The 57,572-nt window shown below is 36.7% G+C and overlaps 1 protein-coding gene across 2 annotated transcripts; it reads right to left on the bottom strand.

Annotated features, from left to right (window-relative positions):
- Window positions 1-13,480: 13,480 nt before the first annotated feature.
- On the bottom strand, window positions 13,481-56,344 carry DICER1 (dicer 1, ribonuclease type III). 2 transcript variants are annotated; one of them, XM_009870849.1, is made up of 28 exons: window positions 56,277-56,344; window positions 55,300-55,400; window positions 49,756-49,948; window positions 48,619-48,781; window positions 48,058-48,188; window positions 46,758-46,892; window positions 45,808-45,968; window positions 44,588-44,756; window positions 42,028-42,500; window positions 38,141-38,273; window positions 36,914-37,156; window positions 36,665-36,819; window positions 35,136-35,268; window positions 34,579-34,654; window positions 33,509-33,648; window positions 31,156-31,335; window positions 30,185-30,398; window positions 29,647-29,800; window positions 27,548-27,730; window positions 27,038-27,143; window positions 26,762-26,937; window positions 25,685-26,465; window positions 24,105-24,260; window positions 19,653-20,535; window positions 17,613-17,881; window positions 14,716-14,878; window positions 14,536-14,611; window positions 13,481-14,250 (listed from the first exon to the last, which is right to left on the bottom strand). In XM_009870849.1, exons 3-28 carry the CDS (start codon window positions 49,897-49,899, stop codon window positions 14,085-14,087), a joined length of 5,763 nt encoding a protein of 1,920 aa, XP_009869151.1. In that variant the 5' UTR covers window positions 49,900-49,948; window positions 55,300-55,400; window positions 56,277-56,344; the 3' UTR covers window positions 13,481-14,084. The 2 variants fall into 2 exon arrangements, with proteins under 2 accessions (XP_009869151.1, XP_009869144.1); XM_009870842.1 differs by having other exon boundaries at window positions 49,756-49,945; window positions 56,277-56,343.
- Window positions 56,345-57,572: the final 1,228 nt, after the last annotated feature.

Here is a 57,572-nt window from a genome sequence, read left to right as displayed (position 1 = left end):
ACATAATCTGAATAATAATAATAATAATAATTATAATAATAATAATAATAATACCTTGGGGAAATACTGTGGAAGTCAGGTTGGCTACAAGCTTTACTGCACTGAAAACTTCCCAGCAGGTGGTTGTAATCCTTCTAGAAAGGATCAGGGCTGGATCAGCAGCACCTCAGGGAGCTAGGTGCCTATCTCTTATTGGATTTACACTCTGATAATCTAAGCACAAAACTATTCCTTCTTGGGTTGCTTCATTAAAAAGCTGATATTTTGGTTCAGGAAGCCATGTCTAATCTAAGCACTTGGCTTGCAGTCAGTTTATTTTTGAGGTTTATCAACGGTAAATGACCATTGTCTTCAACTTTTGCAGACCTTACTGGTTCTTCCTGGGCATTGGACTCTCTCTCCATTCTAAAAAGCCTATTTAATTTTTCAGGAACATTATGCCCTGGAAAATGTTTTTCATAAGGCAGTAAAAAATAAAATAAAATTCTCCCCTCCCCCCGCAAAGGGTTTTCATTCATCAAATATAGTTTATGACTGCTTAAGATTCATTCCTTAAAATAAATACTGAAAGTTCAGAGAAAACTCTCGTGCGAGGTTCACAAAAGAAAGAAGTGCCGCGTAAATGGGAGCAGTGGTTCGCAGCAGCCCGAGCCCCGCTGGTATCCCCGGCGAGTGGAGCAGCAGACCAGGATTTTACTGGCCTCTGTTGTGTCTGTTGAACTGTTGCTCCGTCTTTCGCGAAATCTCAAGCACCAGAAATCCTCTATTAAAACCACCTGCACGGCTTTGTCAGCCGAGCGCCGTGCTGTCAAGCAACTTAGCTTCTTAAGCCAATACAAGTCATTAAGAAGAAGGTGAATTAGAGATTTAGACGTCGCCGATAGTAACTATCTCTGATCAATTGATATCTTCCTCTGATAAAGCGTTGCTCCACGGCCGACCCCCTCCCCTGCCTCATCCGCGCAGACCCCGGCCACTGGATCTAATTACGGGTGAGGAACACCAGGCCCTCGTCAGCGCTGAAAGGCCATCAGTAGGCCTATCCATTAATAACTCTCCTGTGCGCTGTACATTGTAATTGTCAGACTGCAATTTACAGTAATCCTCCAATGCAAAAACTTAAATAGCTGCAGCTGATTTGAAATTCATACAACCAGTTGAAAGAGAGAAAAACAAGATGCACGGGTTAAAAGGCCAAATTGTGCAAGTGTGTGCGCTGAGTGACAGACATTTTAGTACTAGCCTGGGACCATATTTTAAAAGGTCACTGAAAACTTTTGGCTTGGGCCCTCTGACAAACAATGAACTTTCCATATATTTATTTGCCATCTCTTTGTTTTTACAGCAAGCAGAATAAATGAGTTAAATGACGTTGTGCAGGTCTGCACATTGTCAGCACAGGTTATAAGTCATTATTAAACTCCATCAAATCAGACCAAACCCGGTCTAGGCAATGAGACTAAAAGTTATTTGCATTCCTTCTGTCATAAAAAATCATATCCCCTTACCCAAGACTTTCGTTTCTTTATTAAATGCAGCCACAAGAGTATTTCAGGTCTGGCAATGTGAGCTCAGGAAAACCTACTCTGTATAACTCAGTGTAACAGCTTAGAACCGATTCCACTAAAATGTCCCAGTTGAGTGTATCTGGGCACTCAATCAAGACACACATATTACTTTTAAATAAGATTAGCCTTTATATTTTGCTGCTTAAGTTAAAACTTTTCATGTCATTCTCTCATTTTATGTAAACTCCAACATAATTCTGTTTTAGAGAATACTTCAAACAAATTAAAACCCTCAACCTGAACGTGTCCAGCAAAACTTGCCTAATGGCATAGCAAGCTGTTTGGTGACACTAAAACACTATTAAATAAGATGAATTTTCCCTGCGTTGCCCTGGCTTTGTAATTACTGCTGCTGAACAGCATACGCCTTTGGTTACAATGGCAAAAGCAGCGGCTTGCGCTCCGAAACTTATTTGACAAATAACTTACAAGTGACCTGCAACATCTGTTAAAAAAATCGTCCTTTGGTATCTTGCCTCAAGTCGAGTTCAGCATTAATTATGAAATGCAAACATATCATCTGGGGCCAAGGGCAGCCTTTACACATACACAAGGCACGGTGCGGGGAGGGGGTCAGGCTGCAGGCACCATCCTTACACCAGTCAAGGGGAAAGAAAACGTTTAAGTAAACCTCCACGCGAGCTACCAGTTTGTAACGTTGTGGTGCTGGTAAGATCCCGCTCTGCTCAATGACGAACCCGATCCTGGTGGTGCTGAGCTCCTGGGCTCTCAAGGAGGCATGAGCCATGGTGGGATGGGGCTGGGGGAGGTGGGCGGTGATGCCCAGCTCCTCCATGGAGGTCAGCTGAAGTGGTGGGAGAGCAGCACCTCCCAAACCCGGCCCTGAGCCTCCCTCGTCTGGAAGGTGCCAGCAACGCCTACAGAGGTGAGTAAGTCACGGCAAACCCCCCTGGATCTGCAAACACCTACGCGAAAAGCAAAGGGCTCCATGCCCCAAAGGACACCGGTGACAGGCTTTAATAAAACTAATGACAGCTCACAAAATCCTGTAGTGATGGAGATGTGTTCTTCAGTCATTAAGTTTTAAACCCTCTACCAAGCTCTCTACCTCTAGATAGTTTACTGCTGTGCTGCTTGGTGTAATATCAGCTCAGGATGAGATTCAGCTCATAGTACAAAAGCAGATGGAAGAGTGAAACAGAGCACTTCACTCTTCTCCACAGAAGGGAAATGTTTTTTTCAAGGTCTTATAAGTCTTTTTTATGTGGAAGTCAGTAAAATATAAAAATAAGAAATTCTGACCCTATGTAATCCTGAATTACATTATTTTGGATCTGATTTAAACTATCCAGCAAGGTTTGATTCAAATAACATGTGCAGTACAGATATCCCTTCACATCAATAAATATTAATAGTATAACTATTGAATATAAACTTTTAGAGAACAATTTCATTACTGCAATCAAAACAAACTGCCTCTGACCTATATGGAACCACATGTAAAAATACAGTTGGACAATATCAAAACTATTGATTTCTGCAGTGTTAAAAAATATTTGCTTGTAAGACATCAAAGACAGATCCAAAACTTTACTTTTGCAGATCTATTTTCTCTGTGTTGCTTTTTTCATTTACCTTCTTATACATAAACTTAATCAACAACCAAGCTCTGCCATCAAGTGATAACATTCTGCAGCTAATTGTGGCATATTGGAGTCTCGTAAGGAAAATTATTAAACTGTCCTATAACTCACATTTTGTGTGAAAAACTGGGACTTGAAAAACACCTGCCCAAACAATTCATAAACACACTGCACAGCAAATACCTATGGTAATTCACTGGATTTACAACCGTCATATTATATTAAATGTACAGTATCAAAATTTATCACCCATTACAGAGATTCCTATTTTAATAATATCTTGTACTTGTACAATAGCACCTTCTTTCCCAAAGGGTCCTGAAGCACTTTAAAATCATACATTCAGGAATTGCTTCATTCGCTGTGGAAATACAGCTGCCTCTGGGGTGGAGCAATGCTTAGGGGAGGAGAAGATTGTGCACAGCAGTTATAAACTCTGACAGTCGAGAGAGATGGTTGGGGATGGGGAGCAGAGAAAATTATACCAAAGTCTCAGGAGCATCATATAAAAAGCATAACCCCAATTGCAGGTGAGGGAGGTTTGCAGGCAGCCGTGGCAGGATGTGTGCTGATCCAGGGTATCCCTGCAGCAACTGTTGACGGTGTAAAGTCCCAATTGTGGGGCCAAGCTGCAACCTCTGCCTCCAGCCCTCAGGCAGTGGGTCAAAGAACGGGATGAACTTCCCCATGGGGCATCCCCTGGAGGTCAAGCTGAAGGCTCCATCTCCAGTATCAGCACGCTTGCATTGCTCAGAGTACCCAAAGATAACCCCAGCTGTGCTTCCAGAATACCACAGGACAATGGGAACCCACTAACCAGAGACCTCTGTGGTGGGCAGCTGGGTGAAATTGTCCAAAAATGATGCAAGGTTAGAGAAAAATCGGGCAGATGCATGGATAGATGGCTAGGTCATTGACCCAGTTAGAACTTGGACCTCAAAGATTGCTGTTACTTACACCACTGAAAAATGCGTTCCCCAGTTGGCTGGAATCGCAGCTTCATGTGCTTTTTCGGACTTGCCAGAATTGCTGAAGTAGTCTGTGGCTTTACGTCAGCCCCAAATCTCCCCAGCCTGGTCTTACTCAGAACCTTCTCAGAACCTCTTTGATCACAGTGAGGAATCAACTTCTGAACAGCAGGTTAGATTTAGCTTTACAAGAAAATCAGACAAAAGCCTAAAAATGTCCCCTGAAAATCATCACTGAAGGGCTTACTCCTGCCTGTTAGACTTTAACCAGACAACTGAAACCCTCAGCTGCAATTGCTTCTCTCTCGTTTGAGATATGCTATCTTGGTGAAGGATCATGGCCGAGATGCTTTTTCAAAAAAGAGAGAAGACTCTGCCAACGTAGGGCATGAGCAAATGTAGCTCTCAATGTGATGCCAGAAGGCAACAACTACAGTCTTATCTCTAACAGCAAAACCAGTTTCCCACCTATCAAACACAACCGTACCATGCCTGCTGCCTGTGCCAGCCATGGCGCCACAAGGCTGCTTTGGAGGCAAGACACAGTTTTTGCTATGGCAGTTAAGATGTGGAGTCCTCACATGGGTGAAGTCCAAAAAGTCACAAACTAAGCTGTTGCAGGAGGAGGCCGTGGACCACAGGACTTGTTCTGGAGGACTAAGCTGAAGGATGTTTCAGGCTTAAAGTTTATTGGAACTGACTTCTGTAGCATCTGGTGGCCAAGCTCAACTTCCGCTTCTTGTAAGGCTCTACTTCAGCTATTCTCTTCTTTTCAGTTTCTCCCACATGTCCCACTGCCACCTTAAATCCTGATGCCAGAATAACCAAACTTTGGATGTGCCCATTTCCACCACTGCCCAGCCCTCCACCCCCATGCTCACCTAATTTTTAAGAGCCCAGTTGCGTGGGTCTGTTCGTTTTCCTCTCTATATTTGAGGTATCTTTGAATCTTGGCATTTCTTCTGAAATATTTCTAGCCTCCAACTTTATTTGTTGATACACCTCAAGTGATTATGCAGGTCTCCCATCACTCTTTGCCTCAGTTGCTGCAGTTTCTAGAATTTTCTGACACACACCACCACCTCATATTCTATACAGAAAGCAGCTGTTAAATATCTAGCATAGATTACATACTCACGTTTAGTTTAGTTCCTGCAGCCCATGTACCATAGGGTCCATTGTGATTTATTTAGCTGCTGTGTTAAGCAACCCTTCACCTTACAAAACCACCAAAAAACCAACATTAACAGAAATCTACCAAAGCAGTTGCCATATGGTTATTTTACACTAATTTAAAGGCTTGCGACCAAACGCCAAGTAAATCAGGAGTGCCCTTGCAATGCACACGCATGAGGATGGGTGCTCGATTGAGCTCTGCAAGGTGGATCAGGAAGGTCTGAAGTGCTCTTCTCCTCTGCCTTGCTGTACTTGCTGGGGACAATGAGAGGCGCTCTTTGGGAACTCAGCCCTCCATGGCAGGCAGGCTTGGTGCTCCCAGCAGGAACCCTTCCTGGATTCCACAGAAAGGGCTACTTTTAAAAGACCAGCAAAGGCATTTGGTTCAGGAAAAAAAGGTTATTAATCTCCCACAGATCTTTTGCCATCTCTACCACCAGCAACGTCAACACCATTGTTGAGGCACAGTCCTGGGAACTTCTGCCCTTGTTTTAAGCAAGGTTTTTGCTGGTACAGCCTTGCACAGCAGGCAGTTGGTGAGACAGGGAGTATGCCTGCCTGTGCCATGCTTGTTTCTATAATGAGATCTCTTTGGCCTGGAGCACATGTACTACATAAAGCTGGGAGGAAGGTGATGAGTGTTGCTGGCAGGAACATAATGCCCTGCTATTCCAACTAGAATTACCCAGAAAGCAATAATTTCACTTAAAATTAGTGCCACAAAATACTATTAATTGCTATGGATGTGTGAGAATAGGGCAGATCGTAGCTATCAAGATACTGAGGATGTATCGAATTCAGGGAAGGTTTCATTGCAACACCAGGGTCTTGCCTAAGTTCAGATGACTGAAAAGTGAACACATGAAAGCAAAAACAGCTTATGTAGACAGCTGTGGTGTAAGAACATGGAGGCAGATGTCTGTGCTTAATGATAACTGTGTTCAGCAACACTTGTGCTAATGCTGGTAGTCAAGAAATAGGCAACTCGTACAAACAATGCTACTCCCCTGTGCTACTAAGATTCTCATTTATAAAACAAAGTTAAAAACCTTACCTCAAAATTGATGGCAAAGTGCCACTCACCACTTCCACGAAAACCACTTTCTTAAAGGAATACACAGTTGAAGACTGTACTGGTGATCCTGCAGTGCCCTTCTGCAGGTTAGTGCCTAAGAGTGAGGTAAGTGAAATCTGCAAATTAAGCATAATTTTGTTACATAGGCTCCAACAGCTCAACAGTTCATATTAGCTCCCCTGCACTACAGAGGGGAACACCCTCACCTCGCCAAGAGATGAGTGTAGCCTTGGATTATCCAGCGACTCCCTGGCCATACTGCAGCTAGATGAAATCTCCTCGCCCCATCGCCTTCCCTGAATGAACATTTCTCGTTTCAAGCTACAGTGTGGGATCTGTCTTGTCAGCTGAGTGTCATCCCTGGGTGGGGAGGAAGGGGCTTGTCCCTCATTCAGGTCACCTTATGTTAAAAGTAGGATCTACAGGCAGGAAGAGAACAGTACCCTGCGACTGCTTGATGCAGCTCCATTGACAGCAGAAGAAATGGATGGGACTTACCCTAGATGGGGCTGTCTGCAGAGCACACATCTGAAGTTAGCTGAAGCATCCTACATGTAATAAAAGCTATAAGGAATATTGCCCTCATTCCTCCCCTTTAATCTGGCCCACCTAGGAAAAGAAAAACGGAGCAAGCAGTTGGATATTCACCTCAACAGTGGGCTACCTCAAAGGTAGGTGGCTGGCGAATGTGCCACCTTTTTTACGTAAGAGCCTCAAAAATAGAACAAAACCAGAAACTGCCTTTGCACATAGCTGCATTTCTCAACTCTTACTTGACATCTGGAATTTGCACGTATTGCACCTGAAGAGCTTTTGTGTTAAGTTCAAATGCACCCAAGTTACAGAGCCCAAGTGGGTATCTATCTTCCCAGTGACTTCAGTGGGAGCGGGACAGAAATAACTACAGAAAATTTCAAGATAACAGAAGAAAACTACTTCAATTTAAGAGCTAATATGAGGCTCCCAATAAAATACACACTAAAAAAGTAATGTAAAAAAGAGAATATAAGTCACGCAAGTGGAGATGGTAAAGCTGCAAAGTAAATGGTACTGTTTTCATAACATATATGCAGGATCTTTGGCTATTTTACTCACCAAAATTACAGCATTGTTCATGTTCTACAATAAGGACGGACATAATCACAGCTTTGAGAAAAATAAAACCCACTTAAATGTCAGTACTGCCTGTATCCACTGACATGGAGATTTTCTCTAAGGAAGAGATCCTGCATCTGGACTGTAGCAGTAGTGTTAAGAGAAGCCCAGCCAAGCACCAAATCTGCTCCTGTTTCTGAAGTTATGATTAGCTGTTAATACCTCTTTCCAAGACAAGCATATTAAAAAAATTATTCCCCTCAGTTTTAACTCAAATTCTCTTTTCTGTGTCATTTTACTTACGAGCAATAATAGTAACCAAATAGATATTTTAGCTCTATTGATGTAATTATGAAACATATTTATTCTCATAATAAAGTGATGAGAAACCAGTATCTGTTAAACTCTTCCTCAGGCAGACACGGAGGTATTCTCTTTTGAATCCCTTTAGAGTGGTCACTGAGATTTGTCAGGATGACAGCAAATAACTATCCTGAAAATCTGTGCCTTGATGTTATAGCTTTACTGAAGTTAATTATTCCAATTTTAAACTAAGCCTGAAGTTCCTTCATGGGGCAGGAAGAATCTAGTCATTGCTGCAGTCATTCTGAGCAGTTTAAATTAAAAAAAAAGTAAAAATATCTTTATGTTACACAATTTCAACACCATTGCTAATAAGCTGTACTCAAACTCTACCGTAAGTAGGTGACGCTCCCATACTAGAAACAATCACCTGCCTTTGAAGCAAAATCTTTATTGATTTTTAACGTCAACTTACCAGACGCATCACACTACTGCCCAGCAAGGGATGGACCACTTCTTTCAAGACTTCAGTTTAGCTGGCCATTCCAAATCCCATTCCTCCAAAATGAACTGGAAGGTAACAGCATCTTCAACTTCTTGTTTTCTGTGTTTTTGGGGGTTTTTTTGTGTGTTGTTTTTTTTTTTTTTGCTTTTAAAAAATTTTTTTAATTACTATGGTTCAGGCCTATCTTCCTGTAGAAAATTTGGTGTTTTTCCAATGTGACTCACTTGCCATAACTTGGGTTTCAGGGCTTTGTTGCCATCCTGTACCACAGCTTACTAACCTACACATTGGAGCCTGAACAGCCTCACGCACCAGGGCCATCAGTGTCAGGGTGGAACCTAGAGGGGTGAAAAAAGAGCTGGAAAACTACAAGGTTCCTCAGGATTTCTCAGCAGAGAGTTGCTGGCTTCCTTACAGCTGACGTGAGGAATAAACCGATGCCGTTGAAAGACCTAAGTGATTTGGCCCTCCTCAGTCCCAGAGAAAGGTATCACCATGCTTCTCAGCAGTGCAGCAGGCTCTTCTCTATAACCTGTGACAAAACGTGTGGCAGAAGTTGCCCACTGCAGATGCCAAGACACTGACAGATGCACGGGGAGGTTTTCAAAAAGGCAGGCTCGTGATCTTTCTCTCTGCAAAACACAGACATGACACTGGTGTGCCAGTCGGAACACTCGACAAACATGGTTTCGATATTCAGGTGAAATGAAATGCTAACAGAAAACAAATGGAAAAAACAATTAAAATCAATGTTATTCATGTTGAGACTATTAGCTAATACTAATATGTTATTCTTAGGACATGTGCTGAATCATGCAAGCCTTTGTTACTGAACCCTTGTGCTCTGGGGCCTCCCAGCTCCAAGAGAAATTTTGCAGGTATAATGGTCAACACAGAGATCAACTGTAGCACATACACCATCATTTTTAACCTGAGTGTCCCTTAAGAGTCTCCACATAGCTATGAAGACAGTTCATTCATCAGAGGAAGGAGACAAGCAGACTTGTCTTTAAACAAGGTCAAGAAATCATGTTTTCACAATTTTATTTTTTTTATTTAGACTGAGACTGAAAAGTAATTTTTCATGAACTCTACAAAATTTATGCAAAGATTAACAGAAAGTAAAAACAAAAGCAAAAAGACAATACAAGGTGAACAGACCATAACTTTATTGGAGATATACTCAGCTACAATTATTACAAAAAACTATTAAAGGTAATTGTGATCCATAAGGTGCAGATTGCAAACTTCTGCAGCATGATTACAGTATGAATGAATTACATTTTATGTCCCTTAAAGACAGCTGCAGCATGTGATGGTAAATATTTTATTGTCCATCAAATTATATTTGTTATTCATTCTACTTGATTTTAACCATCTTTTCAGTCAAACTATTTACAATAAAAATGCCTGCAATTTCCAATTCTTGTTCACAAACACTTTTCTCTCCAACTTGCTGCTGCAGTAAATTCTGAGTGCATCTACAAAGCAATTAAAGTAGTCTGTGGTTGCAATTCAGATAAAAGAGGGGAAAAAACCCAAGGACGTTTTTTGGATAACATTTATTTTTAAGAAATGTAGTTAGCTTTGACAGAAGTTAATTTTAACTGCTAGTGGAGTATACTACAATGACCTCTAGATATTTGCTAACATAATTCAGATTGAGTTACAGCTGATATTTAGATTACATTTCATGGTCATGAACTGTAGTGTTTTAAGTTTTAAACCTAATATGAAAGTAAAGAAACTAACTTGAACTTCTTGAAAATGAGAGCAATTGGAAAAGGATCAGTGTCAGTACCAAAAAATAAAAAAATCAGAATCCTTCTCACTTCACTCATGTAATAAATATAGAGATGTCCATGTTTTTGTAGGGAACCCCACCCAAAACATACAAACCCAGAATACTGTCAGACAGAGGCAAGTGCAGTGTCACAGCAGAGCAGATGAGATTTGTCACTTTCAGACACGTGCTGCTGTGACCGGGATACACAGATTTCACTTTCTATACAGATAAATGCATGTAGCATAGTTAGATCATAAGCAGTAACACAAAACCCACATTTTCCAGTTTACGGTGCAGTATCTGCTTACAGGGAGGAAAGCCTAAACTCTGCAACATACATAAAAGCACAGGATCTTCAGATATGTGAAAGAATGCAGTTCCATCCATTAAAAGGACACCACATCGATTTGCACTAGCTGAGGAGCTGGCACCTCGCCCCTGGGCCACCACTCTATTCCTCCCCAGCATGGAAATCGGTTCTTGTCCAAGTTCTGTACTCTGCGGTCAAAAGAAGCTATCGTGTAAGGAGACTTAAAAATAGCAGGCTTCTTTTCTGTACAGGCTTTAGCAGCATCAAGCTGAACAAACACTTCAGAAGTCGCTACTGGGCACTCAAGATTCAGATCGAGCAGAGATTTAGTTGAGGTTGACCAAATTACTAGGGGCTGTCTTCTCACAGAAACTACATTATATGTATAATATGTTGGTTTGTTCAGAGATAATTACTGGAGTGTCAGAGGTCATTCTAATTTTAATTACTTCACGTAACAGTAAAATGATGAAGTAGAAAAACAACAGCTTTAAAATACAATCAAGAGTTGTTACACATCTTCGTTGTATTTTTTCACATACAGTAAAAATGCCACAGACGTTACAAATGACCTATTTAAGTTGTGCAAGTAAATGACACATTGCAGGCATTATAATTATCTTTTTCAAATTCAGTAAATCAGAACAGCAGCAAGGCCAAACCACATTTTTCCTCTCTGTTAAGCATTTTTTCTTTGAAATGAGGTAAAGCATGGTACCAAGTGCAATGCTTATTTGTGCTACATGAACAGAACAGCGCAAAAAAAGCCATAAAAATAAAAACGCAGCATAGTTCGGAGGACTGTTTAAAGTACAGTATAACAGGACTTAGATAAAAATAAAACAAGGTTCATGCCAACTAACCCCCACACTATCTGTGATGAGCCTGTGTGGTTGCTTTTGAAGATGGGTTGCAACAGTCCGCTTAACACTTGTGCTTAGAGCATGTCAAGTGATTTCTATCCCAACCTTCAAATGATCAGATTTAGGTCTTTAATAGCATACACGATCAATATCAAAATCATACCAACTGTAGGGTAAAACACACAGATGTATAACATGGAAACTAATATGAATTTTCTATCTCAAAGGATAAAAAATATTTCAATGAGGTCACACTGGAAAAACTTACGGCATTTAAAACACATTTAAAAACGCATCAGCAGCAGAAACTACTTTATAGTCAGCCACTACACATTTCAGATTTCCAATTCATAGGCTTTATCTAGTAACAAAGTGACCATTAAACTATTCTGAAACACAGAGCAAGTTCAGTTAATTTTCTTTGCATCAAAACACTCTGCAGCGCTTCACTGCTAGTAACTACCTGAAACCCCTGAGAATCTATCACCTTGTAACCAACAGTAAATTTTAGGCATTCAAAGACTGACTTAAATTTTAGTTTTTTATAATGCAGTTAAAGCTAATTAAGACTTTCTAGATGGTCCAATTTTATCTGCTGATTGGTGTCTGGCCAGAAACATAGCATTGTTAGTGTTAGCGATCATGTACATTCTCTGAGAAACTTCACTCTTCCCACAAAAAATAAAAAAAAGCTGTAACTTACATCGATGAGTTTTTTGTTTGTTTTTTAAAACAGTTCAAGTAATTTACCTTTGAAAACTCAGATCGCATATTTTTCCTTTCCATTTCATTTGCATTTGTTTTATACACATCAAGACTTTCAAGTCTTATAATTCCCTGTTAGACTTTCATGACTGAAGTACCAAAAAAATTGTAGAATTTTTTTATAAGCTAGTATTTTAATTCTCGCTCTGACTACTACAACAATGCTGCTTTCAAATACAAGAATGGTCCTTTCTGAAGAATGAAAAAATGACTGAGATAGAAAATATATGAACTTTCGAAAACTGTATTTCAGAAAAGCTTAATGTCTTCCCCTTGTCACTAAGGCATTTATTTTATTCTTTTGTTAAGAAAGCAAGAGCTGACAGTTTTCGTTTTGTTTTAGTGTGCATTTGTGAGGAAAGGAATAGGTTTTAAAAGCAGGAAATACAGTATTTATTTGTAATTTAATACATAAGACACAGCATCAAGTTCAAACTATTGTGCTGGAAAATGTTAAAACACCTTGCTCTGCTTTCTCAAACTTCAAGCATAATTAACAGGGCAAAATTGCAGCAAACCTCTACTGATATCGGTGGGAATACGAGACCCACAGCTTTTTTAAAAGGTAAATTAAGAGGTATTATAGTTACAGTGCAAAAAATTAAAATTTCAAGCATAATATATAAACATAGCACCAAAACAGAAAAAAACAATGCATGCAAAAAAAGAAGGAAAGGAAATGAAAAGAAGAACTGAGGTATTTAAGTGAAGAGTGCCTACCAAAATCTAATTAAAGAAGTATAGGCAAAGCCTAAAAAATAAAAGTATGATTTCCCCCCCGCCCCCAGCAGACCAAAACACCATTGAGCTAGTTTCTCTAAATTAAGGACCTAAATCACAGATGTATCAAAAGTACGGCAGTTACATCTCAAACATCAACTTTCATGTTATTTAACAGCACAGCTTTGGTAGGTGAAATATGCATGCAACTCTGAAAAGTACAGTAAGAAATTTATGTGGAAATATCTCTAAGTGTAAAGGTGCTCTGTTTGTTAAATACGTAACCAATTGACTATAAAATCTGCAGCATATTTTAGGTGTGATATGTCTACGATTATTTCATTAGAGTGACAGTTTGCACTGTGCAACGATTTGTTACTGTTTCCAGTACTGGAACTATCTAGCTTGCAGGTTTGTGTAAAATCGGAATTTTAGCCAAAGACCATATTTTGTTTATGGTATAAAAAAAACTGTAGACTAACCATCTCCTCAGAATTGTTAAAAATAACCTAATTACATATATATGAATATAATTTCTATTATAATCCCGTAGTAAGTCACAGCTATAGTAATGAGTTGTACTGTAAATATAGAGCTGTATCATTGTAAAATGCGTAACAAAATGAAGGGAATGTAAAACAGTTTGTTCCAAAAAAAGATCAGAAATTAAAGATTATCAATGAGGGTTTATTTATTTTTAAGGCAAGAACCTTTTTTTATGCAAGACTGCATGGCATAAGGAGCCAGCCATATCAATTAAAATCTGTCCCTAACAAATAAGTGCAATAATGATTGGGAATGCCATCTTAATGCAAAAAGATGACATGGAGAGAGAAAAAAAAAAAAAGGAAAAAAAAAAAAAGAATACTGGCACACTTAATTCTTATACCCAATCATCCAGTACAGTTTATCAACTGCTTTATGACTGGCACTAGTGCACAGATTGAAGGATTTCAAGACTACTGTATATAAATCTAGCAACTGCGTTAGGCATAAGCTCCCTGGCCTTCTAACACTAAGCAAAGCTGTACTGACAATAAAAGTAAACCAAAAAGACCTGACAACAATTATTCTGAACACTTGCTAAATGTCATCATTAAAGCACTCTCGTGATTAAACAAAGCAGAAGTGAGGAAAGAAGACAAGATTGTGTTTGCGCAAAAAACTATAACTACAATTAGTTCCAAAATTTTATACATGTTAAATGTTTTGTTATCTATTCTGTTATCAAACAAACTTTAAACTCTGTCTTCCAATTTGTTCCTCTCAACATCAACATACTTAAAAATTTGCTTTATTTGTATGTGGTTTTTTTTTCCCCATCTTATTTATTTTTCAGAGGAGTCTCAGCTGTTTGGGACCTGAGGTTGATTTGCTTTGAGGCTTCGTAGTGCTCTTCTTGCAGCTGCAGATTTGGCAATCCTGTAGCTTCTGCCAACACCTTTAAACTTTCCCTTTCCTACAACTTCCACTGTTACTCTGACCTTTCCGTCGTAAGTTCTTTCTGCAGGACTGCAAAAATATACACAAGAATTACTTACTGTCTAGGAAAGTTAGTGTGAAATAAGACACCTACATTCTCTTTCTTACAGAAGTTAAAGCAATATAGTTGAAACAGTAATCTTTACTTTTCTCAGAAAGTTATGCAAGAGAAAAAAAAAAAATCAGTGAAGACACAGATCACAATAGCCATCTCATGCAAAAGAACTTAAAAGTAACTTACGACATTTAAAAACTCTCAGTAGTTTATGAAGCACAGTTTAAAAAACATTTTATGGCAAAACAGTGTACTCTTACCTAAATTTGGCTGTCTCTGGCTCCATCTCCAGTAGCTCTCGCACCGGGGAACGGGGCACATTAGCAGAAAATTTTTCTATTTGGGGTAAAAAAAAAAAAAGTAAAAATAAAAATTAGCTCTGTTCTCTTCATGGCAGATGGCACTTAATTACTACTATTTTTTCTGAAAGCTGACAGTACCTATTAATGGCCTCATCATCGGATAGTACACTTGCCAAACCATTTCCAAAGACATTCCACTATCCATATAAATGGCACCAGCAAGGGACTCAAATATATCTCCCATGGCCTTTGGTACTTCAATGTCTTCCTCTTTTTCTTCATCTTCTTCAGATCTTCTGAGCTGTTGGCAATTAAAAAAAACCAGGTGTGAGAGAGAGAAGAGGACAAGCAAAGAGAGAAACAATTGCTGCTTTTAAAATAAAACAAAGATCTTCAGAAGTGTAAGCTCTCCTACACCCTATCCTGAGCTGCTTCCTTTAAGTTTTTCATTGACAAAATTCCAGAGTGAAATTGTTCTTTTATTCCCCAATGAAACCAACTTGCTGGATATATAATTTTTCAAATGTGAAAGAAAAAAGAAAATCCCAAACACCATTATGTAGAGACCATATACGCTTTGTGAATTCCTCCTGTAGAAATTCTGTAGGATTTCACCATGGGTCTGTTTTTCACAATAAGAAACAGACTTAGCTCTACCGAAAGCTATTCGTAACAAAGGAAGTGTTCATACATTAAACATCCCCTACAAGGAGACTTTAAAATCGGTAACTCCAATCTCTGGATGAAAGTCGGATGTACCTTTCTTTACCTCATTTACCCCAGAAGAGAAGCATTAGTAAAACAAGCAAGGGATAACTGATAATCAGCAACATCAGACTAAGCAAACAGGCACACTTAGGTATTTTCTAAATACAGCAGGCAGTGTTTTCTTCTATGCTACTATTTTAAGACCACATTCTATTCACATTATTAAAACTAAACTTTCAATATGTGTCTTCAAGGTCTTCAGTTAATCTAATCCTTTAATAATAATACCTCAAATACATATAATACAAATTCACCTATGTTCAAGCAAAGTAACCTGAACACTAAGTTTTTGCCCATTACTCTTCTCTGCCTAAAGAGATAAAAGTTTCTGCTGGTCTCTTCCCCCAGCACTACCCTCTCATTCCATTTGGCCCCTATGCAGAGCATAAAACCTGATCCAGCCCTCTTAAGAGTCACCATAATACTTCATAAACTAGTCCCACACAGTATTTCTACCTACAATAAATCAAAAAAGAAGTCAGAGCCTATGTGTACACATTTCAAATGGGAATTCTGATGTTAAAAACCAAATTCAACTGTTTTGAATAGCATACTTCATACCAAGTGCAAACTGAAGCCCTTTTGAGTTACACTGAAATAACGGGAGAGAAAAACTAAGAGCTACAAGGCAAGGGACAACAGATGTTTCAGAAGTGAGATTTGAAAAAAGAAAAGCAGATGACGTGGAGACACACATGGAAACCAGTCTAGCTGGCATGAACTGCAGAAACAAAGACTCTTGCATTAACTATGATGAAATAAGAGTTTCAGTAATTCAGTGCCAGACCAAGATAGGGAGCAGGCATAGAGAGAGTGAAACAAGAATTTTATTTGAAACAGCTATCTCACAATTTGGTTGCAACTTTGGTGAAAGTTTCGAGACAATCTTTCTGCATACTAGCAAAACCAGAACAAAGCTAGCAGTCACCCCTACAAAGTGTTAAAGTAAGTTTTTAGCCTTTTTACTCACATTGTTATCTGTCTTGGCATTTTCACAGAGTTTACAATTTGGTTGCAACTTTGGTGAAAGTTTCGAGACAATCTTTCTGCATACTAGCAAAACCAGAACAAAGCTAGCAGTCACCCCTACAAAGTGTTAAAGTAAGTTTTTAGCCTTTTTACTCACATTGTGAAAATGCCAAGACAGATAACAGAGTTTGATCCTCTGGTATAAAGCAATTTATATTATCTAAATTTCGGGGACAAATTTCTTAGTCAGTTACCTGGATCTTCCCATAAGACATAGGGATTTCACTCTGCAACAGAGTGCAAGGACTGTAAACCCATGCATGTAACTGAAGTCTTGATTCCCAAGCTTTTAAATTGCGTACCAGAAAGAATAAATTACTAAAGAAAAAGATGTTTAGTACTGGAGCATTCTCAGACAGAGTAGTTTGTAAGAGACTGGTAACAGTTTTTCAAAAGAAAAATTACTAGGGATGTACTTTGGATATTGCTTGTAAAGAAAGGATAATGAGAAAGTCCATCTCTTCCAGGACTCTGATTAGAATTTGACTCAAAAGGCTCTTGCCCTCATGAATTTTCTGAGCAGCTTATCTAAGTGAGTCAGTTTTAGTCCATTCTCCAAGCAAAGAGATGTTCCTTGTCATTAGCCTACCTGCATAGCATACATATGATCTGTGTCTGCAGGTCTTTTTTCCAGTAACTTATTTGAAAGATGTATAAACTGTTTCCCTGGATAGCAGATACAAAACTCTTAGAAGCATTTCAAACATACTTGAATACAGTGCAATAACGCCTGCTGCAGCAGAAATCATCAGAAGAAAACCAGTGCACATTGCTGTCAGTGTGCTACATTAAATAATCCCAGGCAAGCGATAATTGTGCCCAGGTAGGATCATTCACGATGCTGCATGGATATTCTGAGTCAGTATTATGTGACTTAGTAACTTTTCATCACAATTTTATGGCATAGTAGCTTCCGATTAGTTGGTGAAGAAAGCAGGCTAAGTGCTTCGGTTTTATTTCTAACTACATAGAAGCAAAACACTGACTGAAATCAAGCGTCACAGAAAAACCTAGAGGCAAACTGATTTCAATTTAATTATTTTTCTGAAAGTTCTTACTAACTTTATACTTTCTGAAGATTATACTTTACTTTTCATATTGCATACTTTATTACTGGAAGCTTGCTTCTTTGGCTGCTCTGTGCGTAAAACTAAAGCATTACAAAAATGTGCACCCTAAGAAACCCAGTAACATGCTTCAAATCAGATACTGAACACTTTTCTTCTACTTCCACTAACCTCAGAATCCATTCCTTGCATTTCATTCTTTTCCATCTGAAACTGCACAAAGTCATCAATAACATGAAACAGTTCAGGAGAGACAGCTTTGAAGTACTTGTGGTAGTCATACTTTACAGCTAATGATGCAAAAATGGTATTATTGACTAGAGCAGATCGCAGGTCAGTAAGAACTCCTGGAGAGTGTTGCCGAGGGTCTTCATAAAGGTGCTTGGTTATGAGGTAGTCCAAAATTGCATCTCCCAGGAATTCTAAGCGCTGGTAACAATCTTAAAGCATCAGAAATAAAAGAACATACAACAATACGATTAAGTTTAACACATACATTCTTTCCAGACCTTTCTGGCTGTTTGGTACACTGCCACATAAATTCCACAAACTAAGTAATGCTCAGGGAAGACAATCTGGTTTTGAAACCAGCTATGTTTGTGTTTTGAGAGACTAGTACCGAATTAGAAAAAAAAAAAAAAAAACACGTGCAAATTACATCTATATAAAGCATTATAAATTACATCTCTAATAAAGCATTTTTCAACTAAATATTTGTCAGGCTAGAAAAACACTCATGGTTATAATCCATTAATGCTTTTACTCAAGATCTTCACATTGTGCTGAAAAATGAAAAAAGTATAAAATCAAGAGATTCTACCAGCACACCTCTCTGAAAACTGTAAAAATTAAACCTCCAAAAAACAAAAAAAATCAATTTATTAAAAGCAGGGGAAAGTACAATATGAGATTTTTCATCTCATTTGTCATACATGTAGATTTCTCAAAAAGCAATGAACAAAAATTTCCAGTCAGATCGTATGCTTTCAACTGGAAACTAAAATTACCAAGCCTTTGTTGTTCAGAAAACTGACAGGGGATGTAGGAATGGAGAGCTACGGAGGTCTATTTTTAGAATTTAAGAAAAAAAACCCCTCTTTAAAGCAAACACAGATAGGTGGGTAGAGAATAAAGGAAGACAGAATTACTACAGAAGGAACACGAGAGCAAAATGGCTGCTACTAAGCTGCTTTTATTGCAGCTGAAGGTAAGATGCTGACAGATCTCAACTGCTAGCTGCTTCTTAAGAGAAAAAGTTACAGGTAATGGAAATTCAGTCGTCTTGCTCAGTAAACAGAAAGTGAATCAAAAGTTTCTGCTACCAATAACATAATTTTATCTCAACACTACACTACACTATGCCTCAAGGTTTCTCTTTGTTAGCATATATATGAATCATCTACCTTCTATGTGTTTTGTGAAATACTTGCAAAAAGAAAAAGTATATGTGGGAAATATAATCTAGAATGAAAAATAAAAGGAGTGTTTTTAGTGTTTTGTCAGAACTGTTTTTCAAATGTACTAACATCTCAAAATGACTTATTTCTTTAACTAAAATAGAGTTTTCTTACTCCTTGGAAAAAGGAACCAATTCACTACAAGGTAAAATTCAGGTTGCTGACTGCACACTGGGTTGGAATTTTACTATGGTTTGTTTTGAAGTGCATATTATTATAGAAAAATATTTACAGTATTAGAATGAATGAGTATCATTAATTAGTATAAGCAAAGGTAATTGAAGAACATGACAGAAATACAAATTTGTGCTGCATTAAACTACGGGACAAATCTGGTAACTATATTTGCAAAACATGATCACTACTTCTAGAAGTACACTGCAGTTTTCCACAGTTCTGCAAGAACTTATTTCTGCTAAATGAGTATCTAGTATCAGTCATATACAACTAGTGATACAGTATCAGAGATGAAAAATGCTGCTTTTTCCCAAAACTTGGTTAAGCTTCACTAACTCTACCTGTATCAAGTCAAAATACAAATAATTATTGAGACAAAGCTTCAACGTATTCCTCTCTAAATACGGGGCAAGATACTCTTCTAAGATTTTGTGTTCAGAGACTATTGATTTCTTAAATTAACATGTGTATCTAAAAAAGACCACATATGGGAACAGAACATATCATACTTCTTTTGCATTTACAGTACAGGGGGTGGGGGGGAGTGGGGATACATAGTTTCTTTAAGATAACTTACCAGTAATGGTATTATAATGGTACGAGGCATGAGTAAATGCCTGAAGGAGATAAGCCTTGTTCTTAAAACTGTAGTTTATTTTCTTCTCAAAGTTTTCAAAACCAGAAATAAGGTGATTTAGGGTTTTTTCAGCATCTGGGTGATCAAACATACACCTCGGTGGAATCTTCAAACAGCCGTACTCCAGGTCTTTATACAAGGAAAGCTCTGAATTAGCTACAGAAGCAGAAATGGAGTTTGGTGAAAGAATTTTCTGCTCACTGTTACTATTCTCTCCGGTGGAACACAAAGCGCCTTCCCAATCAGTCTTTTTAATTACAGGGAGCACCTTCAGCCCCAATGAACACAAGAAAAGCTGAGCAGCTCTTTCACCACAGCTGGTCAGGTAGCAACCCAAGAGGGCTTCCACGCAGTCTGCAATGCTTTTGTCAGCAATGCACTGCTCGGTATGCAAGTCATACGAGATAGACTGCTTGCCCGCATCAACACCACAGTTCTCTTCTGACGGGTTCCAGAAGCCCACTACAAAATCATCCTCTTCAACGGCCTTGCTAGGATCCAGATAGCACATAGCATCCCAAGAGCTGTAGTCAAAATCATCAAAATCTGATGAAAACTGAACGTTACCCAGGGATGACTTTTTGGGTGCTTTCCATTCATAGTTTGAATCAGTGGTTGAAAAGTGTGAGAGAGAAATTTTCTTCACAAAAGCCCCTGATCCCATTAACATATTATCAATGAATTTGATATGCTCCTGATCATATTCCAGAAAATCATCTTCAAAGTCTGTTTCTTCCTTGGGTAACCTCCACATCAGGTCTTCATCTTCTTCATCATCGTCGTAATCATCAAGTTTGCCATTAGCCAACAAGTTTTCTTTTGTCTATGGAAGAACACAAAAAAGTATGGTACCAAAGAAAGAAATGAGAACTTTTATTCCAGAACTGTCAGAAGAGCAGGATTTCAGTACTGTCTGACAATAATAAGACTGATTTTATTTTTTAATGCTCCTAATTACACTGCCTGATCATATGCACAATACAACCTCAATTAACACCAGCATTCTAAGACTAGAATAATTGTCATGGAATACAAAGCCCTTATTACTAACCTCTAAGAGCGCATGTTCTATATATAAACACGTGCTGCATTTCATGGGAACTCATCATGATACCTGAATGTGATGTCCATACAACTAATTTTAAATTCACTGAACATTATACACTTGCACATCAAATTTAACAAAAGAAAAAATTCTTAATTAATAGATTTAGAGAAGTACAAGAAAGTTTTGGATGCACCTTTCTCTATAGCTGCTAAAAAAAAGGCTATTACAAGCATTGAATCAATGTAATTTTGAAGATTCTTTCTACATCCTTCTACGGCAAATACTAAGCCATTTGCAGGGCTTACCATAGTCTGAATCACGATAATCTCAATTTTGGGACACACAAATGGAAAACTCATTCAATGAAACAACTCTAAGAGTTTCTTTATCCTAGTTCATCACTAATCATCACTTTAAGCAGCAAAATATATTTATCTATGTTCTCAAACACAGTTAGCTGCAAATTACTAAGTTTACTTGGCAAATAAGTAGAAAGTAAGTTTAGTGAATCATTGTAGGTGGTTTTTGTATTACAGATCAAAAATAAGAGTCTAACATCTGTTAGTCAGGTTAATAATTCTAAATTTTAACAAATATGAAATCTCCCCATTTTGTCATATATTTCGTATCACCAGGATTTCAATATAGTACGTCTAAAATGGGAAAAGCAGAAAAAATAGCCCACTTGTGTAATATGGGTTTTTGTTGTTTGTTTTTAAACTGAATATTAAAATACACAGGATACTAAATCAACGCAAGGTAACAAGTATTAATTCGACCCTTTAAAGTACATATTTATTTAAAGTTTTGGGTTTCTTCAGGCTATACTTACAGACTTAACTAATTAAAAGAAAACCTAAGTCACCATTAAATTTTTTAACACATACATATGCACAACAGAAAAACTAATGATGTCTCTTATCTTTTCCCTGCTCAGATTGAGCAAACTGGTATGTACTGATGTAAATTATAAATTGAACACAGATATGTCCAACCATGCTGTACAATTTACCACGTCCCCAATTTAGGAAAGCACTTAAACCTATTAGCTAAAGGCGCAAGTAGTTCTCCTAACATCAAAAGGCCTACTCACAGGCTCAGCCCAGCATCACTGATGTCAGCGGGAATTCTGCCACTGAATTTGATAGGAACAAGATCGGATTCTAAGTGCTTTTCTGGACTGAGGTCTGAAAGCCAACACCATTTTGCATCAAGGGAAGCAGCCTGCATCTGCCCTCAATCTACGTAGGTCGCGTTGTAGGTCTCGGTCACTTGATCTTGCAAATCTGTGAACCAGGTGCCGCCCTTGGCGACTCCTCCCTTTGGGCCAAAGGCACAACTCTCCAGAGGTGCGGCTGGGCGGCAGCTGTGGGGGGCACTAGGCGGCACCTCAAACCACCTAAGAGCCAAGCAGATCACGACATTGCTCATCAGGACAGAGCAACCTTAGTCAGGTTTAGTCATGAGAGGAGAGGAAAAAGAAGCAGCTATAGAAATTCATAATTTAGGTATTTTGCCAAAAGAATTTCTGCTGCTGTAATTACGCATCTTGCGTGTACACAGGGCAATTTCAGTAATTTTAATTGATCAGAAGTGATGGCAAAATTTGAAAGTTATGTTGGATACTAGTAGCAGTACAATGGTCAAAATAAAAACAATTAAATATTCTAATTTTTATTTATTTAAGTAACTCTAATTTAACCAGTCCCATCTAGAGCTAGTGATGATTTTTTCTTGTCACACACCACCTGTTACATCTGTCAAATGGATGAGATATCTATATTAATGATTCAAAACTGGTTTCAGTGACTATCGTTTCTTGTATTAAAAAGTAAAAATTTAAGTGATGAGAATAAACAGTATGTAAAGGAACAAAGAAGCAATTCTGATAATTGATTTCTTTCACCATTAGATAGCATTCAAAAAATAAATCTATAACGAACCCCAGAAGACAGAACCTTTTCTTCAAGAATACCTGATTGATTTTGAGTAAGTTATGGCCACATGCAAGTGCTTTCTTCACACTTTATGGAAATCAGATCAAATGAACAAAGGAAGATCCTTCCCCTTAATAACACTGCATAACACAACCTCTCCCAACATCTGACTATAAGGTTTCAGCAATAATTTGACATAATGATATGAGTTTTCTAGCCCCAGTTGTAGACCATCATCAGTCCACATGGATGGAGAATGAAATTTACATCAGAAAAAGCAAAATATCTACCTGGCACAAAAAACCTCACTTAGTTGCATTGCTGTCTGCATATTAGTCTGAATTTGTGTGGTTTATTTACAATTAAACAGTGACTAACAAAGAGGAGGAGGTCACTAAAAAGTTACAGAGAACAGAAAGCTTTTTAAAACCAATGATTAAGCTCCCGTCCCAAATGCGCTTTTTTTAAGAAAGGTACAGCAGTAAGCCTCTTGGAAATTAAATACTGGCACAATACAGAACAACCATAGTAATCACGCTGTTTTATTCTGCAATAAACATTTATTTCACAGTACATCTAGCTAACAGTCCTCTCATGTGCCCTCTGGTGGTTCTACAATATGAGTGTGGTCTTGAGAACCGGGAAAAAGGAAAAAAAAAAAGCCCCCACCTCCATCCCCCAACCTCCAAATCATTCTCAAACATTTAAAGATTTTGTAAGTGACTGCTGCGATCAGTGATGTTTCCATGCAGATCTACTCTCGATATACAATGAGTTCAGTCAGAAAATAAATTGTTCCTCATCAAGATTTGTCATTCTGAAGCCTTTACGACAGAGTGAGGGCGTCTAAGCCAGCACTGTATCTAGAATGAGAAGCAGCTCTCAGCCATACCCCTGGGGTAGCTATATGGCAACCAATATTGAATATTTGCTCAAGTCAGTTCTAATCTTCATTCTGCCTCAGCACTCCGAAAAAGAGGAACTCCTTTTCATATGTTCTATTAAGGTGAACTCACTATTTATTAAAAAGCAGTCTTCTGCCTATACATATTAAAACAAAACCAGTAATGATAATTCTGTTTAAATTTCCAAGAGAAATTTCAGAAAACCTCCTGAGAGCATGCTAACCACAAGCAAAAATTTTTTCTTCTTTTCCATCAAAATACACTCATGAATGGGTGATGTAAATTTTCTTACTGTGTGTTCTGTTCACCATCAGTTTTCCTCTCATTTTCCATAAGTTATAGTGAAGATTTAGAAAGGAAACAAAGACATAGATTTAACTTCCTTTTTTTTTTTTTTCTCTCTGAAAACATAGCAAAACATCTGAGGGGTGGGAGGAAGTATTAGTGAGACAACATAGACACACAACCAGTTATTCCTCAACAGGGTTAAATAAAGTCTTACCATTTCATCTTTCTCCCACTTATCAGTGTTGCTCTTGTCTTGGTTAACTACATAACCAGGAGGAAGCCAATTCACCGGGGGATCAAAAATGGACACTACCATACGACTAGGCAGTCCTTTCTTCTTTCCAAGGCGATACAAGTTACAGTTGCTGACCTTCAAGAAAAACATTCTGATAAACCTCTGGACATTTCCATAAAAATAGGATAAAATGCAATTATTTTTCATGCCAAGACAGATCTTGTACCCTTATGCATTTTCCCTAGTTCTCAAGAGAGAGCTTTGGCTTTTTTGATATAGTAGTACAACCAATTCACAGTAAGGTATGGATGCTTTTTTCTTTTTTTCTTTTCTTAAGGCTAAGCATATTAAGTGTGATAATTTTAGTTAAAAATATGTAATAGATTAAATTTTCTTTGCAAAACAAAAATTAATGCTATGTTAAAAATAATAGTAAATATAACCTGTACAAGTGTCATTAATAACCAGTACTTATAATCAACATTTGGACTAGATTTGGAATGAAAAATGATTGCTATTATGAGTAAATTGACCTAAACCTTGGCAGCAAAAAGTGTTAAAACAGTTCCGTATAACACATCTTATTAAGTCATAATCCAGATGTTATTTTGATAGGCTCTAAAATTCTTTTCAATATTTTATTTTAAAGTGAAGGGGGAAAAAAAAAAACACCACTCACATACACAAACATTCTTCCTTTTCCTTTTTAAGTATCAACTTCTGATCTTCATTTCTCATTTTAAACACTTTCTAAGTTTATTTTTCAAGTCTTGAAATTTGAACATGAATATCCAATCACTTCCTTGCTTCCACTGTGCAATTTATCTAGCCCTCCTTATTTTTCAAGATTAAACTACTCAATCATTTAATTCTCAATGTGATACATTTTATTAGAGATAAACAATCAAATCCTTAGCAGTTAATTCACTTTACTACATTATGTGGGGAAAAAACCCAAACAAAACAAACTTACACATGACTGATTATTCAGAATTTAAAAACAGCAGCAGAACTGAAGACTCGGCTTCTTACTGTTTGCATTTACTTTAAAATACTTCCAAAAGTTGTGAGGTCACAGTTCTGTAAGGTTTTTTTGTTGTTTCATTTTTTTGTGTTCCTGTAAGATTACGCTAAATTTTGTCAAAGAAATTAACTTATTGAGGACACAATGGAAAGGTCATATAAAGCTTCAACCTAACGCTCAGCATTGCTAACTCAATCCTTCATCCAAGCACTCCTCCAGTTTTCAGTCAACCAAATGTCCTCACTAAGCCAGAACTTCTGGTTCTATTCAGTTCTGTCCTTTCTTAGCCTGGTAACCACCTGGTTTAGATTTCAAAATGAACTGTACAAAAAAGTTTCAGTCACTCACAGTTATGGCAACAATACGCCTGTAGGCCTGTATTTTTATTCCTAATGCACACGCTACCCGATGTATAATCAGTAAAGATGTGGAATTAAATCAACCTGTTGCCATTCAATCTTCTAGCAAAACTTCTCTATATATGAATCATTACATCATGCTTTTTATATAACATCACTGGATTGTTACTACTTACTTTTTTGCTTCTCATATATGACAGTCGTCCCTCATGAGCATCAGGGTAAGTGCAAAACAAGTATGTGGTGATGGCGTGCTTTAAAAATGAATCACCAAGCATTTCTAGCCGCTCCAGATTAAATCCGTCACTAGCATTTGAAAGAGTCAAAGCTTGAAGAATGAGACCAGGATTAGGACCAAGAGTTTTTGAGGAGTACACACTGGAAGGGTTTTCAGAATCTGCTCCACCTTTTGAAAGATTAATAGCTTTTGAAGTACTGGTGGTCACTGCCATTTTGGGGCATCCATCTGAGGTAGATCTGTTAGCATTTCCATCAAGGTATTTATTACTCAGTAGAGTACATTCATTGCTGGGCTTGGGCTGGTTCTCACTGTTGTATAAATTCTGAATGGGATATGAGGTAGTTGGTTGTACAGGTATTTCCTGCCTGCAGTAATTCAGCTGATTTCCTTGGCAAAAGTCTCTGTTAACTAAATTGCAATTGCCGTTGGCAAGATTTTTATTGTAAGAAACACCATTAATTGCTGCAAGTTCTGCCGAGACATCAATTTGGAGTTTACTGGGTGACTCATTGAGCAATGTTCTGTAACTCACAGACATTTGGTCATGGTTTTCCGCAGAAGAGGTTCTATTAGCACCTTGATGTGCAGCATTTTCAGGGACTACAATTGTGCTGTGCTTACAGTAATTTTCATTCTCTACTAAAGAAGAGTTAGGAATAGAGATGAAAGATTTGCTGTCAATAGACTTTTTCCATCCGAAGTCCAAGTTAGGATATCTGTAAAGATACATGCTAGTTTTGTTAACAAAATAAATATTATCGCAATACAAGATGACTCTACATGCATATACATATTCAAAAAAGCCACATTCTCCTGAAAAAAATCAGTGACTGCAGCTTCTAACTTCACCATTCACAAACAAGTTGTCTTAAACTATGTGTCAATGAAAATTAATAAGAGTTAAACAAGGGAGATCAGTTTTAAATTCATGCAGTAATGGTTAATTTTCCACCTTGTTTTCCAGTGAAATCGGATATCATATTGAAAAACGTATCGCAAACAAAATACATGCCTGAAATCTGCAGGAAGTGATTTAACCCCTACACCAGCATCAGTGGCTGTTTGAGCTCGTAGTTCCTCTGCTGTCAACAAGCAGTGCAGGCGGTACAGGATGCTGGGGAGGCAAACTGCCTTTCTCCACAATGATGCTGGAATAGGATGTATAGCACAGAGCTCTGGAACCAGTATCTGGGGAGAGGAGGGAGCAAGAAAAGAATTTTACAGGTAAAGGTAGTCACCAGATCCCTGTTAAAAAAGCGGTAACTTGAATTAGATATATCTGTTTTACCTGCTTATTCTGCAAACTTTCCCACTTTGCTTTCCTCTTCTCAGCACTGCTTAGTGGAAGTGCTTTCCCCTTCTGATTCAAATGGCGAGGAGTCAAAAGATTAAGTCTAAAAACCATGTGAAAACACTCTGATGTAAGTAGATAATTAATGAATAGATATCCTTGTTCACAAAGCCTAGCCATGATGATGAAGTATATAATCAATGAATAGAATTTACTAGCTTAAACTTTCCAAAGTTATGACTTATTCTTAGTATTCAACTTTAATGCATTGTCAAGTGACAGCACAGTTACCTCTGGAAAAAAAATGGACTAAAGTTACAGATGTTTTTAGCTAAAATACCCCTCAAGAACAAAAAAAGTCAGCAATTATTTTGGAAAACACAAGTTTCATCCCATACTTTAAAAACAAACAAGAAAGAAAAAAACTGCAGAAAACCAACAAGAAACCCCCCCAAAACACTTTATTGTTAAACTACAAACATCAGGCACAACTACGACTGCTGTTACCTTGAAGATGTGTGGTCCACATCCAGCAGTGGCTGGTTGAGATTGGTAAGGTCAAGATTATATTTTGTTTTATAATATTCAGCAAAAGTTTCATATTCTGGGGAAGGGAATTTACTGAGTGGAGTAAGATCAGTGTACACATCAGCTACGTAAAATCGATGAGGCTGATCAAAATTTCGATACCTAAAAAATAAATATTTTGGCATATGTTATACCATTAGAGTAAAGTTTGTGTCTTCATGTTTTAATATAGTCAGGTGATAAATCATTAAATAGCTCATTTGAGATTTCTGGCTGAGAGGTTTGTTAGGTTGTAGAAACTATTTGTTTAGCTAACTATTAAAAGAGAAGTGTGGTGTAAGGTAAGGAGTAATAAAGACCATCTATAAACTATGAAATTCTCTTTACAGAATTATTCAAATTAATTGCAGGATTTGTGTCTTCAACATCTAACAAAAAAACCCCAAACCACTCTGGACAACAATCTCCAAGAGTAGTGCTGCAAATAATAATTCCTTAATTCCAAACACTTAAAATTAAACTTGATAATTTGATGCTCACTCGATACTATGGTGATAAATATGCACAAGAATATAATAATGGAACCCCTCCCCAACATTCAACATATAGATTTGCATATTAGCTGCTTCATACTTAGCTCTTCTCCATCTATCATGTTAAGGTTCTATTTAATTGTCTAAACAGGCATCTCTAAATAAAATTAACACACTATTACTGAATCTTCTCAGCTTTCTTTCAAAAACGAAAATCGAGAAAACTATACTCCCGGACTGTCTGAACTTATTCATTCAAAAACATGCTGGTTAAAGGAGCTTTCAGGAAATGCTTTTTTCTTATCTTATTTGCAGTCATACCTATTCCAAATAACTTAGTCAACTGTACCAATATACAGTCATTGTTTCCCCTCAGGAGCTTAGAACCAAGTAGGATAAAGAAGGACAAATACATATTTTCACTATTTTTGTTGACTGCAAACAGAAATACTTAAAAATTCCTAGACCTCTTAAGGTATGAAAAAAGGTCAAAAATATATTGGCTTCTCCCAAGCCTGAACATTATCAGATGACAACTAGTAATTCTCATATGAGATGTACTCAACCACCTATACCAGCCCCCTCAGCCCTAAAAATAAATACAAACAACAAAACAAAATCCAATGGAAAGAGGAAGAATATTGGTTTAGGCACTGCAGTCAGATCTTCAAACAAGTGAAATAAAACAGCTTTACTGAATTTGCACCACCTATGATCTACTTCAGCAGTGTTAACTCTGATCACATGAATGCTTACACACAGCAACAGTCCATCGCCGTTTTTTTACACTACCTTTTTTACCAGAGTACTCAACAGCACTGGTAGGAAGACATACATCAGAGAAAAAAAAAATTTATAAATAAAACATAAACTTTTTTTTTCCCCCTAAATGTAACACACATGAGGCCAAACCGAAGTACTAATATTTATATTCCATGTGTATACCACAATTACCATTATTTACAATATGCTAAGTCCAAGCACAAACCAGAGAGTCCATGTTCTTTTTTCACATTGTGCCAAATATGACATAAGGAATAACCAAGTCTCCACAAAATCTACCAATTCTGGACATAAAATCACGTCATTCCTCCTCAAAATACCACTGAATAGAAAGATTCTTTTAACTGGTTTTCTTCACTTGGTAATTCTTCCACCTACCAACAGCATACTTTCCTTAACAGGCTTATGGTGTGAATAACCAGTAACTAGAGAACAGGACCCCCACTCAATTTTCTAAATTAAAGTTTGTTTCAGTAGTTCATCAGTTCTTGATGAAGTTGCGACGTTTTATGAGAATACTACATAAATTTTGTGAACTCTACTACTCCTAATAAAACGGTGATAAGTCTTGGGGGCCTAAACACTTAAATCCTATTATATAAGATGAACTATTGAGTAAAAAAATCTTTAAATTATTTGAGATACCATGAGATTAATAGAATATTTTTTTTACAAGCAGTTCTGTTGCAGATACTGACACCTCTCTATTGCAAGTGTTTGTATAAATACAATAGATACATATCTAAAATATGTACTACTCACCGTGGAATGATAACCGCATCCTGGTACTCTTCTAACTTGAAAATAAAAGGCATTTCTTTTGTATATTGTGTACTGGGAATGCCTGTACGCGCCTCAGATTTTTCAATGTCTTCCATAAACTTAAAGTCAATGTCCAAAGTGCTGGAGTCATCAACTTAAAAAGGAAAATTCGTAACTCAGTTATTCATGGAAGAGTTTTCCAGGCTGAACTTTTCTGGGAAGTTGTAAATTACAATTTTTTTTTTCTTACTCTACACACATATTTGAATATTCAAAAAAAATTTCAAAGGACACATATATAAGATTTTAGACCCTTACGGAGTCAGCTGAAGTCTACTATAAATCAAATCACATCATCAAGTTAAAACTAATTTGGAACTGTGAAGAAGTAATAAAAGTATAACTGATAAATTTTTTTACTATCCCATATGGTATTACTTCTACAGCTACCACCTGAAACTGAACATAAACTTTAACAAGCGCATTACTAAAGGAATTCAAAGTGAATATTTTTAAAAAACAAGAGCTCAGTTCTTACCAACATTAAGAGGTAGAACACAATAGGCTGAATCAGCTTCTGTGGGTTTGAACTCTAGTGCAGGTTTCTCAAGACGAAGAATATGTGAAAAAATGTACTGGTGGAGTCGTGTTATCAGCTCAAGCATTTGCAAAGACAGAGTAAAACCAGATTTCTTAAGCTCAATAGATATTGTAACTTCTCCAGAGCGAGTATACACAGGAAAGTGAGGAATCTAAATAAGCAAAAAAAAAAAAAAAGTCAAGAGAGAAAATCCAGGATTCTTCTAGAGAGTACCGGTTGTTTAGTTCAGATGTTGAGGTAGCACTTGCCTGACACCAGAGCAAACCGGCTCAGAATTCTGACCTTTGGTGACCTTCGATTATAGATTAGATTTTGAAGGCTTTAAAGAATGACTACTTCTTTTCTGTTATTAATAGTTCTCCTTGTGTTTTATAGCTTTTCTCTCTTTGTAAGATCAAGTTAAAACAAAAGCCTTTTCCATTATGGAGGAAGAAATGTTCCTGAAAATTCCTGAAAGGTTTTCCTCTGCAGACAACTGAAAATTTTGAAAAGAAAAAAAAATCTTCCCCAGCTGAATCTCATGCATAGAAAATGCCTTTCTATTCAAAATTTCCCAAAGCAAGACGTGTCAATCTCAACTAATGTGGCCCAAGTTTTTAGCCGCTGCAGACTCGGAATGCTGAGGGAACTTGTTACCATAGCTTACATTTAGGTAAGGCAGCACTGCAGACCGTCTCGGTAGCTGATACCCCACTCCTATCATGCCTTATACAAAATAGGAGGAATTTTGAATTTCCATTGCAAAATAATAAAATACTAAATCGTACAACAAAAGTTTGGCAAAAATTGAACAGATTGTTCCATCACTAAAGACAGAAAAATAAGTGGTGACTGGACGAGATAGACATTATTGCCTATTTTCTGGAGGTTAAGACATGCAGAATAAGGATAGGACCTAGATTAATTACCTGAGGTATAGGTTTGGCTGTCAATATGCCAAAGCATCTTGTTGTATCCTCAGGAGGATATAGCTTTCGTCTCCTGAAGTTGAGCTCATCAGGTAGAGGAGTCGTTAACACCATTCCTATTACATACAGGTAACAGGGCTGATCAGGTTTGGGATAACTATCCCTCAAACATTCTGGAATCTAAAAATAAAATTTAAAAAAAAATTTAAAAACCCCAACAAAACATTACCACGATAAAAATCAGAAAAATTCACCCAAAGGCTGTTCTTTGAGCAAGGTTTCACATGTTATTGCTAAAAATAAATTCAGAATAAAATTTTTTTCTTCCTTAAGTAATGGTTTCTTTCTAAGCAGCCTCACCTGGCAGCCATGAGACCTGTCAAAACACTTCTATCAAGGGAGCATGACACTCCCAGATCTTCCTATTTGGCAAAAGGCAACTTTCATTACACGTCTAAACTGCCTCTGTATCTAGCCTGTGTTAGAAATGAAAGTATAACTGTAGAACACAGACAGCATTTCACCATAAATACAACTGCTTTGATGCCAATTTCCATATTTAGCCAGTAACTGGAGGACACTCTATGTCCAAGGTCTTTGGACCTTGACAGGAGAAGGGGAAAAAAAAAAAACCCAAAACAAGAAAATCCACAAAAAAGCAAAGACCAAAAAATAAAAAAATGTGCACAACAGCAAAACCCCTACATCCTGATAATTCAATTTTCATGTAAGTTTGGCTGGACTTAGGGCTTCAATAACACAGATTATTTCCCCCAGCAAAACTGCTTCAAAGTATCAAAAATGTTTTTTATACACTTAGGACAAACACACAAACAAAACTGGATACACTGCCCTTTTGACCAGGCACAACACTGTAAAAGTGAACACTCATAACCGCCATAAGCACTTTTAACTCTGCGGCTCATATTTGTCATAGATCCTAAGAAACCATGCTTGATATTTGGTAGAGTTCATTACTTTGTAGGTCTCAAAACCAATCCTCTTGTTTATCCAAAACTAAACTGCAATACATGTAGTCCTGGATTTTAAAGTAATACTGTAGCAAAACGACAGGCCTGGCTTAAAGGAAAATAGCTTGTAAGTTTAATAACTATATTAAGCCCAAGAGAATCTTGGACAACTTCAACATTTGCCAAAGCTTCTTTTCCAGATGTGAAATGTTAGTACAAAAGCAAGGGAAAGTATTCTTGGGTTTTGTGTTAAAAAAATAACTGAGAAAGAATGATGCATCACTTGACAAATCAATTCCTCTGAATGAGAGATCCTATAAGCGTGTATTTTACACCTATTCCAATAACTTCTAGTGAGGTAATAGGACTGAAGAAGGCACCTGTAACATGAAGCACTGCACAGATTCGAACTGTGAAGTCTTGCAAGAAAAAGGTTTTCTCATGTGTCATTCCCTCTGTAATATACGTGATGCCATGTTATCTTTTCCTAAGCTTTCCTAATAAACAATCATTTAAACTACTAATAAAATTGGGGCACGCAGAGGATGCCAAGAACAGAATTACTTAGGGGCTATCACCGTAACTGAGACTGCCCACGAACACACGACACAGCACTTACAGCCTACTCTTTTGAGTGCACGTGCTGACATTACTACGTGTCACCAAAGTTTATCGATTATCAGACACTGCTATGCCGTATGTTCTGAACGAGTTACCTGTCCTATTCAAAGAACCCCTGCAGAAAACTGCAGGAGAATATGGAGCATTCTGGAGTAGGTGCAAATTGCTCTGACAAAGCTGCTTTTTTAAATTTTCTCTTGCTTTTAGACACTCCTCCCTAAACACTACCTAACAAGTCCAATTCTACAAGCTGATATGGCTGAAACCTCTTGTAACAGATCTATGGGTAAGTTATTTAATAATGCAGAAAGTATCAGAATATTAATAATACAGAAAGTATCTTATGTGGCTCCCTTAGCATATTAAGTATAATATTAAGAACTATTTTAATGGTAAAAAAAAAAAATTAAAATTAGGGAATTCTGTGTTCGGACAGTAAAGTCACCAACCTAAATTGAGCATCTAAATAAACAAACAAGCCCAAAGTATTTCTGTGTTTAGCACCCGGCAGACAACTTTGATGCTGTTTGAACTTCGTACATTCTTTGAACTATAAGCATGCTTCCAATGTATATGGTCCCCTAAGCTCGTGCAGGTTAATAGCATCAATTTCTGTATAGTGGGAACTGCAACATATTTCCACTACAAATGCAAGACTTGCTGTATGAGATTCTTATCAGACAAGATTCAGAGCTGGCAATTTTGTCTTATCAGTAGATAGAGTGTTTGATCAAGAGATACGGACATTGAGTGATACTAACAGCTTTAGGGTAGCACTGTCTTCGCTTTGTAGAGCCTGGCCTTCCTGGAACACTGGTTTCTTCTTCATCATGTAAATCAAGCTCCTCCTCATATTTAACCGTTTCTTTACCAACTGGCATCAAATGATCATCCAGTTCACCTGAATATTATGAAAAAGTACAAAGAAACAGCATTACAGACAATCAAATCTTGGCTTCTCTGGATGCTGGGCAGTAGACATGACTGCTCATGAAAACACCTCACCTAATTACACTTATTATTACAACTCACACTTATTACAAGGGCCTGAAAGTGCAACTCTGGGCAAAGAGTGTTAAAGGTTGAATTTTGGGCAAAAATACTTATTTATGGCAAAGCTCTCTGAAATCTTAATAAAAAAATCTATAATGAAAATATCAACGAAAAATAAACTCTTTTTGCCCATAAGAATTAACCAATGACTGAAATACTCTTTTAAAAATCATTCACGTGAAATTATGCCAAGGAAGAGGTAACAATTCTATTTCTGCTGTTACTCTCAACACTTGGTGGAGCCATCATGGTGTTATTTTTGGATACATTTATTGGTATTAATTCAATGATCCACACTTAGTAGAGACAAGAGAGCTCAAGTAAACCTGCTATGTCCTATTTTGGTGACACATAATAAAGCAGAAAATACAACAAATTTAGGGCTGTGCATTTTTTATTTTTGTCACACTTCAAAAAAAGAAGTAATTTTTTGGCTGCAGGATGTAATCCCTGACCTATAATGAACATTTTCTAGAGAATAAGACTCTTTTCCCCTTTATTAAGTATATTCAATGTCAAAATCTGTGTGTCTTGTATTAACATTGCATTAGCTGTTCATATGCCAAACAACAAGATTCCCCTGGAAAACTTAATTTTAGCTTACAAGGTGTAAGCTAAATTAGTAAGTACATGATCATATCACAAAACAAGGCAAGAGAAAGGAAGCTGTAGTAGATGGCTAGAGCAGGAATATATATATATGTGTGTAACATCTGTACCATGTTCAATTTCCCAATTATATTCGTTACCGAAAAGGTGTTATTTTACCAGTTCTTACCAATTTTGTGCAGTTTTTCACAGCAAATAAGAGCTACGACTCTCTCAGCCAGTCTTGCACAACTCATTGGAGGACCCTATAAACATTTAAATCATTCTTAAAACCTCTGGTTGATTAGCACATTACTTAATACGTGTTTAGTAAGATTAATTTAACAAAAATATATTAAGTAAGCAAAACTTAAAAAAAATACATAGATGATAGTTTTGTGAAGATATTCAGGCTTATGTTGCTTTTCCATAGAAGCCAAAATTACTAGAACTCAGCACACTATTGATCAAAACCAATAAAGGATGTTTTCCTACAACTGATACATCAATGTGGGAAAAAACAAGGGAAGAATATCTAAATATTCTTGCCTTTGGCATTAACAGTAACTGCTTGGAAAGAGATTATAACAGAACAAACAGTGATCTAAACATAGTTACAAAGCACAATACAGTTAAAGGAAAAGGGATTTTCATTAACAACAATGAAACTAACTCTAGAAAAGGCACAGACATAACTATACAAACATATGCACTTATTTCCACACTTTTCTCTCCCCAAATACGTACAACAATTGAAGCTCGAAGAGGTGAGTTGATTGGCAGGTAGAGAGTAGAGTAAAACGTATGATCAGGTAGTTCTCGGGTTTTACACTTGGGAGCTAGGTGTGTAAATGGATCACTCGGTAATCTAGCACAGTACCTGCATTAACAAAAGATTTTACAAACGATCAAAACCTACAAATTGAAACTTAAACACATTTCAGTGGTACATTGCCTTACTGCTGTAAAGAGCAGAGAGGATGATTTCAGGATTGCAAGGGCACAATGACCCATATTCAACTTACCACTGAGCAGAACTCCTTTACTACAAAGCTAGTCTCCAGTCAGATAGCTTCACGGTTGTAATGGTGCACAAGACAAAAATCTAATGTCCCAGAGTTTAAATTTGCTTTTGTCTAATCTCCTGAGCTTACTGTTGTTCTATTCCTCCCATGTGTCATGGTCTCCCCCTCTGAACCTCAGCCTTTCCTCCCCTGTACTCATGCCCACCTCTCTCAACTTCATGTCAAATGCAAACGTGTTGATGTTTAACAATATAGGGCGTCCTAATGGCCCTGGAGTAATCCCACATAGAACCAGCTGCCAGCTACCCTTCTACCATCTACCATCAGACCCTTCAAATTCGGCTGCTCTGCCAAGTTTTATGCACCGGGCAGTTCACTGAAATGGTCCGCACTTCAAGATTTCTGCTACTAAGCTGCTAGGGCAAATGTATCAAATGCTTAAAGTAAATGACATTCACTGCCTTGCCCTTGTTCACAGACCCAATCACTTCATCACACAGGAGACGACAACGTTTGTGAGGGAAAAACTGCCTTCAGTACAACTCTATCGGCTGCTGCCAACCCCCTTTTCCTTTGTGCTTGGAAACCGCTTCCACAATGACTTGGTCCACAACAGCCCATATAGCTAGGGTAAAACAGACTAGTCGGTAGCTCCCTGAATCGTTTTCCTTGCCGTTTTTGAAGCATTGTAACATTTACCTTTTCTTGTCACTGAGGACCTCCTCTAGCTGCCATGGCCTTACAAAGATGGTGTTTGACTAGCTCCCTTGGAAGCACACCATCTTGTCCTGTAGACTTGTATTATGTTGAGCTTACTACGTTTTTGGTTTTATACATGACAACAGATTGCTATTATACACATGAATGTAAGAACTAGAAGATTTTACCACAGTTTTAACAACTCGGTTTTTTATTCATTTAAAAAAAACTAGCATGCAAAAAACAAACCAACCAACGCCCAGAATGATCTCACCACACGCTTTGAAACTGAATGTTTTCAGAGCAGCTTTTAATTAAACAGGAATCAACAGCACTACATTTATTATCCAAGCTAGAATCTCTGTAGGACGAACAAACGAAAACCAAAGTAGCTCTTCAAACTCCTGTGACCACATTCTTCAGGATAGAAAATCCTATCAAGATTCCCAAGAGGAAATGTGTACAATGCCCCAGCTATACTTTCATATTCTGAGATTGAGTAAAAAACCTTTTATTCAAAGCGAAATAGTAAAAAGCGAGTATGTCTCTTACCTATTTATGTGTCCAATAGCAGTGTTAATAGTAACTCTTGGACTATTCTCATCTGGCCTCAACACATAGGGTGGAAATATATCATCATCATCAACAATGGGTTCAGTTTCAGTTTCATTGGTATCAACAGATTTTGAGCACTTGTTTCTGAGGATCTTAACATTTCAAGAAGAGAATATGAGAGATTTTTCCCTTTAAAAATACTACGATACATTTAATAAAAACAGGTACATTCTTTTGACCTCCTACCTTCTCAATTGCTTTGTATGTCTTAAGATCTTCTTCAAACCCTTTGATTTTGTCTGTATCTGCTAACATGATATAATTGGAAATTGGTGCTCTAGCTCTTCCTTTTGACTGTACATAGGAACGGTATTCTGTGGGCAAATCAAAACGCACCACCAAGTTGCATTTTGGTATGTCAACACCCTCTTCTACAATACTAGTAGCAATAAGTAGATTGGTCTCATGTGCTCGAAATTTTCTAAGAACCTGCAAAAGTAATGAAGACAAATTTAAGAGATTAGTCTGAGATCTGTTTCCATCATAAGACTCATCAAAAGCCAATGAAAACATGAAGGGTGAATCAGACATTCCAAAAACTTGTCTATATATGCAGATATAAAACCATTACCAAAAAAATCTTTTCAGAAACACAGCAAGATTATTTATCCTAACAGGCAGACTAAAATCTGGTATGTGGAATTATATGAGTGCAAGAAGCTATTACAGTCACTAGCAATGGAGAGGATCCCACCTATTTTTTTTACAATTTTGCAGCTGTAGTATTAAAAAAAACAAAAAAAAATTACCTTCTTTCACAACAGCATCTTTTCCAACAATTTCTGAGGCTGAAATGTCCTCTAGGGGTGGAGCACTTTCTACTTCTGATATTTATACTATTTATTAAACAATACCGCAAAAAGTTTTATTGGGATTTGGTCAGAAGGACAGTCCAGCCACAGGTGAGGCATAAATGCGTGTGCTTTCAAAATACTTCACATGTTTTAGATGAGGTCAAAATCATGGGGGTTTATGGTTGTATTATGTAATGATTTACAAAACTCACTTTTAGCAGATAAATATTAAAATCAGCTTAACTGTCTGAAAATGTCATGACCCTTCATTTTCTTTACAATATTACTGTATTACTACTAATCAAATGCAGAAAAATTAGACAGTTGATGATCTGACTAGAGACAACCATGATATTACATGAAGTTTTGTTTGTGTAATCTGACATACCAATGTCTCCAAATGTTACTTTTTTTTTAATAAAAAAAAGAACATCTGTACCTCCAATAAGCATGCATATCTGTTAAACCAAGGGTATTCCCTGAACTTTCAATGACTGCTCCCCAGACTCTGCCTGTAAACTTCTTTTGTTTTTAAAGACACACACACACACACACTTAAATTAAGAAAACAAAAGATTCTGAAGGTACTGCTAGTTTCAATTATTCTTCCTGAAGTTACCTCTTCCTGTTTTCTGAATTCTACTTCCATCTGCTTGTTACGAGGCTGGTTCTTGCCAATGCCATGTCCAGTTATAAAATTGCTACTGATGTAAGCCAGCTCCAGATCTTGCTTGCCAGCTTCTTTTATCAACCTAGAACATATTACATATGCTTTTAGAAGTCACACAATCCAGAAAATGAAGACAGTCTTTTGCTTGCAAGATCTACATGAAAATAAAAATGCGTGACAATTAAGCCATGCTAACACATAAACTGACCTTAGCCTTCTCTAAAAACGCTAGTTCTAGTGAAAGCTTCTGTAAGGATAATAAAACAGACTGCATACACAGCATGAGTGTGCATGCTGCACATGAATTTCACACCTGTCATGGTAAAACCAGGTATTTTTAAACCAACCTACTACACTAAGGCTTCCTGTTGCTACAGCACCCTACTTGGAACAGGTTCAGTTAATCTCACTTTCTGCAAATTACAACTGATTTCTGCAGAAAGACTTATAACTGCTTCCTCAACAAAGTACGTTTTCTCAGTATAAGTTATTATTTTTTTTTACATTAAAACATAGATTGTTATTCTCCTTAATATTAAAATACATATTCTGCTTGGGTATACTAACAAAACATTGACCTGTTTTTCTAAAGAGGGATGATCAGCCTACCCACCGAGCTGTTTACTACTTTTGAAATTAACCCAAATGTATCTATGATTGGAGGATTTAATCCAATTCTTTAAAAGGAACACTGAACAGGGATATGAGGAACATCCATGCCCTCAGTTTATTGCCTTACATTCTTCTTTAGGTTACAGAAGCAAAAAAGGGTGGCTTTTGCAGCATTTTGATTTCACAGACAAGGTAAAAGATTGCTCATGTAAAAACTAGAAGTACTATTTATAGATTTAACAACATAATTACACTGTGAAATCAAAGTAATTATGCTGTAGCATCCTTAGCTGATCTCTTTCCAGCATGGACAGAACCTGGGATTTCTGAATCATAACAGGGTTTTGAGCAACAGAACCAATAAAAATCAAGGGATAATACACAAAAAATGACATCCCTTCCAAGTCTCACTATAGCCACTGCGGTTCCACCTCACTCATAGCGCATCCATCATGCCCACTACCAGGTGTTCCTCAGATCCAGAGGACAATCCCTGTATAGCTCCAACAGTAACTCCAACTTTCCCAATTACACCTCTAGCAGTTCTGCCTCGCGTGTAAGGAGACAGGTGCTGTGTCAGTCCTCAGCTGCATGCCCAGCGAGCTGCTGCTAAATTAGACCAAAAATGGCAAAGTTCTCCCTTGTGAAAACTACTGAAATCTCTCCCCTTTACCTGGTCACTGTTTTAAACAAGACGTATGGAAACATAAAATACCTTCAAGACTTCCTTGTCAAACTAGAATGGACAGGAAGTATAAGCAGGAGAAGAGAAGAGGCAGACAGCTTGTTATCCTTAAACAGACTAGAAAGATCCTCCTGTACTAAAACGCTTGTGACTTGTTAGTTCAAGGCTAAAACGGATTCACATTTTGGTATGTAGTCTAGGCTCGAGACAGACATACTACAAAAGTATGGGTTAATAATTGGACAAAACCCCTAATTGTAGTTTTTCAATTTCTTTTTCCACATGGCATTTCTGTCAAGTCAAATAGCTTCAGTAGCTAACAAGCATTTCAAACATTCTTACTATATCTCACATATTACAGAAATTAACAATTAAAACATCTGAATAAACACTTCCCTGTGCACAACTTTGGCAAGCTCTTCAGAAACATTTAAGACTTCAAGTTTGTGGTTAAAAAAAAGTATTAATAGTGGTAGCAGGTGTTGTTTTCAAACAGATACAGAACCTTCCGCTTTCAGACCCCTCTCTAAGGGTGCTAAGAGGCACCACAACAAAAACTGAAGGAAAAAAACCAGGCTTTAGGAAATGTTTTCTTTTAAAAACATTCAAGTTAAGATAACTTTAAGGAACTGAAAGGCACTAGAACTCTACTGTATACACCAAAGAAAACAGTGAGTGAGCTACTGCATCAGTTGTGCGTAATAATAAAAGTTGGCTTTCATTTTGTTTAACTTGTAGTATTTACAATCTGTGCAGTGGCTATCCCTAAAAGATCTCCAGTTAGAGAGTTTAGCTCTTAACTGCTTCACAGAAAATTCTTACCTATTTCTTTCAGAAAGCACAACACATGCCATGAATTATGCCCTTCCTTAGTCATCATGGACTTCATAAAATGTGATTCTAGTCTCTAAATACTACCATATCAAATACATTTTAAGAAAAATTATACTTCTGCTTTAACTTAGCTCTGTGTAACAACCCACGCTGGATTACTGGAAGCTTGAGTGGTTTTGACATACTAATTCAAACACTCGTGATTTCCTTATTCTGGAGACTGTCTTTCCACAGCGTAAGTACAGCTACAATCAGCAGAGGCTCTTGAACTAAATCCACTCAACGAAGTGAGCCTACAGTGAGGCTGTCCCCTGAGGGCTTTCAGTCTTCATTCCAACAGCTCAGCTCTGCTCATCACCCAGGTATTTTGAGACCAGATGTGTTACATCAGGTAAAGGAACATTTTGAGAGTCTGCTAGCAAGCTCTCTGAAGTGGATAAGACACACTTACGTTATTGTGGGTTTTTTTTCTGCCAGTTACCTACATGAAAGATGCCTAAAGCTTAAAGATGCCAGAATTTGGTTACCTATATGATCTGGACATCATATTTTGTCAGGTTCATAGGGTATAACATAGTGCATAAATCAGTTTACAAGAATGCAGGGTGGAAGAAGAGTATAATTCAAATCACATTCACAATAAATTTATCAGAATCACTTAATATCGTTTAGGCAGGATTATTAACAGAACACATTCATTTCACTGAATAGCTTAGACTGCCTCATATTACATATTTATGTAAACATATTTAAAAATACAAAAAAATGCAAAGAAAAAAGATGAAGTTCAAAAAAACCAGAAGCAAGTCTGCCGAGCAAAGAATACATTATGCACTCAAACTACTGACTCAGGCAAATAGGCAACAGAAGGATCAGATTGAGAGGTATCCAGAATGCAATAAACAAATTGCACTGGACATAGAGCATACCATCAAAAAAACCCCAAACCAACCCTAATAAAATCCCAAAATCAAGATACTTGAATAAATCAGACGTCATTCATGGTTTGTGGCAAATAGCATTTAACAATTAGTGTTATGTATAAGTAACACAGGTCACATTCAGGAATAAGAACTGATAAGAAACTAGAGTATCATAAAGCGTATCTTGGCAAATATTCCAGAGGTCTCATTTTTCTTGGTGGAAACTTCAAGGAAGTGCTTAGTGTTCAAATGAACAGGTATTTTATAAACACCAACTGTTGAAGTACTACTAGTAAACCTTAAGAGATATTTGGGCATGGGCAAATTTCATTTTCTGTAGACTTGGATCATATTATAATGTAATTTAATAAGGTAATGGTAAAATTTCCAGAAGTATTGCACTCAGTTTAGAAAAGTTTCCAGCATCCATTGCAAATATAAAGACTGATAAAGACACATCAGTATATGAGTATTTTAGAGGTAAATTACAGTATTTCACATTTTGCCTTCAACAGAAATCAAATTTCAAACTCGGGTCCAACAAGCCCTTGAGTACAATTTTCAAAGACACATGCTCTTCCCATCCACCCCATATACACAGTCTGGATTATTTTTTGTTATTCTTTATGCAGATCTGGTATAATCTCCTAACCCAACTTTAAAATAAGAGTTGTGAAAATACAAGGCAATCCCCTACATATTCATGATATTAACATCCATGTGCTGGCAGTCTGCCTTTTTGCTTTTTTTTAAATTATTTTTTTTTAAATAAAAAGCTTTACCTATTTAGAACAACTGCTGTGTATCTTCTTTCCACAAAAATAATTCCACATAAAATATTAGTAAAGGGAGATGGGAAATTAGTCTCTGGCTTCTCTTTCTCCTCAATTTCTTCATCCTCATCATCATCTTCAGAATCACTCCAAGATACATAATTATCCTGATTCCTATTGTTATACCATTCAACACTTTCAAACTGCTGCCGTTCATATGGTTTATATTTGCGCAAGATTTCGAGCAGCTTTATTACTTTTGGGGTTACAAATTTCAGGTCAAGTGAGGCAGGCGAGAAGTGCTCTTCACAGAGTGCATGTATTTTCCTTAGGAAAGTGTCTGTAAACAATAAAAATTTCCTGTGCAGCTCCTCTTGTTCGTGTTTGATATACTTCTGTAGCTCTCTCACCATCATTCCAGCTACCTTATCTGCACACCAGGGTCCCAGAACAACCAACACAGCTCGACAGTCTGACAATATCTACAACACATGAATTCAAATATCAGTTCAAAGAGTACATTCATGAACTATTCATTTAAGACTGGGATCTTGTTTCTCATATAGCACAATCTTTGTAAGGATTATGACAACTGTTCTACTATAGAAATATTTAGAAGTCTACTTTTGCTATTTAGGTGACGTTATGAACTTTGATGTTTCTAACCAATACAGTTTCCCCCTCAAACTCCTGCAACTAAACTTTGGACTTCGTACATTTCTGAATCTCAAAAAACCCCAACAAGTTAAAAGAGTATTTTACAATTTTGTGGAATCATAATCTGCAGTTTATCTTAAGATAATTATGCTAAAAAAAAAGAATACTTATTGAGGCAGCTAGGTAAACAAAGTAGAAATTATTACCATTTATATTGAACACAGAACTAATAAAATAGATGCTATACTGGGCATTTTTACTTTATTTTGTTACTGCTACTTGCCATGGTTTCAAAAGTATCTAACTAGACATTTGTACAGTGGCCTCAGGGTAATCTTAGCAAGTCTAGCCTCCCAAAGGAAAAAAAAAAAAAATAGGAGTTTGTATGTGTGAGTGGAACATGAAAACCAGAGATAACTATCTCTTCTCTTAGAGCACAGCACAGGCACCTGAGTACCATCAACATCTTACCCGACAGCGTGTTGTTTCCTCCTGAAGAGTCGAGTGGTCAAATAACAAACTAGGAATCCCGAAATGAGGTACATTGGTAACACTATTTAAAAGACTCAGGATTTGGAAGTACTATTACAACAGCAGAACTAAATAGAACTACACCAGCAGTCAGAACGATACAGTTTTCAGCTGCTGCTTTAATTTCTCCTCCTTCCCTTCTATGAGGAAGAACAGGTTATCAAACTCTTTACACTACTCTCTCTGAAGTTTGATAGCCTTAAGACTTAATTAAGGGCAAAAATTATCAAACTAATTGTAACTGCACATAGAGGCTTGATGCTTTCCAGTGCCAAGACAAAAGGCACCTCAGGCTGAAAACCAATTTCCTTACTGTGGGTGCCTCTATCTTCTTGGTAAGCTACAGGATCAGAAAACTAGAGGGTGATGTGCATAGCAGCTAATCCACTCTTCCAGACTATACAATTCCTGGGGATTGCTCCCAGCTGCCAGCATTTCCTTATATATTTTGGCCTGTTACTTCTTCATTTAGGACCAAAGTAACCAGGACTTCCTTTTCCCATGCAGCTGTGATGGGCTGCCTTATGTATCATCCTTTCACCAGACCAAACAATGGTCTTCTGGACAGTGTCAGAATGCTGGGTTTCTAAGAATGTTAAAAGAAACTGGAATACTTCAGGCTGAATCAAGAAGCTCTTTCTCCAATTTTCTCAAGGACAACTATATAAAAATGACTCTCTAGTGACTTTTTAAAGATTTACATACCTATGCGGTTCTACCTCAGGAGGCAAGTTTGAACCACAAAGGCCAAGAGGGAAAAAAATGCTACCTGGACCCCACGTGTGGCAGGTCCGTGCTCAATACACCGTGCCTTCTCCACTATGCCATCCCACATGACAACATAGGAGCAAACACATATAGAAAGTCAGTAGCAAGCTTGAGGTTCAAATTCCATTCCAGCAAGGTATGGCTCTAGTTCAAGGCTGTTCTAAGATAAACTGTAGATTTATGGCTGGAATTTTTGCCTGAATTCTTATTTTACTATCTTTTAATACACTTGGCTATAGTTTTTCCAAATACTTCCTGAGATATTACTTTCTCTTCTGTACCAAATTATTCAAAGATCATGTGAGATGGCAAAGATGTTAGATTCTTGACTTCAGAAATAGGAACTCACAATATCAAGGTATAGAATTATTTTACTATTGAGCAAATTTAAATCTTAAACTACATGAAAACTGCATCAATGGCTGACGTTCAGGTCCCATCCATTTACGGAAAGGCCTGCACTGTTAGTGAGTGCAGAAGCCAGAAGTCTTTTTGCTCAAGGACAGCTAGCTTATGAAGTTTCTGTAACGCAACACACATCAAAAAAAAAAAAAACCAAACCAGTAGGAAGATTTCTATTCCCCAGGTATTTCACATAGCTTAATGTCCTTACCTGCTTAGAAATTAAGGTAGAATCTCTTTCTTTTGAATGTACAGATATGTTGCAGTCATTTAGAAAAGCAAGCGCTTCATCCAATTCCTTTAATAATCTTCCATACAACCCACTTTTGTCAGTATATGGTCCACAGTCTACAACAATCTCACACGGCTGAGAAGCATATCTTAATTGAGGGCAAAGAACAAGTTAAACACAGCTTCTGAAAGTCAGAGCTATCACAGTTTGTTAAGGCTATACAGCAATATAAAAGCATATTGCAATACATTTCTTTCTCCACCACGAAGCAGTAATGATGAATAGTTACACAGTTGAACACTTTAAAAGAAACTCCATCACTCCAAATATTTCATTATAAAATACTGCTCTTTTCAATACACTCCCTAAAAAGGTTAATATCACTACTTTCATATCAAGTACTGGAAAATTTGACGCAAAACAAATTGAATTTACTTGACCACCATCTTCACTCTTGTTTTTCCAGAGAGCATTCTTTTGATACACCAAACAAATACAATGCACATAATGTCAATTTAGGTCTATATATACACACTTCACACCTGTTCCAGAATATGCAATAATAATCTCTGACTTTGTCTGAAACTCAGTTCATACAACACAGTATAGCTGGTCTAAGAAAATATGCTATATAGGATTCATTTCACACTAACTCTCATCTACAACAAATCATCATTCACAGGATTCAACATTCAGCAATAAAATGAAAATATCCACTTGCTCTGCTACTGAATGTTGCTTTTACTGCTTTCTCATATCTCCTTCTGTTTTTCATCAGCCTCTAAATCGAAGCTATTCATTTAAAGAAAACATAATAACAAAAGAAATCACACAACTTCTCATCTTGTACTCTGGATGTTACTTAATTTAGAAAAATGCTGCAACATTATGGCAAACATTGAACATGAACCAGTTATTCTCCAAACACTTTTTAACAACTAGAGAAACTCTGAATATTAATTATACAAAACTCTGAACATTAAGGCAAATCAGTCTTTGACCAAACATTAGAGAAAGATGTACTTCAACACTTGGTGACTCAAAAAGCAATTTAACATCCCTTCCCCACCCTAAATAGAAGCAAATGCATCACACACAGGCTCTCCTAAAATTTAAGAGGAAATACTTCTACTAGCTTATTCCTCTGTCCAAAATGAAAAAGCAGGCATCAATTTAACTGTCATAATTTTGCAACATACCTGTCTAAGACCACCAAATCAGTTGCAGTTTCAGCATTGCTCTTTAAAATTTTCTCCAGTTTCTGGATCTTCTCTTCTAATTCTGCAGGATCACATTTCCCATTTAAAATGGAAGCTGTTAATCCCAAAATTCGAGGGCACGATGGATAATTCTCACAGATCTGAGAAGTAAATCAAAATGAAATACCTCATTGCAAATCTACCATCAAGGTAGCAGACTGCAAAGTTAGATGCCCAGTTTGAAACTAGTGCTTCTAGAGCAGGTGTTAGAAAAGGAACCAAACATTGAATTATTATTTTCTATTTTATTGACTGGAAGTTAAACTAGAAACCGAGTCAACATTTAACAAGGGTAAAATATTTACAATGTGGAAAAACATGAAGAAATTACCACAGTGAGCATTGCACCAATTATCCTTGCCACATTTACAACACATATCATAATACTTTCACACGACATGCTCTGGTTAAACTTGAAGAGAGACTTGGAAAGACATCTGTTATACAGAGGTTTTGTAGTGTATAAGCCAAATACTACATGGAGCCAAGAATATCCCAAAAGAGCCCTACAAGCATTTTTAGAAATCAGTATTTTAAAAATAAGAAAAACCAGTTAGTGCATCCTATTCCCAAACTCAAATATTTTATCAATGAATTTACAAAATTCCTCCAATTCCACAAATTTTGCTTCTTTTCTCTGTTAATGACAGATTTTTCTTTAATCTCCACTGTAAAATGCAGTAAATACATTATTTGTCTATCTCATAATAGCACTGAAGTCTTAATCATTACAGTAATTTCATAGTCCCAGAACATGCTAAAAATAGGGTTCCACTGAAATTTTTCCTTGGTACAAAAAGCTGCCTTAAATGGTTCCCACTTCTCCAACCCTTCCACCTGCCTCCTCTTCCTCAACCACGTATTAGAACATTCACACAATGAAAACCCACCTTCATAATTTCACGGTACGGGTGATCCTGGATTGCAAGATGGCACTCATCAAACACCAGAAGATTAATATTTGACAGGGATAAATATTCATTTCTCAAAACAGTCAAAGCAACATGACACGTCATAACCAGAACCTAGATTGAAAGAAAAAAAAAAAACAAAAGAAAAAAAAAATTCCCACAAGTGTCAGTACAAGAAAAGTGCAAGCTGCCTCAGGTCAAGGTGAAGCAGGAAAGTGTTCTGCAGGTCTTGATAGACGGTATTACAGACACTGACACCTGCTGATCTACATTCAGCAGGTAAGGACAAAAGAGACTAAAACATTCTCTATTTGACAGAAGTAACCTATCCGAAGGTTTTATATAAATCTCCAGTTATGTGCCTAGAGAAAAAAAAAACAAACCAAGGAAAAGAACAACAAAAAATACCCCAACAGAGGATATCAACACCAGCCAGACTACACAGAACAAATGTCATTAAATCCGTAACATTTTAGCATGTCCCATCATCATTTCTCTGGTAAAAAAGGTAATTCTTCATAAACTCATAACCCCCTGTCACTGTAACAGAAAAGCAGGATGTTATCAAACTCTTTTCAAAGTAGAACTCATTTCTTGCACATTATCACAGATTAAATGTTGGGTTCCTTGATAAAATTATACGCTATTTTTACACTAACTTTGAACCCCACTAAGTATAGAAACACCTTTACTTGTCAGAGTTCCTCAGATGTATGTCATAGACCACTACTAAACACTGGATAGAAAACAACCAAAACCTACAAATATTTGCATTATTGAAAGATAATTAGGTTGGCATGGAAAAAAGGGAACAGAAAGGGTCCAAGAACCCCCAAGGAAAATGCAACCATGAAATCTAATGATCTTCCATCTAAAAAGACAACTATACAGAAATAGTTTACCCAGAAAGACAGAAAAAATACATGCCAAAAAGACTGTGCTACATACCCCGAGAACATTAAGTTTTATCATCTTTTTTACTATCTAATATTTAAACAGTTTTTAATGCCATTTGAAGTACAATATGCGCACTCAAAATTTCTTGTGCAACCATCATCATGACGAACCACAAGTCAAGGAGACTGGAAACCAAGGATTAAAATGATAGCTTTTTAAAAACAACCTGAAAAGTCCTATATACATATTTTACATCAAAATTCACATAAAAATAAGACCAATATGGTGAGTTAATGTATAATTGGAAGAAATTATCAGTTCTGATCAAGCTTAGCTTACTGTAGACTCTGCTTATATTTACAGTTTATACTTAATACATTACCTGATGCTTAGAGAATTCCTGACTCCACTTCTCTTTTGTCCATGATTCAGTTATCTCTAAACTTGAATACTCTCCCACTTTAAGATCCGAATGTGTCCTGACAGCTGACACTTGTTGAACAACTTGATTTGCTTAAGAAAAAAAGTTCCAAAAAAAATCCTCCATCAATAAAGATCTTTTCATACACTGATTTTCAAGATGTGTGGCACATGCTGCATCACATGACCTTCACCTTAGACTTAACATTAAACTAGAAGTATACAGTAACTGCCTCCCTGTAAAAAACAATCCAAGGCAACAGATCGTGCAATTTAAGTGCAATTTAGTTACTAATGTCTTAATTTTAAACAAGGAACAGGAAATGTCACAAAACAGTTGTATTAAATGGATTATAAGTAAAAGATGAAAGGCATCACATTCTTTAGCCAGTTTAGCATTCTTGCTGTTGAAGACCTTATACAAAATTTATCCCAACTTCGATTTCACGTAACTTTTTTTTAAGGAGTATTCCATGGAAATATTAGCAGCATGTTTAAGAACTTAATATACTTTTCGTCTTACCTGAGTTGACCAAGAACACAGTTCTTTTTCCATTTTTATTGAAATCTCCCCTGATCTGATAGGACAGCTCTTTAGTGAGTAGTACTGCAATAAAAGTCTTCCCTGAGCCAGTGTTTAAGCAGACTATTGTATTATGATCCAAAGCTGCTTCAAGCAGTTCAACCTAGATTTAAAAAAATAAAGTCCTTACTTGCAGCAATACAGTGAAAAAGCTGACCAAGAAAATAACAAGTTGTAAATAATCTACAGACAAGTCAGTAGTATCTCTAGAAATTCTTCCAGTGTCATAGAACAAGTCTCTTCCATAACAATGTATTGTCTATTAATACATATTATATATATATTACGTATATATCTTATTAATATGGGCTATATATAGCCTATCTTCTAAATTCAGAATCCTTTAGTATCACAATTGTTATTTTAAGCAGCTAGTTTCTAACTAAATCTCGTTAACAGATGATTCTGTTGCTAGATATATTGTGTGAAGTTAGATTTAAAAGCTAGAGCTTTAGATTTAGAAAGCTAGAGCTTTGAAATCTAACAGTATACGTTATAACCAAATATGCAAGGATATTAGATCAATGTGTTCTAAGCTTTAAGCAACACTAACCAACTGCTAGCTTTCAGGCACCTCTGCATTTCAAAGAGAACTGAAATAGGTTTCCTTAACAAAATAAAAATCAGTATGCCCTGATGGGATTTTTGACATTACTGAACTGCTTTGACCAGCATGTGAACCAAAAAACTCAGCATTTCCCATGTAGAAGATGGAAGGCCAGAGAGGGAAGGAGACACAGCTGCATGCACATGATTGAAACGCAATGTAACTTTTACTGTATTTGTCCGTAACAGCATTTTGCAGGGAGTAGCAAGAAAATAACTCAGTTTAAAAGGTGTTCTGCTTGTTAGACCAAACTGAGAAGAGGGAATGGGGGAAATATTCCAAATGTAGAATAAGGCCAAGCTCAAGAAAAAGAGGCACAACTAACTCCCAACAGGTGGAGCTGTGAGAGGCATGCGTAGATGTGCAACACTGCACATTCTCCAGTTCCTCTGATTCTTTTTCTATACAAGTAAATGGATTTGAATATACTTTTTTTCTGACATTACTGTGTCAGTGTTATCACAAGGTACCTGATATTTTCTTGGCGTGTAAATGTTATCATGAATTGCTTCTTGTTGCCATGGTAGTCCAAAAAATGGACCCATTGGGGAGGAAGCAGGGGTCATGAGCTGCAGTCCCGCCATGCTGAGGGATTGCAAAGCAGGGCTTTTCATTCATTCATCCAGTGTTTCTTTCATTGCATTTTTGTTCCAGCACAGCCTACTATGAGAAGAAAAAGCAACAGTATTAGACAGTCACAACATAAAACAAAAAGAGAAAAGGACATGACTTGATTTTACTTCCAGTAAGCGCTAAATTTTCAGCCTAAAATGTTCACTCTTCCACTGAAAGAGTTTATAAGAGTATCAAAGAAATTCGAAGCTGTACTTTACAGGGCAAAGATCATTCTAGGCATTTGGATTTATGCACATACATTTCAGAATAAAGTTCCATTTATGCTCCCCTTTAAAATATCTTTAAGAACAAATGTAAAGAAGCAAAGCTGTTTTACTTCAAGAAAGAAAAAATATTTTCTAGAACATAGCCATAAAGAAGAATCACATGTCCCATTTTTCTTTCTAGTTAGAAAGTCCCTATGACCACTTAAAGCTTTACATACACACAAGCAACAGAACTTTAATCATAGGGAAAAGAACAAGAACTACAAAAGGTTAAGGTTATCTGTTTAGGAAATTGGCAAGAGTTATTATAAATAATTGCTAATGACTGATAAGGACTAATGGAGAAAGAGACCCTATGAGGTTAACCACCTATTTTCAGAAAGATATTCTAACCGATCAACAAACCATTCATAACTTGAGGACAATTATGCACTGGAAAACAGTTTCCTACTAAGAGTCCTCATCACTGGGGCTTTTTAAAAACGCTTGTTGTCAGGAATGATCGACATGAAAAAATAACAATATTACAAAAAAATAAAAAATCAAATCTTCCCTTGCCCAGGGAAACTGATTAAGGCATGATAATATACCAAAAGATTGTTGTAGTACAATACAAACAGATAGCATGAAATCTAAGACATTTTGAATTCTTGTCCACCTTCAAATCCTATCCAATTCAACATATCCTATTCAACAAAATATTCAACAGTTAGTTTTACTCAAAATTTCTACATGCTCTATATTCACTCTAGCATCAACTTCGGAATCAGAAATGCATAAAATCAGCAATGCTTTCAAATTTAATTATTCATTAGAAATACATGAGGAAAACCCAATTTTCATCCTATTACATTGAAATACCCCTGTATTTCTACATAGCAGGAAAGCTGGTTAAGTTTTGCAAATGTGCAGTAGGGAAGAAAAAACTGAGAATAATACCATATGAATAGATAATAAAAAATAGGAACCACTAATGGTTACAGAAATAAATACTTTGAGAGATTACAAATAAAGCAGTATATTTTTTTAAAAGTATTAATTTATATTTGTACCAAGATGAAGTTTTATATAACAGTTTTCAACTAAAAAACCAAACTTTGTAGCTCTTTGTTATATATAGTCACATATTTAAGCTAAATATTATGGTTTCAGCCATGTCCAAGCATTGATTTACTAATTTTACTAATATTTCATAACTATGGGAAGCTCTAACAGGAGATCAAACCAATTCTCTCCCATTTTCTGTCTCAAGTGTATCTTGTAAAATAAAGAGAAGGCAAACATTTGAATTACACAATCACTCTTCTTGCAGATTCACACAAGATTCATTATTCTTATGTTTGGCTCTAGCTTGATCTGGAAGAGTTGTTAAACAACATGTACTCTAAAACTACGATTTTGGTTTCTGTGTATTGTCACGAAACATCTGCCCTACAGTACAATCACCTCATCGAGATCAAAAAGCAGTCTTGACAAAAACCCTTTGAAGTGCAAAGGAAGAAGTACATGCATATTTGTAAGGACAAGTAAGTACAAGTAAAACAACACTGCCTGCCACTGTTAACCACACCATTATTACCCTGCTACCTGACCAAAAAAAAGGAGAATTTAGCCACAATAAGTTGCATGATTAATTAGCTAAATAACAGTTAAGTTTGCATGAGACATAATACACTTGAAATAGCTTAAATTCCCTCTCACTGTATGCTGACTCAAGTAAAAAAAAGTTCTCCTCCTCCCTAGGCCATCAATGCCAATTCCTGCTCTCCTAAATCTTCCTAGCGCTGGCCTGCATTTGCATTATTTGTACTGAGAGTATGTAAGATCTGACAAGATCAACATCAGTGTTATTATGGGAGCAATGAAGTAATTGTAAATTTCAACAACAGGCAAAATTATCAAATTCTTCAATAGAAGAAAAGCAACACAGGACCATCTAGAAATAAAAAGAAGACAAAACAAAAAAATCCCACATCTACTTGAAAAACAGGTTTTAAGTCAAAAATATTTGAGATATAAGTTCTTAAAAATTTGTGGACAGAAGTAAACTGAACCTAGGTAATCGAAACTAGCTAACAGGGGAGCAGGAAGAAAATAAATCAGTCTTGCTTATCCACTGTGAGTAACAAAGATACTTTCTTAGATGTTCCATCTTTATCCACTATGTTATTTTGAAAACTGACAGAAAAAGAAACTGCAAGCACTTGCTGAAGCTGAATTTGGAGGGAGAAACACAGGAAGGAAACAAGTCCTCCTTCAGACTAAGTTACAGAAGCTGGACAAAGCAGCACCATAACCAAACTTTACTCTTCTACTAAACTAATGCTGAAAGGTTCACTTCTATGGCCATCAGTCTTCATAGTTTTAAGGGCAAATTCCACAAGTTGATTCAGACAGCAACCGCAGAGCTAAAACCAACTCCTTGCTCTGCCGTTTAAAGAACTTTTTTTCAGAAGGGCACAAGATTGGGACTGAACAGCCAGCAACACTTAACAGCTGTTTCTTCCAGTCTACAATAGTTCCGGAACTGCGATGCAGCTCTTTCACTCACGAGACTATATTCAAGTTGAAGCAGTCCCTCGGTACACAAAAACCACGCGCTTCAAGGAAACACTAACAAATAGATGTCAAACAAAGTAGGACACTCACCTGGAATAAGACATCCTGTATCTATCTAGTCTTGCTCCAAGGACTGTTTAAAAAAATTTACAGAATAACACTCTGAAGTAAACACAGAAGAGACTAAAGCCATGGGGATGCCTATTTCAAGTTTTTACCACCACTACCACTCTGTGGACAGTATGTGTTATATTCATACCAAGTTAACACAAATCTACAACTATCTCCTATTAAGAAGAAAAATTTATTACTGTAAATTATTACAAATGTAAAATACATTGTAAAAATGAATGTAAATGTTAAATCACAAAATGCAAAATATTCATTGAGGATGTTCTATACCAACAAGTGCAGAAGTCTCAGTAAATTGACTTCTTATACTACAAAAATTCAGTATCAAGAATTGGTTTTGCTCAAGTAAAGATGAAGATATAGGATTCCTACATCATCTGGTTTCTAAACTTGCTTTTAAATGTATACTTTTAAAAAGTATTTGACCTTCCCTGTGATAGTCCATAAGCATTACACAAATGCATATTTTGAGAATATTACTCCTGTAACTTCAGTTCTCTTACAGAACTTAAAAAAAAAACAAACCACCCAACAACAACAAAACCAAAAGACACCCACTCAGTTTTTATTTGGGGGGGGAAAAAAAAACACCCTGAGAAAACACACATCTCGGAACCAAGTGAAAAAGCCTCATTTTCACGGGATAAGCTAGCAGTCAGTATCTAAGATTTTGAGAACTAAGCCTTGATATTTCTACTCCCAACTCAAAATTTCTAACATCATTTGGTCCAGAATGTTTAAGGTAAGGAAATACTCTAAACAATATTATTTAATAAGCATAATATAACAGATATTTGATTCATCTGTATTTAACATATAACACAGCTGCACAAAGCACTCCTTATCTGTTATCCTTCAAAGACCTTCACAACAAACACTGCCTAACAGTAGTCTTTGTATTGGGTCTTACGATATTCTTAAAAGGAAAAAAACCACACAATATATCATAATTCAGATACCTTTCAAGAACACAAACAGAATGCATAAATGGTTCCCTCACACAATTCTCAATATTCACTGTGAATGTTCATCTTGAACTATTTGTTTTATATTTGATACAGAACCATCTAACAGCACAAGCAGAACATTGCTCTATAATAGCACACTAAGACACACCAAAGCAGCAAAGGCTCATTTCTGTTGTTAGACAAGTTAGATTACACTGAGGCAGTACATTTTGAATGAGCTGTTTCTGAAGCATTTCTACCAGTAATACAGTGCACTTAACAGCTGCAATTCCTGGCAGACTCCTCCTAAATGTCTGCATATAGGAGAGAGATGGAGTACAACAAAACACAGACTTGGAAAAATGCAAAAGTCCCGAAGCCCTTCATTTGGCGCTCACTCCCTGGCAGAATCAAAACTGGATCTGAAGCAGAAGCGCAATAAACACCTTCTGTTGCCATTAATCTAGCTCTACCAACAGAGCCAGAAAGACAGAGTTCTCACCAAGGAAGTTATGCTGCTGGACATTCTCACAGTGTCTGAAGCAACAGGATTATACCACAAAGTACCTGCATACATGGTCTGTAGGGCATTTGCCAGTAGAGAAATAGAAAGTGAACAGAAAAAATCAGGTTTCTAGCATATCTATAGTGACCACCATGAGGCATTCAGAATATAAGTTTAGAAATGCTTTTCCTTCAACAAATACAGACACACAACCAGATTCTGGAAGAATTTCATATTTTAAAATGCTGTGTATAAGGCCCTGTGCAACAGTCCTAGCTATGCAGCTGCTTAACCAGTGGTGCAGAGCTGGTGCTATGCAGATTCCTCTTCTTTTACCTCCTTAATGCAGAGGACAAAAGATAAAACATGAAGCATATGGCACCTAAGATGCAAGGCATGGTGAGAACCAGTGCAATAGGATACATTTGTATTTCCCATGTTATCAAATTACATATAACTTTTTCTTGTACGTAGTTTTAATCGAACAGCCTCTTTTCTCGTTTTTGCTGAACTCCTATTTGAAACTAAAACATACTCTTGAAACTAAGGCCGTAATAATTTAACTGTCATTTACTTTCCTCACCATTTACTTGGTATCTCCTATGTAGAACATACAAATTGAATTCTAATTCCAGTCCTTTATATCTCCTCGCTTTCCAACTTAAAAAAACTTCACTGTCTTCCAGAAACACAATCACAGCTCAATATAAAGTTCACAATAAGTATTTCAACACACACAGCCCTGTTTAAAAAAAACAACAAACAACAAAACATTCCTAATCATATTCTTCCTAAGAAATAACAAAGCATGTGTTTCATGACAAACATCTTTTTTTTAGCTATGCAACTGCTAAAATAAATGACCTACTTGTATTATTCTTTCCAAAAAAATTCCCAGTAAATTTCCATAGCCTTACACATGGAAGTTCCTTTACTCTAAGTTCCTGAAGAAGCTTTAAATTACAGGAGATTACAGTGAAGTGATACATAAAAAACCTGCTTCTCCCATATTATAAAGCATAGCCTTACCGTTTTAATTTCCGCAGTCTCTGTGTTTATGCTTCCCGAACTGCATTTTGACATCATGATATCAGCGCGTAGATTAATCACATAATTTGCAAGCTTCGGCTCTTAAAAACAACAACAAACCCCATGAACATTATTACAAAAATGGTTTGAAAAGGGACTACAATAGGGTTAATAGTGGTAATTCAGTTGCTTATAAATATTTCAGTATGTCAACCCTACACTATAACTTGCTGACTATTTATTCTATCCTGAAGATTATTTTTGTTTAGTATTAGGAATTTAAAAGAGTGATTTAAAAGCTAATTTTTGGTAATCTAAATGTGTAAGGAAAGCCTACTTCCCTAATCTTATTTACAGGTTACTAAGACTAACATTAATAACTGGTTCATGTGAGAAACACCATAGTATTACGTTAGACATAATTTTGCTATGTTCTGTATAATCAGACTGCACATGTATTTTCATTTCACTTGAATTAAACATTTAAAAAAATAAATTTGGAATTAAAACTTCTTTAAAGTACTTCAACCTGAAGATGTATTTAGCAGAGTAAACACACAAAAAAGCATTTCTTCCTATGTATATTAACATGTGGTTTTTAATAAAAAAAACACTGTGCAATTGAGATGGTGATTTGCATAAAAATATATTTAGCCATACAAGTAAAATTAGGAAAAATGTGACATAATTTCTTAGATATTAGCCATTCTAAAGCACTATAATGTAAAAATTAAAATACTATACTTAAGGAGATCTACAATGTTCTCGAAGCTCTAAAATAAAGAAATTTACAAGATATATTTACCTAAAGCATGAGTTTTCCCAGACCTAAAAAGAGAGCTTCTGAAGTCAAATTTTAAAAAATCAATACTGAAAACTTAAATACAAAATGGATCTTGATGAAAATCTCCACTCCACTGAGTTCCATGAAGTTAACAAGGACACTCTCAAGATTACTTCAGTATGTTCATTTTTACCTCAAATGCTGATGCTGAGCTTTTCCAGAGTCTCCAAGCCTGTAATTCTGTTTCACCCTAGGTAACCTAAAAGGCAATATAAAAAGAGAGCATTTTAACATGAGCTACCATAAAAATCAATTGTGCCATGTGGTAGTCTGCTGTCTTGCATTTTAATATTTCTCTCTGTAGCAACAGCACATGGTCCTTCAAAATCTAATTATCCTATGTCCTTTTTTGGCTAGGCATACAGACAGTCAGTGTCTGAGAGATCAACCTTAGAGTGCTCAGGAGGTATTTGCATATTTTGTTTCATCTGCTGAAGTAATTGCTAGCTGCATCCAAGTAGATTTACAGTTCCCCGCCCCTTGCTCCCTCCACACATTTTACCTAATACAATAATGAAATCTTGAAAAAAATTATTCAATACATTAAAAAAAAAGTTAAGAATGTATGTGTTTCCAAGAAAGAAAAAAAAATACTGTTTTGTTTTACAATAAAAATACGTAGGGTACACCACAAAGAATCTGCTAAGCCCTGTGTTCATGTACAAAATAGAGCTACAAAAAAAATCTTATCTCCTGGGCTGCTTTTCAAATTCATGTTTGCACCATATATGTATCCCTTTTTTTTTTTCTGCACAAATACAGCAAATCGTTGCTAAGATGCAGCAACTAGAACTTACATTTATTAGAATATGTCCCTGTTATGCCTAGGTTATTCATTTACTCACCGCCTCTAAAACATGAACCAGAATATGTATTCCACTGAACCAGAAAATAGCCTAACAACATAAAACTGTCACATCTCCAGCAAAAATGCAGACATATACTCCACATTTGCCTGAGAGGTAGAAAGGAACAATACAGAATTTAGTTGCCCTACCATATCACAAACATCAACAGAAATAAAAGGTTCAACTCTGTCAGTAAAGCTAATGCCACATATGGCTTCATGTAGCAAATTTACTTTATTCCCTAATCGCAGATGGCAAACAAAAAGCATACAGATGAGCAAGTAAGAGCTGGGAGAACCAAAAAGGAGTATGTAATTCTCCACCAACCCCAACCATTTCCTTTGGCACATCAAAGCCGTAACACAGAAGACTGCAGCCTTAATCGATTGGCAGACATGAATTACAGTAGGCCCTTTTAATGCCGAAACCAACGTAAAACCAGACGGGCCACATTCCTGAGATGCAGTCAAGTTCTAGTACAAAACAGCGAGCTTATATCACATTAGCATCTAAATGGTGTTGGTGCACCCACTTAGACAAAAGCCTGTTGCGGTCGAGGCCAATCCCGCCGGCTGCGGGCC

The sequence above is a fragment of the Apaloderma vittatum genome, unplaced genomic scaffold (genome assembly GCF_000703405.1).
Source record: "Apaloderma vittatum isolate BGI_N311 unplaced genomic scaffold, ASM70340v1 scaffold20840, whole genome shotgun sequence".
In the NCBI taxonomy this organism is placed as follows: Eukaryota; Metazoa; Chordata; class Aves; order Trogoniformes; family Trogonidae; genus Apaloderma; species Apaloderma vittatum.
The sequence above is the reverse complement of the archived record's forward strand: the minus strand, read 5'-3'. Positions and strand labels throughout refer to the sequence as shown.

Excerpts from the sequence above, each read along its gene's own strand:
- DICER1 (XM_009870849.1), bottom strand. The coding sequence starts at position 49,899 with ATGAAAAGCCCTGCTTTGCAATCCCTCAGCATGGCGGGACTGCAGCTC. Across the intron at positions 44,757-45,807 it reads GATTTGGTGGTCTTAGACAG|ATATGCTTCTCAGCCGTGTG; the intron begins GTATGTTGCAAA and ends CCCTCAATTAAG. Across the intron at positions 38,274-42,027 it reads ACAGCAGTTGTTCTAAATAG|GTTGATAAAAGAAGCTGGCA; the intron begins GTAAAGCTTTTT and ends AATATGTTCTAG.